General features: G+C 44.0%; 1 protein-coding gene across 1 annotated transcript; it reads left to right on the forward strand.

Moving 5' to 3' along the window:
- The first annotated feature begins 13,053 nt into the window (after positions 1-13,053).
- Positions 13,054-50,900, forward strand: CTSC (cathepsin C). The gene is made up of 7 exons (XM_006118371.4): positions 13,054-13,376; positions 16,520-16,665; positions 39,164-39,330; positions 40,797-40,952; positions 42,092-42,207; positions 46,898-47,029; positions 49,700-50,900. The coding sequence occupies exons 1-7, from the start codon at positions 13,208-13,210 to the stop codon at positions 50,200-50,202; spliced, it is 1,389 nt and encodes a 462-aa protein (XP_006118433.1). The 5' UTR covers positions 13,054-13,207; the 3' UTR covers positions 50,203-50,900.
- Positions 50,901-72,089: the final 21,189 nt, after the last annotated feature.

Here is a 72,089-nt window from a genome sequence, read left to right on the forward strand (position 1 = left end):
AGGAGCCAGTAGTGTATTATAGTGTGTGGATGTGTGTGTAGGGGGGGCGGTTCTTTGTAAAATGCTGCAAGAGCCACTTGGATGAAAGGTGGAAAGAAGGAAGAAGCATCCCCTTCACTAAAGAATGCAATGGAAAATAGGGGCTTGCAGATCAGTAGCACAGTCTGAAGGGGACACTTGGGTGGGCCCTGACTTCAGATGAGTGGGCAATGATGGGGGCTGGGAAGGGGAGCAGGAGAGATTGGGCTGCGTCCCATCAACCAATCTTGGAGAGGGTGAGACGAGATGCACACACTGGTCAGGGGACACCAAGGGACGTAGCAGAAGAATGGGATGGGGCACAGGGCCTACTGTGCTCCTCCAAACACTCCTGCTGGGAAGCTGGGTCTCTGGCAGTGGCATAGCAAGGGGGCAATTGCCCCCCACACCCTGCACCACACTATAGAAAGCAAAGGGAGAATGACACGGGCGGGTCTGGGACCACCCGGCCCCGCCACAGCAGCAGCCAGGGCCACGCCAGACCCACTCACGCCATTCTCCCTGAACTCTCCCTAGAGTGGCATGGACAGGAGGGGCAACTTCCCCCTCACTATGCCAATGGCCTCTGGAGTGGGGTCCATAAGTCTGCCCCACTGTGCCAGCCTGGAACTGCTGCTGGGGAGCACATGGTCAAGGTGCTGTGCCCTGCCAACACTCCTGCCTGGCACTCCTGTCAGGGAGCAGGGTTAGGGACTTACAAGCCTAATGCATCAATGCTGCTCTCCAGCAAACGCGCTGGACTGGAGAAGCAGGACAAATCCCTGACTGGGCTCTATGGCTGTAGTACTGGAAAGGAAGATCAGGGAAAGCCCCGTGCCCCAAACCCAGACCTTGGCAGGAGTGCCACTGGCTGAGCAGGGCACGGCAGGGGGCCTGGACCAGAAGCAAAGCTGAGACAGGGTGGATGGGCCTGGATATAAATGGGTGGGCCATGACCACTCAGGGCCACCCATGCCTATGCCACTGTTGCAGATTTATAAACTGGATTCAGGTATTGTTAAAGGTTGTTGTTTTGTAAACTACTGAATTACACAAATCTTCAGATACAAGACAAGTTTCAGAAAAGGTCAAATGCCTGAAAATCGGTGAACACGGAATCCTTTGACACATCCATAAATACAGTGGGCCTGGTCCTTACTTACACGGGACCATTTACACTCATTTGGCTACAACCAAGCTACATTAAGTTATTACACTTAGGGTATGTCTATGCTGTGAAACTATTTTGGGATATTTCCATTATCCCAAAAAAGCATTTTCCACATCTTGACAGTGCACCCATTATTTCAAAATGTAATCAAAATAACAGGCGTGCTAGTCTGACATCCCCGTAAACCTCGTTCCACTAAGATTAAGGGACTTGTTGGACTAGCAGTCTATTTTGAAATTTGGTGCTTCATAGTCAGCACCAAATTTCAAAATAAATTATCTCGAAATAAGCTCAAAGTAAGGTATGCAATTTGTGTAGCTCAAATTGCATATCTTATTTCGAGCTAGTGCTGCAGCGTAGACACACCTTCACACTCATATTAAGGCTCCCTTATACTTTATATGCAAATTGCGTATCTCATTTTGAATCTATTTCGAAATAGGTTATTTTGAAATTTGGCGCATCTACACGGGTTGCGCACTGCTGTTCCATGCCAATATCTAAATTGTTGATGAAGATGTTGAACAGAACCAGTCCCCAAACAGACCCCTGTGGATCCCCATTTAACAATTTAGATATTGGCATGGAACTGCAGTGCCCAACCTGTGTAGATGTGCCAAATTTCAAAATAACCTACCTTGCATACCTTACTTTGAGCTTATTTCAAGATAGTTTATTTCGAAATAGATTCAAAACGAGATACGCAATTTGCGTAGCGCAAACTGCGTATCTTATTTCAAGTTTAGCGTGCTGCGTAGACGCATCCTTTGAGACTAATACAAGAGCTCCTGGTCCAAAACTCGGTCTCCTACTTGCAACTATCATGCCCTTCCAGCATGATAAACAGGCAAGCAATTAGAAAAAGTTTTTTGAAACGTATGTCACTCCCCGCCCTCCTACCAAAAGTTTTCAAATCTGATGGAAAAATGGAATGTTAGGTTTGACAAGATTTCAGGAAAACTGGTAGAAATTGACAAGCTCTTGACACACTTAAAAATGCCTCCATTCATAAGGCATCTTGGAGCAAAAAAGCAAAGAACTGAAAGATAAAAATAAAATAAAAAATTTGAACAACATATATTTTTAAAACCATAGAGCTACATCTACATTGCAGGCTTCTGGCACAAGAACTGTTTTGCGCAAGAGTTCTTGCGCAAAAGGTCTTGTGCAAGAGTGCATCCGCACTGGCATGTGCTTTTGCGCAAGAGAAGTGCTTTGCGCAAGAGCGCCCATGGTGGTGTGGATGCTCTCTTGTGCAAGAAAGCTCTCATGGCCATTTTAACTATAGGGGTTTCTTGTGCAAGAGGGCGGGCTTATTCCTCGTGGGGAAAGGAATAACTCTTGTGCAAGAAGCCCTCTGTTCTGATGTTTTACTGTAAATTTACTTGCGCAAGAACACGCATGCAGTGTAGACGCTCCACAAGTTTTTGCATAAGAACAGGCATTCTTGTGCAAAAAGCCTGCAGTGTAGACGTAGCCCCTAAGTAAAAGTGTCTGTAATAGTACACTGAATATTCCTTTAAATACATATAAAGGTTGTTACTGAGTGCAGAGGTCACATTATACAACTCAACATGCGTATCTAACATGTGTGTTACTTAAAACACAGCTTCATTTTAAGGTGATATATGATTTGAATAGGCAAAATTAATAGATTAAGAACAATTCTATTAAATAGTTGTATGATTACAAATTTCCATTGGTTTTATTTAATCTTTGCAAGGAGCATGTGTGACGGACCGGGCCGAGTCTGAGCACAGCTGAGGGCGTCCGCTAAGGGCGAATTGCTCAAACTCAGGGCTCCTTACAGCCCCAGACTGGAGGCCCTTCCCAAATGGGCCACAAACCAGTCACACCGAGTGCTTCAGCTGCCGATCTGGCCAGCCAGAAGCCTCACGAGCAAAACCCCTCAGACACCCAGCTCTTCCTGTGCCCCAATCAGCCCTGGGCCTGCACACAGGTGAGGGATTATAGACCCAATCTCACCCAATCAAACTTCTGGTCCCAAGAAACCAGCCACAGTTCCCAGGTCAATTTACACTCTGGATCTTACCCACAAGATCACGCTGAGCCAATCCTTTAGAATCTAACATCTAAAGGTTTATTACTAAAAGAAAGAAAAGCATGAGAGTAAGGTTGTTAAAGGATAATACATTACATATATTGAATCACCCAGTTCTCAATGCAGGCTCTTAGCAGAAATGTTATAACTGCTATCTTAAAAGTCTCTGATGTACATCCTATGTCAGGATGGGTCGACAGTTCTTTCCGGCTCGTGGTTCCCTGCAAGGCTGCATCTGGGATCAGGAGCAAAATTGAAGGCAAGATGAAGGGTGCCACATGGTACTTATATACCTCTTCTGGCATCTTCTTGGCTGTAGCAGGTCACCTGGTCAGTGGCCTATCCCTGTGTTCCACACTGATAGCCCTTAGATATCAGTCACATTCCTGAGATGTGTATTGGCACCTAGAGTTTCATTGTCTCCTTGCTAATTAGCATAGCCATAGGCTGAGCTTTCCTTCCTCATTTGCTCAGCTACAGACAGAGAATTTTCCAGCATCCATACAGAGTACATGATTATAACTCCACATACAGATATTATACAAGTACATGAATACCATATACAGAATCAGTAGAACGGACGCTTTCATGTGACACTTCACATGACCCCCTTTGTACAGACTTATGGGGCAAACACCCGCCTCCCATGGGTGCAGCAGTGATCTGGCTGCTCCCCTTAAAATCCAGTAACGTGACATGATGCATACATATCCTGCTGAGAAAGAAGCTTCCTTACATTCCACAAACAGCTATGAATAGCGATAAAACCCAAGGGCTGGTATGTAAGGCTAGGTTTACACTGCAAAGAAAAGTCAGAAAAAGATACGCAAATTGCGAACTGCAATTTGTGTATCATTTTCTGCTCTTTCGAAAGAGGCTTTTCCAAAATTTGGCCCATCTACACTGGGCCAAATTTCAGAAAAACCTCCTCTTTCAGCACATCCCTTCTTCCTCATACAATGAGGATTACATTGTGAAAGAGTGTGATGGTGAAAGAACGTGTCCGCTTTTTTGGAAATTATTCCAAAAAAAGGGACGTGTTCCTTGAACGTGGCATAGCTTTTCTGGGATAACTATGGTATCCCGGAAAAGCTCTGCAGTGTAGACTTAGCCTAAATGAAATTTTGCCTTGTTCACCCTTATCAGCCTGTATGGCTCCTTGTCTAATATAGATGAAAACCTACACGAGCAAATGTCTTCACTGATTACCTGTACCACAGAGTAGGAATATGTGCATAAGGGTGGGAACAAGTATTTCAAGTCAATGCAAGCTAACCCTAATCTGCAGCATACCCATCAAACTAATCTGTCCATTTTTAAATGGCCTAGCTAGCCTTTGTCTCCTCATACATATTGTGCATTTCTAGACTCTAGAAGGTCCAGAAGGAGCTAGAGTAACATAAAAACATAGAAGTAAGTGTTGGAAGAGACCTCAGGAGATCATCTAGTCCAACCTCCTGCTCAAAGCAGGACCAACCCCAACTAAATCATCCCATCCATGGCTTTGTCAAACAGGGCCTTAAAAATCTTTAAGGATGGAGATTCTACCATCTCCCTAAGTTACCCATTTCAGTGCAGGTAACCCGTTACAACAGAATCTCAAAGTCACAAACATCAGAGTAACAAACTGATCAGTACCTCATTTGGAACTGGAAGTATACAATTAAACAGCACAGAGACAAAAAAAAATTATATAAATAAACACAAAGTAAATACAGCACACGGATGTGTTAAATGTAAATACTAACCTCCCCTCAGAAATCACCATAAGAACGTAAGAACTGCCATATTGGGTCATCAGACCAATGGTCTATCTAGCCCAGTATCCTGTCTGATGAAAATGGCCAATACCACATGCCCCAGAGGGAGGAAACACAACAGTTAATCCTCATGTGATGCCGCCCCGTCACCTATTTTTAAAGCATCTTTTAAGTCTTAAATCTATATGAAGTCTATGTTCATTGTAAATTTTTGAAAGGACAACCATAATTTTTCAGAGTTATGAACATTTCAGAGTGATAACAGCCTCCATTCCCCAAGGTGTTCATAACTCTGAAGTGCTAATGTATGCCAAAATATTACAGGAAAAGCTCTAAAGCAGCAAAAAGCAGTTTGGCTGAAATAGTTTTCTGTGAAACTGCAGAGTTTCTATCTACAACAAATTCACAAAAGTACTATTTTTGTCTTTAAGAGAAAAAGTGGAAGGGTGTGTATGTTTTTATATTTTCACCATTTAAAAAACAGAACACAGAAATAAACGTTTTAAACAATCTGATGTCTCCATTTGTTTCTTCCACTGATTTCCTTCTGAGGTTTAGACAAAATATTTAAATTCTGTGCCTCGATTTCCTCATCTTTTAGAAATAGAAAACAAGTTTGGAAAGAATCATGAAGCTAAAAAAATTAAACCAAGCAAATACATGACAATTGTTTAGAAATTCCTAAATTCTTTTTCTTTGTTCTTATTTAGCTCAGACTGATATGTTTGTCTTGGTATCAGGTTTTCTACTTCCCATTGCCATCCACTTTTCCAATTGACCCAAGTACTGAAGCATCAGCCTACAGTATATTAAAGATACTCCAAATTAACTTCTCTGCCTTGGCTTCCTCATCCTTCACAGTAGAAATGATAGCACTTACCTACCTAAAAGGGATCATGTGGATTAATTAGCTCAGGCTTGTAAATGCCTTTGAAGATTAAAATGTTTTATAAGTACCAAACATTAGAGTGAAATCTTGCCAGTATGAGAGACACCTCATCTGAAGAACAACATTTAAGGATAGTACATTTAGAAACCTAAGAAAATTGATAAAGCCATTTAATTTTACAGTCTTCACCATCTGCAACTCTTGTTTTCTTTACACCATTTTTTTAAATAGTCTGTTTAAACACGTGCATCAACACAAGTGAAAATGAACTTTTCTCAGTTTACTTTCTCTACATTTAAAAGGTACTGAGCTCCAGGCAGTTTCTGAGATAATGGAATTTTCATATTGCTTTAATTACTGCAATATTTTCTATTATTCTGCCCTAATTAGAGCAGTACCTAATAGTTTTCTAATCAACACTAAATTTGCATTATTACTTTGTTGGCCCTCAAAATAATGATCTCAAGCATACTTCCAGCATGCACATGTTAACAAGCAAAAAGGTGCAGAGTGAATAACTAGAAACTCGAAGTCAGCATTGTTGCGCAAGATGAGGATAGATTTTTTTCAAGAGCAACATTGTGCATATATAGAGTCTAAAACCATGTGAGCCACCTTAGATGAAAAATTGACAGGATTCTTTTTGTTTGTATAGTGCCTTGAAGCCCTAGCTATGGACCAGGACCTTACTGTGCTTGTTTCTTTACAAATGAAGAACAAAAAGCTCTCAATGAGCTTAGAATTCATTAAATGACTAAACCTGGTCAAGCAAACTAAAGGAGTGGAGTGGAGAAAGAACAGGTTAAGAACTATTTAGAAAAGCTAAACATACACAAATACATGAGCCCAGATTTAATACAGCTGAGGGTTCTGAGGGAGTTGGCAAATGTCATTGCGGAGCCTTTGGCCATTATCTTTGAAAATTCGTGGAGATCAGAAGAGATCCCAGATGACTGGAAAAAGGCAAATGTAGTGCCCATCTTTAAAAAAGGGAAGAAGGACAATCCAGGGAATTACAGACTGGTCAGCCTTATCTCAGTCCCCGGAAAAATCATGGAGGGGATCCTCAACGAATCCATTTTGAAGCACCTGGAAGAGGGGAAAATGATCAGGAATAGTCAACATTAATTCACGAAAAGCAAGTCATGCCTGACCAATCTGATTAGCTTCTATGATGACGTAACTGGCTCTGTGGATATGGAAAAGTCAGTGAATGTGATATACCTTGACTTTAGCAAAGCTTTCGATATGGTCTCCCACAATATTCTTGCCAGCAAGTTAAGGGACTATGAATTGGATAAATGAACTGTACGATAGATAGAAAGATGGGCCCACCTGTTGGGCCCAACGGGTAGTGATCAACAGCTCCATGTCAGGTTGGTGGTTGGTTTCTAGCGGAGTGCCCCAAGGATCTGTTCTAGGACTGGTTTTGTTCAACATCTTTATTAATGACATGGATGAGGGGATGGATTGCACTCTCAGCAAGTTTGCAGATGACACTAAGCTGGGGAGAAGGATAGATACACTGGAGGGCAGGGACCTGGACAGATTAGAGGATTGGGCCAAAAGAAATTGGATGAGGTTCAACAAGGACAAGTGCAGAGTCCTGCACTTGGGACGGAAGAATCCCAAGCATTGTTACAGACTGGGGACCAAATGGCTAAGTAGCAGTTCTGCAGAAAAGGACCTGGGGATTAGAGTGGATGAGAAGATGGATGTGAGTCAACAGTGTGCCCTTGTAGCCAAGAAGGATAATGGCACATTAGGGTGCATTAGGAGGAGCATTGCCAGCAGATCTAGAGAAGTGATTATTCCCCTTTATTCAGCTCTGGTAAGGCCACATCTGGAGTATTGTGTCCAGTTCTGGGCCCCCCACTATAGAAAGGATGTGGATGCATTGGAGAGGATCCAGTGGAGGGTGACCAAAATGATTAGGGGGCTGGAGCACATGACCTATGAAGAGAGACTGAGGGATTTGGGTTTGTTTAGTCTGCAGAAGTGAAGAGTGAGGGGGGATTTGATAGCAGCCTTCAATTTCCTGAAGGGAGATTCCAAGGAGAATAGAAAAAGACTGTTCACAGTAGTGATGGATGGCAGAACAAGGAGCAATGGTCTCAAGTTACAATGGGAGAGGTCTATGTTGGATATTAGGACAGAAAAAGTTTTGCCAACCTTTGCAAAACTATTTCACTAGGAGGGTGGTAAAGTACTGGAATTGGTTTCTAGGGAGGTGGTGGAATCTCCATCCCTAGAGGTTTTAAATTCTCAGCTTGACAAAGCCCTAGGTGGGTTGATTTAGTTGGGATTGGTCCTGCTTTGGGCAGGGGACTGGACTTGATGACCTCCTGAGGTCTCTTCCAGCCCTATGATTCTATGATTTACACTTCTATCCCCAAATTCTGCTAGACTTGCTTTGGTTGACTAACACCTTACTCCTGACAGTAGGTTGTAGCACAACCTGACTGGTTGCAGATCTACTCTAAAAATACTGATTAATATGAATCATTTATGTTCTAGTAGCACCTGGGAAAGAGATTTGTTCTTTAAAAGGTTGGCAAAACTTTTTCTGTAATAAAACTCAGTTTCATTTAAATGTTTTACAGGTGCTCACATTCCCAAATAAATGTCCTGACTGATTAGCCCTGACGGTATTCTGGTCTAGTCTTTCTAGGGTAGGGGTAGCCAACCTGCGGCTCGCGAGCCTTATGCGGCTCTTCACTACAGACAGTGCAGCTTGTGAAGCTGCCCCTGGTTCTCTGTGCTTGCCGGGCGCTCCCTGTGCTGAGACGTCCAGTGCGGTAAAGCAAAATGGCGCAGGCAAGATGGCCGCTGGGAGTTTGATGTGGCCAAAAAGTCAAACCGAAGTTTTCATTTAAAGGGGAAGCATCCTTTTTTTTTCTCTCTCTACTAAACATGACAGGTGATTTAAAAAAAAAAATTTTTTTGCCCGACAAACTTTTCCCTTCGGCTCTTTGCACTATGTCCACCACTATTCTGGCTCTTTGCCTGCAACGGGTTGGCCACCCCTGCTCTAGAGATTTGTGCAAGCTTCTGAGAGTGAGGCTATACTTATGTCACCAGGCCCACTGATTTGGGGGGAAGGTGTCAAATGGTCCAACTGCTCCAGGACCTAGTGATTCAAAAGGTCCTGGAGTTCCTGCTGCAGCAGCAGCGACAGCCAGAGCCCTAGACCCTTTAAAATGCTGCTGGAGTGCCCCACAGGCGTGGGGGAGCATAGTAGCAAGCTCCGGGCATTGCTGAGGGCTAGTTGCTCTGGTCCCATCCCTTCCCCCTGAGGCCCCGTCCCTACTGAGAGCATAGAGCTGGGCCTCCCCGTCCCCTTGCACAGGGGCCGAGCATTGTTGTTCGCTCCCCTATATGCCATGGTGTTGTGTGTACTAACTGGGTTTCTGTTAGTCTGTCATCTTATTTTGTTTCTTGCTCTTTTTTTGTTCTAGGGTTGTTGTTGGTAGCCCCTCCTCCTCTTTTTGTTCTTAAAGAGTGTTATGCTGCCAGGTGTCAGATATAGCTCAGAGTGCTTCTGTAAGGTCAGGTTGCCAGAAATTTGGACACATACCCCCAAACTGGTACAGGCTTGATCTCCATGGTCCAGCACCCTTGAGACCTGGCCAATCCTGAACAAGGGAATTTGCTGGACCAGGGGAGGTTCCCTGGCACCGGTCTCCCAGGCACCCGCCACTCTGCCTCTGGCCCCAACCAGCCCCCACTGCCTTCAGCCAGCTGTGCTGCTGGCCCTGGCTGGACTTCTCAGCCCTGAGACGCCAAGCTGCGCTGCCTGAGCCCCCTACCGCAGGACTCCTAACCACGCCGCAGAGCTCCCTGCACTGCCTAAGCCCCTGCTATGTTCCTAGCTGTGCCACCAAAGATCCCTGTGCTACCTGGGCCCCTGCTGCAGGGTTTCTGCCATGCCTGAGCTCCTCCTGTGGGACTCCTGGCTGCACCACTGGAGCTGCCCGTGCTGGCGGACCCCTTGCTGTGGGGCTCCTTATACCACTAGAGCCCCCTGCCATAGGGCTCCCAGCCACATTGTAGGATTCCCCACACTGCCTGAGTCCTCTGACGCTGTGCTCCCCACATTGCCTGAGCCCCCTGCTCACAAATGGCCTCCCTGCTCGTGAGCTTTCTGGTCCACAAACATCCGTGGCCCTGTCAGACCACAGATGTTGGTGGACCAGAGAGTTCCAGTTTAGGGAGGTACAACCTGTAGTATACTCCAGCATAAGATTTCTCCAAACCAGTAACGGGTGCTTCTAAACTACTACACAGGTTATTATGAAGCCATAGAGAGTCTCCTTCAAGCCTGCTAGCCCCTCATGCATATCTCAGACAAACCAGACGTCTGTGATATATGACCGTTAAAACCAAAAATCACACATACCTTAGCTTCTTCCAGTTCCAAAGAACTAGTCACACATCCCAGGTCAAAATATACGTCAGATCTTACCCCCAAACCATGCTGGTAACCAGTCTTTTCACAACTAAAACCTAAATGTTTATTAATATAAAGGGAAAAGGAAGATGAAGAGGTTACAATGAATCATACATATTACACTCAATTTCAGTGTCTGTAAATCAGGATAATAGCACTGATGTTAAATCTGCCAATTTGTAATAAGTCGGTCTGGGTCATCCCAAATATTGGGGCCATCTGTCCATTTTCAATGATCTTCGTTAGAAATCATATCCAGAAATGGGGAGCAGGAAAGAGGCAAAGAAGTGATGTCACAGTCTGCACTTTTATACCCGCAGCCCATGTTTATGGAAAGTTACTGGTGCAATCTTGGATCACAAGTCCTTACATCACATGCCATTGCTGAGTCCTGGGGCAACAATTGTCTCTCTGCCTTCTGAGATATCCTCAGGAGGAGCTTGCTGAAGAGTTGATTGTCTAAATGGGCCTTCAATACAAGGCTCACTAGCCTTGATGCAAATCTGCTTTGTGGGAGTCATCCAGGAATACAGTACATTTGAGATACAAACATATGGCATGTATTCATGATTTGAGATGCAATGATGATACACAGATTTAGACAAAATAATAATACTAGTAAGGTATCACTGAGCTGTAAGGCATACTTTGCATAAGATTGATCACACAACACTGGTAATACATAGAATCGTGGGGTTGGAAGAGCCCTCAAGTGGTCATTGAGTCCAACTCCCTGCTAAAAGCAGGACCAATCCCAACTATATTAACCCAGCCAGGGCCCTGTCAAGCCGGGACTTAAAAACCTCTAGGGATGGAGATTCCACCACCTTTCTAGGTAACCCATTCCAATGTTCCACTGCCCTTCTAATAAAATAGCTTTTCCTAATATCCAACCTAGAGTTCCCCTGCAACTTGAAACCATTGCTCCTCGTTCTGTCATCTGTCATCTGTCACCACTGAGAAACCTCTCTCCATCCTCTTTAGAATTCCCCTTTCAGGCAGTTGAAGGCTTCTATCAATACATCAGTGATTATACCTAAGGGTATGTCTACACTGACGTTATTGGGATAGAGAGTATGCTTATTAAGTTTGCAGATGATACCAAACTGGGTGGGGTTGCAACTTCTTTGGAGGATAGGGACATAATTCAAAATGACCTTAGCAAGTTAGAGAAATGGTCAGAGGTAAACAGGATGGCTACGTCTACATTGGCCCCTTTTCCGGAAGGGGCATGTTAATTTCAGCGATCGTAATAGGGAAATGCGCGGGGGATTTAAATATCCCCCGCGGCATTTAAATAAAAATGTCCGCCGCTTTTTTCTGGCTTTTAGAAAAGCCGGAAAAGAGCATCTACACTGGTCCCGATCCTCCGGAAAAAGCGCCCTTTTCCGGAGGATCTTATTCCTACTTCAAATTATCTGTTTTCTCTGCTTGGAATGTAAATGCTGCAGAATAGGGACAGGCTGCTACTCTGTGTTATGCAGCGCCAGCACAACAAGACCTTCTTGTCAGCCAGTCCATAGGCATTACTAAGTCTGATTAGTAATTATTGGGAAATGGTGGGAGCACTAGTGTAGACAAACATGAGGGAGGGGAGTGGATACAACGGTTTACATTTGAACAAGCTGTACTGAAATATAAAAGAGAACAGGAAATTCCTAACAAGTCAGGATTTCTATGAATATGCAAATCAAGCCAGATGAGTTATCAGCAGATGAGCTAGAGAAGTTCTGTGGCTTGGTTTTGCACTTCCTTGTTTTTAAGTCTGGGGTTTGCACAATTAGGATCAGTTAGTCGCCAGATTCCCTTTTAAGTGAATCCCCAAAATTCAGTGGGGGAAGATTCAACACACAAGGGGTTTGCTCCCTTTTTGCAATAGACAAATCAAGGTGGTTTGCTTTTGATGCTGTAAAAAACTGGTCAGTGGAATGTTGTCAAACCAAAAGCAGGGTTGTATGGATCTAAGAACCAATTTGCTCGAGCAAAGTAGAAACAACTTGGATCTGAATTCTACTTGATATGAACAGCCCCATATCTACAGCCACAAATTCAGTGGTAGGTGGAGGAGGTAACTGACAACACTGGTTTTGTCCCATCTTGGGGGTGTTTTTAACAGCCCTGGTTGAATATGAGTTGATTCAAGATGATTGTTGCAGTTAAATCAGGATTTTGTCGTAAGTGAAGAGTTTTGGCTGGCCAGAGTTTGTTTAGGGTATTTTTTATGAAAGGGAAGAAGTAGGGTTGCCAAATGGTTTCAACAAAAATACTGGACACACTTGACATTACATCACAATCTACATTACATCTTATTTAGAAAATACCGGACATTTATATTTTCTCAATTTGTTTCCCGAACAACAAGTTCAAAGACTGGACTGTCCAGTTCAAACCCGGACACCCAGCAACCCTGTCCTACAGGGCTCCAGCCTGGGCTGTTGAGGTGTGTGTGTGTGTGTGGAGGGGGGGTAGACCTGTTGCAGCCAGGTCTCTGGCTCTGTATTGTCTGAAGCCCTTGAGAAGTTGCTGCTGGAGGACGGGGAGCGGCCAGTCCGGGGTAACAGGCTTCCCCCTCCAACTCGGGGAGCTCGGTTTGCAGTTGCATCCGCCTGGCTGCAAGTCGCTGCGCGAGCAGCTCTGCACCCAGCAGGCCCGCTCCAGGGGAGGGCAGGAGGCCCCGTTCCTCTCCTCCACGTGATGCCTGCGGGGCGGGTCTGGCCCAGCCCGGCCCTTGGTCTCCAGTCCAGCCCGGGCGGCAGCGCCGTGAGCAAGGGGAGGGAGGCTGCTGCTGGACTCGCTCCGCGCCGCCCGGTGTAGCTCCTGTCCCGGGACTCGGCTCCCCCGGCAGCGAGGCGGCGACATGGGGCCCTTAGCATGGTGCTGCCTCTTCCCCGCCCTGCTGGTCTCCCTGCCCCGGGAGTCGCTGGCCGACACCCCGGCCAACTGCAGCTTTGCGGACCTGGAGGGCACCTGGGTCTTCCAGGTGGGCAGGGGGGGCCAGAGCCGGCACATAAACTGCTCCGAGATGGGTAAGTGCTGGGGGCATTTCTCCCCCGCCCATTTGTTTTCCTTCTCTACCCGGTTTTGTCTTTGGTTTTCCCTCTGGCCAGCGCTGCTCAGCTAGTGCCAATCTCACTCTAGTTAACATTTTTCAAACAGATTAAAAAAAACTTGCCCCCTTAAACGTGTTGTTCCCGTTGAGTTTTTTTTTTAATCCTGGGGTAGGTCTGATCCACTCCCTCCCTTCCTTCAAATCTGCCTCTCCTCCAGTTGTAAAACCACACGGGACATTTTTGGGAAAGGAGTTGTCTGGATTGCATGGCCCTTGGACCCCATACGACCTCCGTGGAAACTTGTCTATTTCTTTTTCTCTTTAAGCTACTTTTTTTTTCTGGTTAACATTGAGCTGGCCTGTTCTTAGGAAATTTCCCCTCTGATGTATCAATTCAGATCTCAAAAGAGGAAGTAGAATGAGAAATTTGGCTTTAGCCTGGGCAGTTTAGTAGAGAACTGGATGAGCTGTAAATTCTGTTTAAGCATTTTTCTATAACTGTAGGCGTTTTTATTTTGTTACTAAGCATCAATATGTGATCACAAGTTCTGGAGGAGCAACCAGCAATGAATGGACTTTCCCTCCTGTTTCTCATCATGTGATACTAAAGGACACATTGGTTGCAAGAAAATCAAGGCTATACATTTGAGTCTTGAAGCTTGTAACATTAAATAGGACAGTTATATCTGATTTCCTCCTTTTGTCTTTTTGTCCTTCATAGTAGGAATAAGAGTTTGCAATTTTTGTGTTTAAAAAGTACTTGGAGTTAATCATGAATGCCTTTTCTTAATAGGGTCAGGGCCAAGTACTTAAGATCCTAAACTCCTGATTTAGGCACCTAAAACGTTTTTAGAAGCCACTTTGATCTACAAAACTGCTGCTTGGCTGCAGCGTAACCTTGTAAGTACCTACATTTTTGCAGTAAAGTGTCTCTGACTTCCTGCCTTGGCCATGCACCCTACTGCCTTGCTTTAGGGCACTGCCCTAAAGCGACACAAAGTCTCAAACTTTTTGGCCTGTGGACCACCTGGCTCAATGTAAACCTCTCCAGGGACCACAAGTTGCTAATGGAAACTCACTGTTAATTACATAATTACACCTGAGCCGTTTTGCTAGTGCTGCAACCTGGGAGAACAGTTTAATTTAAAATATTAAACAGATTAAGCATTTTAACTTTCTAATGTTATTTTATCAAACTTAATTTTAAATAGACTAAAATATTAATATATGTTCAATACAAAAAGTTTAAAAGTTTTCTTTATTTATGGCAGGGGTGGGGAACCTTTTTTGGGTCAGGGAACCACACAAGTGAAAAGCAAAAAACTCGTCCAGAAACCCCCAACCCTCTCTGATGTAAACCCCAAATGTAAACCTCACTCCTCTGGCACTACAGTCCCATGGGGTGAGGGGAAGGGACAAGGAGGACCAAGGTTCAGGACTTTCCATAGGCCAAATTTACTTTCCTGTGGCTCAGAGATAGTGGATTTTATGCCCCCCCCCCCTCCTTAGGCTCGGGGTGGGGACAAAAAAGAGTGGTTAAGTGTGCGGGACAGGGCTACCAGCAAGTGGGATAGGGATGGGTGTGGGATCGGAGTAGGGTGCCTGGCCGGGGGAAGGAGCAGGAGCATGGAAGGGTGTAGTATATGCTCAGTACTTTTTACGTGCCAAAGCCAGATAGCTCTGAAAAAGGAAGTCTAGTGCACCAACAGGAGAAATATACTCAGTAAAAATTTAACCCTGATAAAAGTTTATTTGCCAATTTAGTGCTTTCTGTGTATCACATCTTTTACGCAGTAGTCCTAATGCCAGTTCTTTTATTTTCAGCTTAATAGTGTCAAGTATCAGAGGGGTAGCCGTGTTAGTCTGGATCTGCAAAAGCGACAAGGAGTCCTGTGGCACCTTATAGACCCATGGTCATCAACCCGTCGATCGTGATCAACTGGTCGATTGCGAGCCACCTCTAGTGTAGTGCCGGCTTCCTGCGGGGTGGACGAAAGTCCTGTCTGAAGCTGTCTGTCACAGTCTTTGTTTAATCCTAAACTGATGGTGTCAAATGTGCAGATGAACAGTGTTCTACAGGTTTTTGTATAGTGGTTAGGTCCTGTGATGTTGTCGCTTTCGTAGATATGAGGGCACAGTTGGCAATGAGGTTTGTTGCATGGATTGGTTCCTGAGTTAGAGAACCAATCCATGCAACAAACTTCATTGCCAACTCTGCCCTCATATCTACACCAGTGACACCATCACAGGACCTAACCAGATCAGCTACACCATCACTGGTTCATTCACCTGCACATCTACCAATGTAAAATACACCATCATGTGCCAGCAATGCCCCTCTGCTATATACATTGGCCAAACTGGACAGACCCTACCCAAAAAATAGATAGACACAAATCAGATATTAGGAATGGCAATATACCAAAACCTGTAGGAGAACACTTGAATCTCCCTGGACACACAATAGCAGATTTAAAAGTAGCCATCCTGCAGCAAAAAAACTTCAAGACCAGACTTCAAAGAGAAACTGCTGAGCTACAGTTCATCTGCAAACTTGACACCATCAGTTTAGGATTAAACAAAGACTGTGAATGGCTAGCCAAGTACAAAAGCAGTTTCTCCTCTCTTGGGCTGTGTCCAGACTCAGGGGTTTTTTCGAAAAAAGTAGCCTTTTTTCGAAAAAACTTCACCTGCGTCTAGACTGCAGCCGCGTTCTTTCGAAATTAAATCGAAAGAATGCGGCTTTTCTTTCGACGGTGGTAAACCTAATTCCACGAGGAAGAACGCCTTCTTTCGAAAGTGCTCTTTCGAAAGAAGGCGTTCTTGAAAGCAAACAGGCTTTTTAGAAAGAGAGCATCCAGACTCACTGGGTGCTTTCTTTCGAAAAAGCGGCTTGCTTTTTCGAAAGTTCCGCGTGCAGTCTAGACGCTCTCTTTCGAAAGAGGCTTGCAGTCTAGACATAGCCTTGGTGTTCACACCTCCAGATCAGCTGCTAGAAGTGGGCCTCACCCTCCTTGACTGAATTAACCTCCTTATCTCTAACCTAATAGTATAACTTTGTAAGTGGCATAATACATTCCTGCTTTAACCTGTCCCTGTATAACTGTCTCATTTCTGCAGGACCTGTGGAAAAAAAAGTAAAGGTGACTCTTCAAAAGCTGGCTGTAGCTCAAGATGATCTGGGCAATTATGGCTTCTTCACCATAATTTACAACCAAGGCTTTGAAGTTGTAATAAATGATTACAAATGGTTTGCATTTTTTAAGGTAAGTTTAATATTTCTTTAATTTCTCTCCTCCACCCCCAATGTGTGTTCTGGTTTCTTTTTATAGCACTGCTGTATAGTGGCTAGAACACAATACTGCAGGACTCAACATGAGGTCCATGGGCCACATGCTGCCCATGGCTCTTTTGCATGCAGCCCGCGGCGCCTTGAGCCACTTCCCAGGCTATCTGCCTCATTGCTACTGGCTGGCGGGGGGAGGGAGGGGCAAGCAGACTCTGTGGAATGGTGCGCACCATGATTGTCTGTTGTGGGCTCGTGTGCCGCCCCTTCCCCAGGTATGTGCCTTTTGAGGTCGTGCTGGCTCAGGCTCGCACTTGCTTGGTGCCGGAGGTGGCCAGTGCCCAGCGGAGAGTGGCCTTGTCCACGGCTGCCCTGGAGCTGCCTCCGCACCGTGCACTGGGCCTGAGCGGGAATGCGGCTCGGGCATTGTGATGGGGTCCAAGGGAGGGCCTGAGATTGTGCGGGTGGGGGGGGGAGTGCGAAGGGCCTGGGTCGGGGTGGCAGGCTGTGAGGGAGGCATTCAAGTAGTGCAGTGTTCATTGCTGTGTACATTTATGATGTAATCCAAATGAACCATTTTACAAGTGGTCATTCATTGAACAGGTAAAAACAATTCAATTAAAATTCTGTTTTTTTTTAGAAAAAGCTAATCACAATTTTCAAGAATATTTTAAATGTGGTTTTTGACCAATTCTAGACATTCGTCTTGGAGAGAGAACTAAAATGTCTTCACAAAAAATGGATTATTGGTATTTCTCAAGAAATAAAAGTTAAAGTTTAAATTGAATATCTTCATATTTAAGAGATAAAGAACTTTTCTCATATGCCCAAAATTTGTTTTAGTTTGGTAATTATCAAAAATATACTATCTTGCTAATGCCCCAATGTCATATCTGCAATTGTAACAGAATCACAGTCTCCCGGGATAGTTGAAGCAAAATGCAGGACAATGTAGCACTTTAAAGACTAACAAGATGGTTTATTAGATGATGAGCTTTTGTGGGCCAGACCCACTTCCTCAGATCAAATAGTGGAAGCATTTGATCCCGGGATAGGGTAGTTTTGTTAACTGCTTGTATACCTAGAATTTGCAGGTTGTGCTGACTGAACTGTAGCAGCGCTTTGATTGGATGTAGAGAGAGCGCACAACTCTCAGGGTATGTCTAGACTACTTACCTCTGGCGACAGAGGCATAGGAAAATGAAGCGGCGATTTAAATAATTGCCGCTTCATTTAAATTTAAATGGCTGCCGCGCTGAGCTGATCAGCTGTTTGTCGGCTCAGCGCGGTAGTCTGGACGCTCCGCGGTCGACATCAAAGGAATTTGTCGACATCCCCGGTAAACCTCATCCCACGAGGCAAACCGGAGAGGTTAACAAATGCCTTTGATGTTGACCGCAGAGCGTCCAGACTACCGCGCTGAGCCGACAAACAGCTGATCAGCTCAGTGCGGCAGCCATTTAAATTTAAATGAAGCGGCAATTATTTAAATCACCGCTTCATTTTCCTATGCCGGGTAGCCTAATCTACATGCCTCTGTTACCAGAGGCATGTAGTCTAGACATACCCTCAGTCAGTGCTGTGTACAGTCAGCACGCACTTCATGTGCGTGTTACGTTAGTAATACTGTGAGGGGGGGAAAAACATATGAACAGAAACCAGGTTATTTGGCAACCCTGTGTACGGGCAAGGGTAAACAAAATGGCCCACATGCAGAATCCTAATGGGCAACATGTGGTCCACAAGTCACAGGTTGTCCATCACTGTTCTAGTGTCTTCAGTAGTTCAGATTGCTCATGACTCCTTTCAGTTAGGGAGAATTGCCTAGTCCATTTTGGAAGGCAGCACAAACACCCAGGAAGAAAGATAAAAAACCTAGAAATCTATTGATCACATCAACCAATATTGATGAGCTAGAATTTGGATTCTCTGCTACTTGATCTCTATAGGTCAAGACTGGATATTTAAGTTAAAGATTCTCTGTAGCTTAACCCAAATGTATGTGCTTGATGCAGGTATTATTCTGTGAGCTTCTCTGGCCTGTAGTATGCAGATTGTCAGATTAGACTATCATAAAGGTTCTATTTGACCTTGAAATCCATGACATTTAAAAAAATTACAAAATAGTAAAGAACGAGACGTAGATATGTTTGTACGGCAGTTCAGCTGGGACAATTACCATTAATTAAAGGCACTTCACACCCCACTGATAATTATGAATTGTTGCCTTTCCTAGGGAAATGGAGCCCAGTATACTAGCTTGTTTTCTTTCATGCACCTAGCACTGAACTGTTAATTCCACCTGCCAGAGTTGAACATAATAGTGTTACTTTCCTTGACAGACACGCTTAGGGGAAATATTAGAGCGACACAGACAGTAGGATCCTTAGGCTGATGTCTTTCACATTAAATGTGAAGAGTTGCTTCAAGAGCCAATAAAGTGAGCAGTTGAGACAAATGTCAGTTATCAAGTTACATCTTGATAAACTGTAGAAACAAGCAAGTGGCTTCCGAAAGACAAGCTGCATTTCAACAGAGAGGCTCCCTGATGCAAGAGTTGCTGGGTAACAGTGCTACTCCAGTAGCATCCACAGGAGATTAAATTTGGCTCTTGAGAAATCAAAGTTCATTTGGAGAGCACTAACTGAGTAATAAAAGGGCTGCTGAGATCAGATTGGTATTTTTATCAGTCTTACCTCGTCTTAACTGTTTGTGAAAGCTGGTTTAGTGCCTTGAAATGTGGGGGTAACTGCTAATGAGAATTCTTTGGATGCATCAAATCAATGCATGGATAAGGAAGAATGAAATGGTTTGAGATGCAGAGGAAAAAATCTGAAGACTCCTTACTGCATTGTAGTTGGATCCATTCGTGATTTGGCAGATGCTGTTAGTAGTTAGGAGACATAAGATGTGGTTATTGAATAGTGTGGCTAGATTAGGGGTTCCCTATCTCTTTCTGAGCCCCCTTCCCCCTATCCCAACATACAATAAAAATTTCATGGCCCACTTGTGCCACAACAGGTTTTTGTGCATTTAAAAGCCAGGGCCAGCATTAAGGGGTAGCAAGCATTGTGAGTGCCTGGGTCCCCATGCAACAGGGGCCCTGCAAAGCTTAGTTGCTCAAGCTTCAGCTTCAGGTGGCGGGACTCAGGTCTCCAGGTTTCAGCCTCATATGGTGGGATTTGATCTTTCTGCCCTGCGCCTCAGCAAGTCTAATGCTGGCCCTACTTAGTGCTCCCCTGAAACCTGCTAGTGGCTCCTTCTTCCCCCGCCCCAATGGCCCTGGTTGAGAACCTCTGGGCTCGACAACTTTGACTATTAATTTTTCAGTCTCCTTCACCAGGTCAAACCTGGGTTAAAGTCTTCATTCTTACAAAGAATAGATGGGATTATTGGAGTTGATCATTAAGCAAATTATAACCTCTGAATAAGCCTAATTGCCTTTACAGAATTCAAAGGCGAATGGGAGTATGTCTAGACTACATTCCTCTTTCGAAAGAGGAATGTAAATGAAGCAAATTGAAAGTGCAAATGAAACACGGATTAAAATATCCCATGCTTCATTTGCATATTCGGATCCAAGTGCTTTTTCGAAAAAGGGTTTTTCGAAAGTGAAAGCGCAGTCTAGACAGGGTTCTTTCGGGGGGGGGGGGGAAAAACCCTCGGGAGTATGGGGCCTTTCAAAAAAGGGTGTGTGTGTGGGTTTTTTTTTTTTTTGAAAGACCCCGTCTAGACTGCGCTTTCACTTTTGAAAACCCCTTTTTTAAAAACACTCGGACACGAATATGCAAATGAAGCACGGGATATTTAAATCCACGCTTCATTTGCACTTTCCATTTGCTTCATTTACATTCCTCTTTTGAAAGAGCAATGTAGTTTAGACATGCCCTTACTGAGAGAGTTTATAAAAGGAAGGCAGTGATCATTTTGGAAACCATGAATAAATTGTACAGCTGCTTAGACTACGTCTGCACTAGCGCTTTTGTTGATAAAACGTATGTTCAGGGGTGAAAAACACAGTCCCAGTTGACAGAAGTGCTGCTGTGAACAGTGCTATGTTGGCAAGAGAACTCGCTACTGCCAACTGTTGGGAGGTTTAATTTAGGAATGTAAAATCCTGTTAAACTTAATGTTTAGCTGGGTAACTAATTAAACTGGTTAACTGATTTAACGGGTGGGTAGGGTGGAGCGATCCGCCTGCCCACTGCTGCCAGGCTGGAGCAGCCCCCATGCCATGGGCAGGGACTGCTCCAGGCATGCTGCTTCTAACCCATGCTGGGATGAAGTCTATGGCAATACCTCTCCTCGCTTTAGAAGAGGCAGGATTGTATCCATAGATCCATAGGGTAAAATCATAGCCTGATGAAAGTCAACAACAAAAGCATTGACATAAATGGAGCCAGAATTTCACTTAATCTGAAAGAGAGGATGGGATATATAAATCCCAATAAGAAACTAAATAAATATTACATAAGTTATTAAATCACTAAATCAAATAAATACTATAGCTAGTAAATCAACCTGATCAGTTTCCTTTCATTGTAAGGGCCTTACACATTTATAGTTCAGGTCGAACCTTTCTAATCTAGCACTCTTGGGAGCTGACTGGTGAAATCTATTAAATACGTTTAAAATAGCAGTCATAAGCAGAAAAAATACATTGAATTGTAATGAATAATTCTACATTATGTCAAAACATTCTAAGGAAAAGAGTTTTTTTTTCTGATCATGAAACCCTGCAAAGACATATAGTCCTATTCATTCAAAACAAGTATGTGAATAGTTGAACTGAGAGAGCTTAGAACTCTGTCAAGTCTGTAACTGACACTGAACTCAGTTGGACTTCTCACATGTAACTGTTTAGAAGATTGAAGCCCACTGTGTAGAACCAAATTTCGCATTCATTTAGCTTACAGGTCAGTACTTGACGTCCTAAAATAAGCAAAATTCTCATTGCCGTCAATGGGAACCTTTCTTTTGTAAAAACTGAAGCATTAGTTAAACACTGGAATAAGTTGCTGGAATAAGTTGCCTAGGGAGGTTGTGGAATCTCTATCTCTGGAGATATTTAACATCAGTTTAGATAGACATCTATTGGGATGGTCTAGACCCATGGTCACCAACCCGTCAATCGTGATCGACTTGTCGATCGGGAGGGGTCGACCAGTCAATTGCGAGGCGTTGGGGGCCCTGCCCCATTTCTCCCCACCGCCAAGAAGCCCCACTACCTACTTCCAGCAACAATGGAGGTAGTGCTGGCTTCTGGTGGGGTAGAAGGAAGTCCTGCAGCTGTGCGCCACTTCTGGGGTTTCAGGAAGTACACTGGCTGCTCCCCCTCCCCCAAACAGCCAGCGCGGTACCACAACCCAGGTCTGTGGTGTGCCGGGGACTTGCTGCACGGGGAGGAGGAATCCCAGGAGGAGGCGTGTGCCGGGGTTTCCCTCCTGCAGGGGGGAAGAGTCCCAGGAGGAGGCATGCATTCCGGGGCTTCCCTATTCGGGGGGTAGGGGGGTGGGAGAGGGTTGGAGTTCCTGAGGCAGCGCGTGCCGGGGCTTCCTTCTGTGTGTGCAGGGAGGGGGTAGGAGTCCAGGGAGGAGGCATGTGCCCCCACTGGCATCCTGTCCCCTGCCCCAGCACCCACTAGCACCCTTCCCTAGTACCATGTCCCCTGCTCCCACCAGCACAGTTGGGGCCACATTAGTGAGGCTTGAGGCGGGTGAGGTTTGGAGGAGTTATTTTTTTGCATCTCACTTGTGTGGCCCCAACTGACTTCTGTGAGTCAGTGACCCCTGGCTCAGAACAGGTTCCCTGCCCTTCTCATAAATAAACTAAAACTTTTTGTGTTTGACAATATTTTATTTTAAAATGAAGCCTGGCTAACAAGTCCCCACCTGACCACATCATCATAACACTTCTGCATCCACCCCCTTAGATCTGACCCTATCATACACTAGAACCCCCTTTCCTGAGCCTCTCACCCCCAAACTCCTGCATCCCCACATCCTCAGTCTTCTGCCACAACACTGCACCGTGCACATACCGCAAATTTGTGTCCTGTGCCCATCTTATTCCCAACCTCCCTGCCCTGAGCCCCTCATATACCCCAACCCAAACTCCTGCACCCTCACAGCCACAAGCCTGCGGCTTGCTCAGTACCCCAACCCTCCATCTGACCCCAACACTTCGCATCCTAGAGCCCCCTCACTGAGCCAGCATCCCTTTCTCCACCTCCTCCTGCATCCAAATTCCCTCCCAGAGCTTGCACCTCTTACCCAAATCCCTCATTCCGACCCCAGAGCCCACACATCCTGTCTCAACCCATTGAGGGTACGGCTAGACTGCAGGAGTTTTTCCGGGATTCCAGAGGTTTCCCGGAAAAACTCTTCCATGTCCAGGGACGCGTTTGCTCTTCCTCTAAAAGAAGAGGAAGAACAAACATGCTCTTTCGGTAACTCCTGTATTCCTTGTCCTATGGGGAATAAGGAGGCTTCCGAAAGAAGGGGTTTTTCTAACATTTGGTCCAGTCTAGACAGGCCAAATGTTGGAAAAACCTCTTCCTACAGAAGAATCGAAAAAAGTGGCAGTGTAAAAGGGCTGGGGATAGCAAATGATGGAGAGAAGAACAGAGAGGGTGGGGCTTCAAGGAAGGGGTGGGGTCTTGGGGGAAGGATGGGGCCGTAGATCTTGGCTTGTTCTGACATTTAAAAAGCAACCTTGGGTGTAAAAAGGTTGGAGACCACTGGTCTAGACAGTACTGAGTCCTGCCAGGAAGGCAGGGGAGTGGACTCGATGATTTCTCAAGGTCCCTTCCAGTTCTAGTGTTCTATGATTCTACCGGCTCCCGGTCCCTCTTGGACCCCAGCTCTCCACCTCTCTCTCCCTCCCCTCCAGCAGCACTCTGTCCTCTGTGGGCTGTGAGCAGGGGGGCTGCTCTTGGGTAACGGTTATCCATTCATATCCCTACTTTAATTATGCCAACAGGAGAGCTATTTCTTATTCACATAAAGTGGCTATGTGGGAATCCTTACAGCTGCTAGTGATGTAAGTGACTAGTCAGCTAGTTGACTGTCTCATAAGCAAATGCTTATTGGATCATTGACTCATTTAGTCGCACCCCCCCCTTGTTGCCTCTCAGAAAGAGGCAGCAAGTGGAGAGCTGGTGCTGGGGTTTGCCAGCTTAAAAGCCAGCTCCCCCCAGCACCATCTCTGGAGTGCCACCTGGCCCCCCACCGCTGCCTTTATCAGAGGGAGTGGGGGATAGTGGATGCTGCTATGAAGCAGCCCCTGTCGGCAGGGGTCCCAGCAGGAAGATGGGAACCTCCAAGGATTGGGGCTGTTGCAGCAGTGAGGGTTGTCCATGGATAGGGACTGCTCAGGCAGTAGGATTGCTTAGCAGCAACAGGGATTGCTTGGCAGCAACAGCCACTGTTTGTGGCAGCCAGGGCTTGCCACAGACAAGGGCTGCTGCCCCTGCCCACGGCCAGCCCTGGCCTCTGTGAACTGGGGCTGGTCTGGCACCAGCCCCAGTTCGTGGTGGACAGCGGCTACTGGACTCATTGCAAGCTGGGACCGAGCAGCTCCAGATTGCGCCGATCACTGCGCCTTTGCATTTTAAATCTGGTAAGAGCCCAGCAGCTCTTACTACATTTAAAATGCAGAGCAGCAGCACAGGTGACTCTGGAGCCGGCATGAGCCAGGACTGCTCAGTTGATACAAATTGTATTGACTATTCAATTAGCCAGATAATCATATTTTAACCTCAAGCAGCACAGTTGTGCCACTGTAAAATCTCTTGTATAAACTGCCTTAGTGGTCACAGTTTTTGATGCAACTTTTTTCTAAGGGTTAGACAACATTTTGCTGTTTCTGCAGTGGGTGAATAAAAAGGTAGTGTTCTTTTTCACTGTTGCAAGAGGAAAAGTTAAGATGCTGAGGGACATAATCTTGTGGCATGCTTTAGAGGTAAGGCATGTCTCTGTCTCCTGCAGATTTTCAGATCAGCGATTCCTAGCTTTAGTCTATTTCAGCTCCAGAGCTGTTTGAATCAGATTTTAAATCTGGTGTAGTTCCCGTAATGTTAATGGAGGTATGGTAGCCTAGCTGTTTTTCTGGTCCATTTATCTTCTGCTATAAAATCATTAGGAAAAGGACTATACGACTTCTAACTTCATAGTGCCAGGCGTGCTACTTACCTATTCTGAAATGTTCAGTACATTCCAAGTGGAAATGCAAAATATTATTTTTATATTGACCCTTAGATGTGTTTAGACATAACTGAAAATAAGTTTTTTTTAAAGTTTTTTGAAAATAAAATAGAGCAAAAATGAGGGTTGTGCCATATTTAATTTTATGATGATTAACGCAGGCCTAAAAGTTGAGACTGGTTTGATTATTTTTTGTTTTACCCTGGAAAGACTAGGCATGTCAAGTCTTATCTTCTTTGTCTGTATGGGAGGGATCTAGAGATGTGGATTCAGCTCTTGATTGAACAGGGAATGAGTTTTAAGTGTTCAGCAAGAACTTTCATTGAAAGGAGTCAGTGTTGCTGTTCTCCTTCCCCCGCAGTGGTACTACTTTGCATAGTAGGAGTGTTGAGAGCCTAAACGAAATTAAACCCTGTATATAATGGAAACCACTTCATGCTAGCGGGCTGCAGCAGCACCACCCACATGCACACATCTGTAGTTCCAGCAACAGTGCCTCCACCCAGTACTGATTCAGACAAGATAAATTGTTATAGCTGTGATGGGTCAGGCTGGGTCGGGTCTGGGCACCGCTGAGGGTGTCAGCTCAGGGTGAATTGCTTAAAATCAGGGCTACTTACAGCCCTCGACTGGAGACCTTTCCCAAATAGGCCACAAACCAGTCACACAGAGCACTTCAGCTGCCAAACTGGTCAGCAGGAAGCCTCACGAACAAAACCCCTCAGATACCCAGCTCTCCCTCTGCTACAGTCACCCGGACCTTACACACAGGTGAGAGGTTATAAAACCTGATCTCACCAACTCCGAACAGATCCTCCCTGTCCCAAAGAACCAGCCAGTCCCAGGCCAATTTACACTTTAGATCTTACCCACAAGAGCATTCTGGGCCAATCCTTTAGAATCTAAAATCTAAAGGTTTATTCATAAAAGAAAGAAAAAGTTGAGAGTAAGATGCAGGCTCTTAGCAGAGATGTTACAAACTGCTAGTTTAGAAGTCTCTGGTGCACATCCTGTATTAGGATGGATCAGCAATCCTTCCCGGCTCTCTGTCCCTAGCAAGGATGCATCTGAAATCAGTAGCAAGAGTGAAGACAAGATGGAGACGGCCTCATGAGATTTTTATATTCCCGGTGTCTCCCAAACTGAAGCTGGTCACATGATCAAGTGTTTCACATGCAAGTAGGCAGAAGGCATTGGCCAGTCTGCAGGCTTCCAGACCCATTCCTCAGGTATGTATTGGCCACTCCCGAAAGCCATTGTCCATGGAGCAGTGCTAGTTGTCCCAGCTATTCACTGAACAATCCGTCCTCACAATAGGCAGTCCAGGCCCATTGCTCCCTCCCAAACAGAACATTTACAGTATGAGAACAGGTCCCATATTCATAACTCCACATGCAAAAATCATACAAGTACATGAGTAGCATACATAGAATCAGCAGAGCGTAAGCTTTCATTTGACACTTCACGTGGCCCACTTTGTACAGAATTTGGGGCAAATGCCACCAGTGGGTGCAACAGTGATCTGTCTGCTCACTTTAAAATCCAGTAACGTGACAACAGGCATACCAAATGCATAGACTTGGTTCTTTGGCTCAAAGTACAGCAGGTCATGCTTTTAGTTCTGGAGATCCTCAGATCAATTCTGGTGTGTTGTCCAAGAGATGGCTATCATAATTATTTTTTAAACAGGGTGAAAGAAAAAAAATCACTTCCTCTGTTGTCTTGCTTTAGTTGCTTAATATCAGTAGTAATTAAGAGAATGATGTCCAGCAGTACAAAATTCTACAGGCAAAACAGGGTAAACAAAAACTCAATTTCTAATGAAAAACAGACAAAACATTAGTCAGCATAAAGAAGCAAGAAGGGGAACAAAGGATCCCTTTTTTTTTTCTTTTTGCATATCAGCTTTTAGCCTCCCCTGTTTAGAATGCAGGGTGGTAACTAAAGCAGTGTTAGTCTTGCTGGGATTATTTCAAAGAGCTAGGGTAAATATTAGCAGCCTAGCAATCTCTGAGCAAGGAGCCAGTTTTCATGGCAAAAACTTATTTCTAAATATGTCTCTGTTATTTGAAAGCTTTTTCTATTGTAGTCGCTAAAAGTGAATGCTTGGTAGGCATTAACAAAATGCAATTCAGCCTATCTTTGGAACCTCATAGCTCATTGGCTGGGGAGAAATTATTCTCTAACATTAGAAGATCATTCTTCCTCTGAGTTCTAGGACACTAAGCTGTGTCATGTCCATGGCCATCTCTTTGTTAGTTGGCATAAAGCTTGGCAGCAAAGACAATGGGTTTATTTTTACTGTTCTTTGCATAGAAGTACAAAATTGAATTTGGGAATTGAGTTTAGGATTCGTTTCAGTATTGAGGCTTGTTCTGCACTGCAGATGAATTTTGGCCATATTCTCAGGTAAGCTGGACTGGAACAAATATCATACATCTACCTACTGCAGAGGTCTTAAACCTTCCTCTGTAGCATCTGGCCATTGTCAGAGACAGGATACTGAACTAGATACCCAGGTTATGATTCAGAATGATATGTTCCTCTTAGTGTACACAGAGCAAATGGCTACTAACTGCAGTTTGTGCTCTTCTGTAAAATGGGCTTAATATTTATATAATTTGGAAGTAAGAGTGTTATGGGCTTGCATACAATGGTTATGACAGGGTATTATGCCTTGAGATATTTATGAAATGTCTGACTTTAACACTTGTCTGTTGTTGATTTTTTTTCTTATATATATGAAGTTTTTCTTTGTTCTTGCAACCTACTTACCAGTCACCCACTATAAAATTTTCTTAGGATCTCACTGATTTTACAAGTCATTTGTTCTTTCGCCTGGGCACTGTGGGAAAATGAGTTGCCACACCAAAGGAATGGATTGGGTGAGCTTATCTACATATTTTTGTAGCTTTCAGTAGTTTGTGTAAATATTACCTTGCAAAGGATGACTTGTTTGTCTATAGCTTTTTGTGTAGGACTGGCTTTAGAATCTTACTCTCCTCCTTCCCTATCCTCCTTAGCCTTGGATCAGTTAGAAATGCAGAGACCTGCTGTATTTTGGAAGAGCTTCCATTTGTCCCCAAGTCATAGCTCTTATGCTAAATGTTTATTGTGATTATAAAAAGGGGGAAGGTCTTGTAGCAGTGGTCTCTTAAGACATGCAGTGCATTTGTATTGCACTAGATATATAGCAACCTATTGATGTCCTGAAGAAGGTGGAGCATTTAAGTTGAGCCATATATACACAACAGACTTAAATCAGTTTAACTCATTTGCTCAGAGATGTGAAAAATCCACATCCCATGAGCAAGTCATCCTGATTTTAGTCCCATGTGTTGACAGGATAGCTTTTCCTGTTGACATATCTCCCACTGCTCAGGGAGATGGATGAACTACATCAGTGGGAGAAGCTCTTCCGTCAACATAATAGCATCTTTATTAAAGCACCACAGTGGTACATGTGACATGAAGACAAGCCCTTGGGCTTTCACGCCTGTCACATAATAGGCATTAATCCTGACCTGCAACCACTGTAAAGATGAGGCAGGTAGATATGCTGTCCCTTCTAAAGGTGATTAATAAGATTAAACTCCTTAAAATTGAGCTTGTAATGAATTTTCTAGGTACCCACTACTAAGAGGGTAATGAAACTTCTTAAGAATGTACCTTGTTTCTTCTACAGGACCTGAAATCTAGGCCGACATAAGATTGCTATCTGCTACATGTTGAAATCCAGTGTGCAAAATGTCCTACCACAAACCTCATTGGAATTGGCTTCTGTAATATAGGCTCTCTTCTAAAGTGTATAAACAATTTCAAACTTTGCAATAGTACAAGAGTAGGGTGAGATCTGGGGGGATAAAACAAGTGTTGTTCTCCCAAGCTTCAGCTCTCATGATGCCAAAATAAATGACATTCACAGATCATGATGGCATATCCCTTTTCTCAGCTGTGATCTGTTGTGATCTCACTGTTGATCAACAGTGAAATATCACAGTTGATATTTAAATTAGAATTTTAGTCAACACCATGTGAGCAGTTCCCATTTCTTAGAATTGTCAATTTGTACAATTCAGATAACCCTCAGTATCAAGGACATTTGGCTTGCATTTAAAAAGTTGGTATTTGCAGCCTTCATCTATCAGACCTTTTGTTGTTTTTTAAGTTTATCCTGTACAGACTAACTTGGCTACCCCCTGAAGGTTCTTAAAGGTGAGTTACAAAGGGAAAAAATGAGTTTGTGCCCTTACTTCCTAACACCAGACTGGTTTTTACAAAAGTGAATTTGCAGTGCTTGTCTCTCACATAAATTCAGATATTTAGAGCCTCGCACAGGATGACCGAAGAATTCGTAAAACAGTGACATCACAAAAACTTAGTGTGAAAGTTGAGTAAGAAGGGAAGAATTTAGTCCATGCTTAAATTTTTATGTTAATTTTCGGTAAAGCCTATTTAACCTCAGTGAGTAACATATATTTTGGAGGCAGGAAGTCTTTGCTAAAGAGTCAGCATCTCTGTTCCTTAATTAAGGTTTGAGCTGATATACATTCTCTGAGCTTACCCTCTCACTCCAAGTCCTCCAGCAAAACCAGGGAAGACTAAAGTTTGAAATTCCTGATATTTATTAATTTTTCATTTAAATGGGTGTAGTTCAGGCCATCTTTATGTATCAAAGGTGTTTTTAAAAAATGTCATAAGTCCAATTTGTTTAAAAAGTCACAGTAACCTTTAATTTATTTAAACTAGAGATTAGATTTCTGGAGCACAAAATGTTGCTAAGTGGCTGCAAACTGGCCTCACCTGACCCTAACAAAACAGGATCTTGCTGGAACCACTAGAAAGATTAAGCAGGTGTCAGTGGTGTAAGGCATCACCAACATATAGTGCATGCTGAGTATCTGCAGCAAGTAACAGCTGATTGTTGGCCTAGACTTCAGGATCTGTCAAAGAAATAAGGTATGTTCTTAGAAGGCTTGAAGTTTTAATGCATTTTATTCCTTGGTTTGGACCATTAGATTTGTGGATCCATTTTTAATTTTTGTTAGTCAATTGAAATTAATAGTTTATCGTGGTTTGAATTCTTAGTGTGATTTAATAACATGCACCTGCTGTTTGCTTAACCTTAATGTATGAAATGAAAATGTATTCAGGAGTAAGCCACCCCTTATTGCAGAATAGCTGTCCGGTTTGTTCAAACTATCCCCTGATGCCAGTGCAAAAAATACATTTCTTGTCTAGCGGCTTACATTTGTATAGATAGTGTAATGTAATATCGGGCAGCAGGATGCAGTGGTATATTTCTCTGAGTAACATCTCATTCTGTCAACATGTAGGTGTGTATTGCCAACAGCATACCCTGGAGTCCTGTTGCAATTATGACATAGGTCTTTCTCCATAAAAATCCTGGGCAACTCACTATACATTTCACAGGAGAAAAGGCACAAATGGGGGGGGAGATGTAAGACATTAGGCTTTGTTACAGACATTAGACTCAACATAATTATTCCATGATGGGCTCTGAACTGGGTTCCTGAAACTTGTAAGTGTTCATGTGATTGAGGCTAACGTGATTCTTGGACATTTAAATCAGGAGCAGGAAGACAGTATTATATCTCTTTAGGGATTGGTATGCTCACTGCTGCAATACATGCTGTGTTCACTTCTGGTATGTACACTTTAAAAAGGATGTTGAAAATTGAAAAGGTTTCAGAGAAGAACTGTGTAACTAAAAAACATGCTTCATAATGGGAAATATAAGAAGCTCGGTGCAACAACTGTAATTATACCTACACAAAAGCAAATGTGACATTAAAGAAGTAATTTAATCTTGCAAAATTATAACCATATACAATGGTTAGTAGAAATGTTAAATTTAGATTAATTAACTAATCAAATAGTTAATGGGATTTCCATCGACTATTCGATTAGTCTATAAGGGCGCCTCCGCCTTTAAACTGTAGTGAGAGCCCTCCCAGGCTCTTGGTACAATTCAAAAGTGGAAGCCCGCAGGGAGCCCCCTGTCCAATGGGGCTCTTCTACATTTGAAAAGCAAAATCTCAGCAGAAGTGGTGCAAGCGGAGACTGCTTCAGTCCCCGCACGCATTGTTTCCACTGTGCCTCTAACTTCCCTGGCCCTCATGGAGATGGTTCTGGGGGGAACCAGCTTTTAAACCGGCTCCCCCCAGCACCGGTTCCTACTCCCACCTTGCTCCCTCTCTCTGATAGAAGCAGCAAACAGGGGAAATGCGACTGGCTGCATCACTAGTCGGCTAGTCTCTTACATCCCTAATGGTTTGAAGTCTTTAAATCAAGATGTGATCTAACTCAACCTGAAGTTAGGGGCTCAGTGCAGGAATTGCTTAGGGTACATCTACACTGCATGGCTATTTCAAGATACCGGAGGTATCCTGAAATAGCTACCCTGTGTCTACACAGGCCACCTGTTGTTTTGAAATATTTTTCGAAATAATGGTCACGCTATTTTGCCATTCCAGTAAATCTCATTGCAGGAGGAATAAGGGATACCTTTAAATGGCACGTTATTTTGAAGTTTGGTGCTGTGTAGACATGCCAAATTTCAAAATAAGCTATTTTGAAATCGATTCAAAAGAAGATATGCAATTTGCATAGTGCAACTTGCGTATTTTATTTTGAGTTTAGGGTGCTGTATAGATACACCCTTAGTGAATCTCTGTGGCCTGCATTATACAGGATGTCAGTTGGTTCCTTATTGATTCTTTCTAGCCTTAAAATCTATGATGCTAGAAGAATTCAAATGAAAAAATACGTTTTTCAAGTTCTTAACAGTGAGGATAATTAACCACTGAATCAGAGTGCCATGAGAGGAGTAAAGTGTCTTCAAATGAAGACTGGATGCCTTTTAAAAAGAGGCTATAGTTTAGCCCCTAGTTGTTTGTCTAGTTAGGGGGAAAGAACATTTCCTCCACAGCCGGAACTACTGGATAAAATTCTATCTGTATATGCAGTAAGGCAGACTAGATGTTCAGATGGAGCCTTTTTGGCTTTAAAATCTGAATTTGTGTTTTTAAATCAAAGTAAGTGGCAAGATCTCATGGAGTTTTAATGGTGCATTATCTTTTTTGATGTGATGCCCTCTAGTGGACAGTTCTCTGTATTCTCTTCTCACCTTAATTCACTCTCTGATCTTTAGTAGCAGCTGCTTTGAAGAAACCTAGAGCTGAGCAATAAAGGAGAGCATTACATACATTCTTGGGGTTGTAGTTTTTTCTGTTGGAGAAAGATGTCTTAAAAATAAACATGAAGAAGTTGGCAATCCATTTGTGTATCTGTGGTATTAATTGACAGCAGTTTTCTCTGCAAGTGCTATACTATAAACAGTGTTTTGTCAGCAAGAGTGCTCTTCTGCTTTCAAAGCAAATGCCATTCAAGCAAACACAGCTCAGTGACTCCTGACGTCTTTCGTCAGTGGGGACAGTGTTTACTCTGCCCAGCTTTTAGTGACACAACTGTGCCGACACAGACCTGTTGCTAAAAACTGTGTAGCGTAGACTCAGTAAAATGCCGCACTATTTACTCATGCAATTTGTGGGCAAGGATACTTTGTGCCTTAAAGATGACCTAAGGATTTTAATATTGTTGTCTTTTGGACTCCTGTATTGTATATAAAATATGCCTGAAAGGGATTTCTTAAATGACATTTTGTTGTTGTTTTGTATCTCAGATATGAGGACTGTAAACTTATTTTCCCATGTTCTATTAGATTGGTTGTTTGTGTATATTTTGCCTTAATTAAAGGGGCAGAGATGTGAACTCTTTAACAGAAGCTTCTTGTCTCCAAAAAGTTAATTGCACATTGGAGGCTACAACGGTTAACTAATTGATTAAACAGTTAACTAATCTGATTAAAAATCTCTTCGGTTCTTAGACTGTGTTTACACTTTATGATAAATGTGGGTTTATGCATTGGCTAACAGAAATCCTAATGTAGACAAGGCAAGCTGTGGTCTTAATACATGTTAGATGGCTAAAGTAAAACCCAGAAAGTATTAAAACTATAGTATGCCTTGTCTACACAAAGATCTCATGTTATCGAACGTACTAAAAGCCTACCCTTTGTCATAGTGTAGAATAGACATAGCCTCGGTAGGTAAGAGATTCATAGGGTTTACTTTGCCCCGCTACCTTTCCTTGTCTACACTACATTTTTAAACACATTAGTTAACAAGTATTAAAAACACACCCACTTTCCTAGTGAAGACAAGTCTCAAGCAACCCTACTCACTATTTTTTCATGGGATGGAACAGTAGACCCAACAAGACATGCATTTTAATAGTCTGAAACTGTCTCCCTGTCTTCTTCTGGTAAATCATGAGGAAACATAAGAGGTCACAAGGTCACTTTTATTCTCTTTGCTGCAGATCCATCTTCTGGAACTGACTAGTTTCTTTCTGGATCTGTTTAGTGGTTTCATTGTTTTTAGGCAAATGTAAAACTCAGTTTTTAGAAATGAAAATCATTGACATTTTATTCAGATGTTTAGAACACCTTGGAGTATAACTAATATCCTATATCTGGTACACAGTAGGAAAATGTCTTTCTGATGAGCAGCCTTAGGCGCTTTGTCTTCTTTCCTTGCTTCATAATGTTTTCTGTACATTCGAACACTGAAATTTCATGAATTTAAGCAAAAACTACAGATTGTACACTAGTGCTGCACTCGTATCGCAGAATATACCTTCCAGCAGGCTTATTCTAAACGCATTCAGTTCAGAACCTGAACAGTGTAGTCTGTCTCAGAATTGAAGGATATACATTCACTTCAGCTGTTTAATATGACTGTTAAAGTACAGTGTTGCCACCATCTTATTTTGAACGCAAGACGAATCCTGAGAGTCTGTCTGGCTCATTACAAGAGTGGCAAACAGGTGGTATATGGACAGTTAAGATTCAAAGTCAATACTTTTCATGAACAGCACTATTCAGACTATTACAGAGAGGCAAGTACAGTGCATGCACAGTGAGTGTATATCATTGTAAAGTTAATAAGTTTCTGTGTGTGATACAGAACATCTGGGCTTTTTCAACACTATTGTGGAGAATCCCTAGAGAATTTCTAGACTGCAGAACAAATCTTTTGACTGCTCCCTCTTATTTCCCAGGATGTTCAGCAGAGTGCATTTTTTCCCCTCAGGCATTGTCTGTTTGCATAGTGAGGTAGGATGAATACAACAAGCCCCAGGGAAAATGGGCTCTGGGTGAACCTGCATTGTGGTACCCCTATCCCCACTGTTGCCCTCTGCTTCCCCCCATTTTTTGCTTCCTCTCCTCCTCCATTTACCTGAGCTCCCTTTTGTGGCCTCATGCTCCAAGCTCCTTGCCTCCTGACCTAGGGTGCTTCCCGCTCCCCCCAAGCACAGTGCACACCCCTAAAGCCTACCCCGCTGTTGCTTTTCTACTCCTCTGCCCTGGGAACTCACTGCAGCCTCCTCCCACTAGCAGATTTCCCAGGAAAACCCCAGTAAACAGCAGCACCTGCTTCTGCCCTCCCCCCCCCCACATTTTCTTTAAATCAGGGGTTCTTAAACGTCATTGATCCGTGACCCCTACCTGACAACAAAAATTACAACATGACCCCAGGAGAGGGCAGGGGCAAGCCTGCAATCTGAACACTCATGCCATGGGCTGAAACCCTGAAGTTTTGGGTGGGGCTCGGGCTTTGGCCCTGAGCCCTAGCAAGTCTAAGCCAGTCCTGGGAACCCCAATAAAATGGCATTGCAACCTATTTTGGGGTCCTGACCTACAATTTGGAACTGCTGCTCTAAACCAAACCATCCCCATGCCACTGGTTACCAGGAACCCTCCTTGTGTTTACTGGCTAATAGTACTGAGGTTAACCAGTTAACTGGTTAATCTTTATGTTTATCAGTTAACTGCTTAAACAGGGAAGGCGGGGCTTGGGGGCTGCTCCCATCCAGCCAGGCCACCTTGTTACCAGTAAGCATCCCGATAAGTGGGGATCCCTCGGAGTAGCTTTGGAGGAGAAGAGAAGGAAAGGGAGGGGCACATCCTCAGCCATGCCCCTCCCCCAACTGAAGGGAAGCATGCCGTGGCACATCTCAACCCATTCCCCTCCTCCCCCAGTCTGCACTGTTCACCAGGCACAGCAGAGGGGATGCTGCTCCCGTTTGGCAACCCAGCAGGGGGAGCACACTGCAGTGTTTGTGTGGGGAGGGTCACACCTGGAAACAGCACGTGCGCTTCTCCCCAGCTCCCTGACTCAAAGATGGGAATTCCCACTCCCAAGAGAGGAGAAGGGGACGACATCTCCCAGCTGCCAGCCAGCCCCAAGCTGGCAGTGAGCTCCCAGCTCGGAGTGTGGCACTGAGCCCCCTCACTCCCAAAGATGACTGTCACAAGCAGTGATGAGTGGGGGGGTGCACAGCCTCAAAGCCAGCTGAAATAGCTGCCTGGGTTACTTGAAGCAAAACCTGCAGGTGGCAGGACTGGGGAGGGGGCAAAAACCAAGACTGGAGACTCCTAGAGTAGTGTCTTGCATAAAAGGCCAGTTTGTGCCTCTCTGCTCTCCACCCCTAATCAACACTCCCAGAGCTGGAAGGGGGTGCGGGTGGCAAGAGGAAGTGCTGCCTTTGACCCAGGCAGGCAGCCGGCCCTGCACAAGCAGCACTGACTGCCAGAGTGGTGGTAGGTTTGGATAGCACAGAGCTGGCACTATAGCGCTATCCATGGAGGGTGCTGGGCAGCAAAGGAGAGCCCGAGGCTTTTGACAGCAGCGCGCTGGGTGGTAGCACCAGTCACCTACCCCTAAGGCCAATCCTGTAAGCGAATAACACTGTGTTGTGGTGCTCACAGCCTGCTCCTGTGAGGAGAAGACATGCTTGTCTTCTGAATGTAGAAGCAATACTACTGCAACTCTTAAATTGGTAACAGGAGTGAACAGCCAACATTGGAAAACCATTGGAGGATTAAAACTCTCAGAACTTCTCTTAGAATGGGGTAGACTTTATTATTTTACCATGTGTTCCCTTGTTCCCACTTCCCTTCAGCACCCTGGCAAACAACCTTTTCTCCTCTTTTTATGAATGCATGGTTTAGGTCAGGGGTGGACAATAACTTTTAATGGGAGGGCCACGCCAAGATTTTGGTAAGTGGTCGAGGGTTGCATTCTGTGCAGTGGACGCAGGTGCAGTGTAGAAGGGAGTTTGAGATAGAGGACTGGAGTGCGGGGGGTGGTCTGAGATGGAGTTTGAGAGAAGGGGGGGTTATGATCTGGGGCAGGGGTTTGGGGAGCAGGGTCCAGGAGAGGGTATGGATACAGGAGAGGATTCTGGCCTGGGGGAGGAGCCTAGGAGGGTGTGCAGGGTCTGGGAGGGTGTTGTGACCTGGAGGAGGTGGGAAGAGAGGGATGCAGAGGGTTTGGGTGGTGGTCTGGAGCAGGGATTTGTGGCGAGAGAGAGAGGCTAGGGCAGTGTTTCCATTTTATTTGTCCACGGAACCTTTTAAACTCGGAAGAATTTCAAGGAGCCCAAGGGAAACTAATGATCACATGCTAAATAAGGTTATGAGATGAACATTTAGTTTAATTGCACATATTTAAAAACAAAAATCACATTTAATGTGTACAAAAAAATAATGCTAAAAAACTAATATGAATTATATTGGCAATTTTCAATGTGGACAGTGGTTTTTCTTCTTTTCTTGGCAAATTCTTTTTATATTTTGTTTAATACTAAAAAGTTGGATTTGCATATTTGACGCTGCATTCAGATGATTTCTGTATTTTGTTTTTATTTCTGCATAATTCAAAAACCCAGTTTCACACAAGTATGTGCTGGTGAAGGTTAATAACTGACGAATTGCATGTCTTGATAAAGCTGAATATTCTTGAGATAAGCCGCCCCCTTTACATTTTTTTATTAATTGGCCATCTGAAGTGATTTTGATTAGGTTTTCATAATCTTGCATAAAAATACTGACTGGCTTTCCTGTTATACTTAATGGATTTCAAATCCAGTTATTGTTGTCATTTATGGTTGGAAAATACTTCATTATGTTTGTGTATAAATCACAAAGATGATCTGCAATGTCCTGGCCAGGAAGAAGAGTACAGGTGAAAGCTTGGGGAAGAGTTGTCTGACCAGGAGGGGGTCTTGGGGCAGGTTGTCTGGCCAGGAGGGAGGGTACAAGAGGGGTCTTGGGGCAGGGTGCCTGGCCAGAAGGGAGGGGACTTGTGGCAGAGTGTCAGAGAAGCTGGAAATGCGGGCTCTTGGTGTGGGGGAGGGGAGTGAAGGGGATATGGATGCGAGGGCATGAGGGGGGACGCTTACCTGGCTTGGCACCCTGCTGTAGCAGGGAAAGCCTCCAGGCAGCATGCTCTTGTTCCTGGATGGGAGGAGGGGGGAGCTTAGTCTCCCCTCCCTTCCCTGCCCATGCAGTGGGGAACCCAGCTGCAGCACCAGGCCATGTTTCCTGTTGGCAGGGCGGAGGGAGGGAGAGGGTATAGAAACCCTGACCTTCCCCGCCAGATCAAACTCTGCCACTTCCCCAGCAGGCTGGGGAGGGGTGCTGGGGAGAGAGAGCAGCAGCACATGGGGGGCAGCAAGCTCGAGTGCGCCCCAAATGGGGGTGGGCAGCAGAGCCCGAGCCGGGTTCCACGCAGGCAGCAGGTAAAAAACACACCGAGGTCCGAAAGCAGCTCCTCGGCTCTGGCCACTCCTCCCTCGCCCCCCCTCCCCGCCTCCAGCAGCAGCAGCCGCCACTGTAAAAGCTGCCGCCTGCACGTGAGGCTGCAAGGCACCAGGATAGGACAGTCCTGCAGGGTGAGGAGAGGCCGCGCCATGCGCGGAGGTGAGGCAGCCGCAGTGGGTGGTGGAGCGGCCAAAGCCATGCACCCTCAGAAGCCCATCCACTCTGGGAAAGCCCCAATGGGATCTGCCTACGGGTTCTGCAGGGGGCGGGGGAGCAGAATTTTTTCACAGAACCCCGAGTTCCACTTCGTGGAACCCCAGGGTTCCACGGAGCACCATTTGGGAAACACTGGGCTAGGGTGTCACAGGCAGGCTCTGGCTGGGAGGGGCTTTCCTAGGAGGCTCCCGGCCAACAGAACCTGAGACAGACTGTTCCACTTGGCTGTGCTCCATCATGGGGAAGAGGGAGGGAGGAGGCTTTGCTCGCTGGCCCTGCCTTCAGGAAAATTTCTCAGCTCCTATTGCCCAGAAACTGCAAGGAGCCAGGAGTCAGGTGACAACACAGTGGCAACGATTCTCTAGACACTAGTGTTAATTGGTCCTAAACAGAAAGCCCTGTTAATCCAGAAAGTAAGATATCAGAACTTTGCTGTATGGGTGGCCAGAGCATGAGTGCTAGGTCAATGTGTAGAGATTGATCTCGTTAAATAAATTAATCTTTGCCTCACTTTTCATGGGTGAAATTCCAGAGGGTGTAACATTGAATGAGTATTGGCTTTCAGAGATAAGATGAGCAATAGGAAAGCACTGAAGTTTTAATGCACTGGAAATAAGCATTTAGCAAAACAATACAACATTTATATGCAAAAAGATTTCAGGACTACATCAGCCTGTTCTTTGAAGCTGCTTTCGTTGAATCAACATTCATTGTACCTGGACTATTTTTTTTTAAACTGTCAAGGTGAATCTGTTTCCTTACATATGCTTGACACTACTCAAAAACTAGGGGAAAACTGGGAGGTGCGGTACTGTCTGAAGGACTGTAGCAAGGCTGTTCTCTTTTCATGCTTCTTTTAGCTCTGCAAAGAGCAGCCTCGTGTCACACCAATTGTGGTTTGTCACCGTTCTTTCACTGATCATATTGTCATAAGTGCAGAGGATTCTAATGTTCTGTCCTACTGATTTTAACCCAGTTTGTACCAGATTTGAACTTGGTTGGTAACCAGAGCAACCAGTTGTGTTTCATTCTTGTCAGTAACCAAGCTAGAGCCTGATTGTCTTCCTATAATAAGTTCATAAGTTTATTGAATGGACAGGATTCTCTCCATTGGCTGGCTGGGCGGCCTTCCTCCTAGCTCTGTGGTTGGCTGTCCAGAATGCATTGTCCCATATGCTCTGATACTACAGTGTATGTCTCCTCCAGACACGCTATTACGTGCTGAAGGAGAGTGTTTAGCTGTTAAGATCTTAGCTGTACATGTTCTGCGGAGAGTGGCTTGGTAGCACGTTTCAGGCATCGCTTCTTCAATGCAGGAGTCGTGATGTGGCTGTATATATGTGTAACATAGTTTGTTTGATTTACAGTACAAAAAGGAAGGCCAAAATGTAACCAGTTACTGCCATGAGACCTTCCCAGGATGGGTGCATGACGTGCTGGGCCATAATTGGGCATGTTTCATTGGACAGAAAATTTCTCCTTCTCCCTCCAGCATTCGTGTGAATCAACTCCCTCTCCAGAAACCAAGTGGAAAGTGAGTACAGAGTGAATGGAGGATGACTTTTTATTTTGAAATACAGTGACAGCAGCACTTGTGCTTTAAATTCCAGATTAAAACGTGTGCACTGGCTCCAGGGCAAGATACAAGATATAGTTTCACAGCAAGTTTGTGGCCCAAGTGAACTAAATTCCTTAGGCCTTGGGGGAAGCAAGTAGTGGTGATGGGGCAGTTCTGTGGATAGGTTTTTCATTTTCTTCAGATATAGCATGCCGTCTTTACTTTCAGATATAATCACAGTCAAAATGGAAAGCTACATTTCATCTGTTTAAAAAAGATCTGTATGAAAAGTGTTGAATCTGTAGCAATAAGGATGTCTACAATTAGTCTAAGTTAAGTGTTGTCCAATGCTAGCCATTCATTTCCACCTGCTAGAGGCTAAATGGTGAATATCCTTGCTTTTCAATTTAAGGGTTTACTGTGAACACTGGATGTTATGGCCTTGATCAAGCTTTATATTGAGATGTGATCCACAACTTGAAAAAGTTGGGGAACCTCTGTCTAAATAACCTGGTTTGCTTGTCCAGTTGGCTGCCGAGATATAGTCAAACTTTGAACCATAATGGAGCATCAACCCAGTCCTAGCAAAATAGAAGGATTTAGCGTGAAGATCTAAAGCATTGGATTTGGGAGTTTGAAAGAATAAATTTAGTAAATGGTCATCCCTGCTCTCTGAAAATCCAGGCAATAGAGGAAGAGTCTGAATCTGAAATCCATAATACCTTTCAGGCAAATGGTCTCATGGGACTACGTAAAATAAAAGGGGAGGAATGACTGGCTTCATATTTCTTTTTTCCCCACTTCATGAGCCAAGTGTACTCTTAAAAAACACTGCACCAGCGCTGCTATGGTGCTTTAATGTGGATAATCCAAGCCAACTGGAGAGAGCTTTCCCATGGGCATAGTTAATTTACCAATCTGACAAATGGTAGCTATATCAACAGCAGCACTGTCTACACCAGGGGTTAGATTGATATAACTACATCACTCTGAGTGTATTTTCATACCCCTGAGCAATGTAGTTGTAGTGAGTATCATAGAGCCTTCCTATATGTAGCACAGAGCCTCCCTTGCAGCTGGCTTACAAGAGCCTTCTCCTAACTGAGGCTATGTCTAGACTGCAGAATTATATTGGAAAAAGATAAGCAAATTTGTGTATCTACACGGGGCCAAATTTCGGAAAAACCTCCTCTTTCGGAACATCCCTTCTTCCTCATACTATAAGGAATACAGAGATGGCAAAAGAACGCATCCGCTTTTTCAGAATCTTTCAAAAAAGTGGATGCTTTCCTTGGATGTGGCATAGCTTTTCCGGGATACAGGAGGTAGACAGTTTAGACATAGCCTGTGTGTTAAGTTGTCTGATCACAGCAGTTGTGTGATTAGTGAGTGGCCCTCAGGCCAAACTTTTTTCTTATTGTCCTGTTTCTGATTGTCTGCAGGTTTTCCAGGAGGCCCTATGTACACAACTTTGACTTTGTGAAAGCCATCAATGCTGTTCAGAAATCCTGGACAGCTACAATATATAAGGAATATGAAACTCTCACCCTGGAAGAACTAACTAGAAGAGCTGGAGGTCCCAAGTCCAGAGCTCCAAGGTATTAAAGTTTTCCTATTTAGGTCATGCTTTCTGGCACAACTGTCCTGCTTGTGATCCCATTGTGCTTGTATACATTTTTGGCCCTCACACCTATCTATATCTCATTTTGCTGGTAGTATTTGTTCCCTGGAATAATGATGACATGCTAGAAATATGAATCCTGAAAATTGTGCCCTGGTGTGATGGTCACTTCGGGCTGCTGATGCGAATTCCCCATTTGTGTGTGTTGGAGCCGTGTTGGTCTCAGGATATTGCAAGACAAGGTGGGTGAGGTAATATCTTTTACTGGATGAACCTCTGTTGGCAAGAGAGACAAGCTTCCGCGCTTACACAAAGCTTTTCTTCACATCTGTACACTTGAAAGCTGGTCTCTCTCCCCAACAGATGCTTATCCAATAAAAGATAGTACGTCACCCATCTCGTCTTTCTAATGTGAATGCTCTGATTGTGGCCCTGCTCTGTGAATCCTAGTATATTGAGAGCATGAATCTTTGCCACTAGAAGAGGAGGGTAAATCTTAATGCTAATATCCTGCTGTTTAGATCTCACTCCACTCTGAGTTTGGGGGTTTTAATCTTGGCATGTGTATCCTGATGCCAATCCATGAATGTAGTGGAGTTTGGAAATAAAATCTTTGTGGGGGAGGAGGCACCATTGTCAGGAGAGTGCTGTGGTCAAGAGGCAGGGTGTGCCTGGGGTGTGAGGTCATGAAAGGGAGCTTGTGGGGCAGGCAAAGGATGGGGGAGATTCCTCTGCCACTTTGGGCTGGGCCCCACCCACTTTTCCAAAAGTTTCCACCCACTTTTCCAAAAGTTTCATCTCCTTTGGGTTCCCCAGAGTGATCTGACACCTTGGGCAGTTGCCATGGCTCTTACCACAGCCCAGCTCTGGTTTCTGGTACAGGGGGACTTCCGGGGAGAGGAAGAGCAGGGAATGAGGTTCCATGGTGAAGGGGGGTGTGGTGGGCCCAAAAGTTCTTATGCTTAGGGCCCCAATCTTAATCTTAATGCACCTCAACTGTTAGGAAATAGTCTATGGAAGCAAAATTGCTGGAGGTGTCAGTTCCTTATGAAGTCTCTTTTCCTCTGTCTCAGCTACATGATATGTTATTGTCAAATGTATGTTTTTGTGTTTTAGACCGAAGCCTGCACCACTAACACCTGAAATACTCAAAAAAGTTTCAGCTTTGCCAGAATACTGGGACTGGAGGAACATTAATGGTGTCGACTATGTCAGTCCTGTACGAAACCAAGGTACAAGGGTTTTCATAGTCTCCACAATGCAAAAAGTATCTTAATCTGTTCACATATCGGTATCACGAAAGGTCTGAATTTGCTTTGCTCTGTGGTCCCCTACAGTAGGCAGTAAAACACACCTGATATACGAACCTTCTATGAGGGCTTGGAAAATATTTTGGCTCTGACTGCCTTCTGCTTTGGCAGGAAGTATTTTGTCCTGTCAGACCATACAGTTCAGTACAGGAATGAAAGTCAATTACCGTGGCGCTCTGTATGGAAATCACTAGCACATTCTGTTTGTCCAAACTGTCATTGTGATGAATTTCTACCCACCACAATCTCAGAATTGATACAGTGCAAGTTCAGTTATTAATTTTTCTGCTAATTGCTGCTGACAGCATATTATCATACAATTTTAACCAATAATCCCTTGAAGGCTTGTTTATACCACCCTCAAGTCTCATTACTGAAATTATTTTAGGAATAATTAGTTACATGACTGATAAGTTTCTGTGCTTTGAAAAGCACAGACACTGGTAAACATCTGATACCCCCAAAAAACCAAAATGCAATCACTCTAAATGCTTTCTCCTCACTCCTACACTGATACAGACCTTCCTTAGTTAGGTTTAAAGGTATAGTCATACTATTATTTATTTGTATTGGTTCAAAATCTTCTCTTGAGGTAAATGAAATGAAGTGCTGCTATATAATTAAATTGTTTCTAATCCATAGCTCCCTTTCCAATGCATGAGAAATTTGGTGTGTGTGTTTACTGAAGAATTTTTTTGAGGGGGTGAGAAGGGAGAGGATTTTTAGGTGGGAGAGGAGAGTGGGGAAAGAAGGATGATGAGCAAGGTTGTGAAATATGAAAGAGCTGGTTCATAATCTGATCTATTGCTGAATGAGTACAGGAAATATTGAAACACTTAGGCAGGAACTGCCAGCAGCTAACTGGTGTGAAGACCTGTGCTTCATTTGTACCTTTCAGTTCACTTGAGAAATCTGGTATCATTCCTTCTTCATTAAGTGGAAAACAAGATCTAAGGTTTCCTCTTCCTGAAGTAGGATTGTAAACATGTTCTCAGTAAGGGGAATCTTCCTTTGCTGCCTTCAGTAATAGGAGCTGCCCAAACCCCCTCGTGTTATGTTGAGAGAGCACCTCAAAAACAGTGTAAAGGAATTCAGGCAGAGTGGGTTTCATGTAACATTCAGCCATAAATGAGTATCTTTGGTATGCTAAACAGCCTAAAGACAGCATTATTAATATGACACATTTCAGAGGGGTAGCCATGTTAGTGTATGTCAGCAAAAACAATGAGGTGTTCCCTCACACCTTGAAGACTAATAAATTTAGTTGGGCATAAGCTTTCTTGGGCTGGAGCTATGCCCAACTAAATTTATTAGTCTTTAAGGTGCAATGGGACTCCTCATTATTATTAATGTGCACAATGCTGACATACCAAGTAATCATCTTTCTTACAATAATGGGCTGTTGTAGATTTGCACAGACATCAGATATCAATGGCTGTAAATAGTTATTAGTAAAACAATGGCATAGTATTAAGATTTAGATGCTGAACATTTGAAAATGCCCAGGAGACTAACAGAGCCATGAGCAAAAGAAGCATGCGTTTCCAAATAGCTAGTTGTATTTTCAAAGCCACTACCATTCTCCCAAATGAACATGGAATTTCATAGGAACAAAAGTTAATAGTCTTTGAAGCTATTCCTTCAGAATTACTGGGCAGGCCCCCAGCCACCGTTTTCTTGGTTTGTACTTCTCCTTTATATCTATTCTAATACATCAGCATTCCCCAGTGTAATCAGGCACCTTTTTTTAGGTAACCTCCTTTATTTGTTATTTAGTACAGTAGCTGAATTACTGTATACTTTAATACCAGCTAACACTTTAAGAGGCCAAGGCCTGGTATACACGAAACACTTAGGTCAATGGAAGGCAGCTTACATCAGCCTAATTATGTCAAGTATCAGAGGGGTAGCCGTGTTAGTCTGAATCTGCATAAACAACGAGAAGTCCCATGGCACCTTATAAACTAACAGATTTATTGGAACATAAACTTTCATGAGCAAAGACCCACAAAACAAAGACCCATCTGACGAAGTGGGTTTTTGCCCACGAAAGCTTATGCTCCAATAAATCTGTTAGTCTGTAAGGTGCCAGAGGACTTCTTGTTGTTTATGCTTATTATGTCAGTGTTACACCACAGCCTTACTCCACTGATGTCAGTGCCCTACTACACTGGCATAACTCCACCACCAGGAGAGGTGGACCTCCTAGGTGGAGCTGTGAAATTTAAATAAAGGCTAGTAGGTCCACTGCTGTGAACCCGGCACCTGTTTCACAGCTCGGGCTGTCATTCTGGGGTGGGAGAAAGACAGCTGGGCTGCCGTTTGGGTTCTGGGCCCTAAGCTCCCTGCTAGGAGAAGGGAGCTGAGAGCTAGGGAGATGGGACAGCTGGGCACTCGGCCCCCTCTCTGCCCCTCTTACGTTGATGGAAACGCTCCTGCTGAAAATGCACACCACTGTGAGAAGGAGGGCAGTGTGGATGTGAACCATTCTGTGCAATAATGACTGGAGTGGCTGTAAGTTGACCTGATGTAGTGTGACATAAGTGTGCAGTGTAGATGTGCTCAAAGCTCAGTTTGAAACTAGAAGCAAACAGCATGAACAGGAACTCTAATATAAATTAGGCTTCAATAAACTCAATGTCCCCCTTTCCCCACTCACTGCCACTTTACATATCTTCTGCAGAAGAGGATGCATTGTTTGAAAGGATGCATTGCTGTCATCTGTTGTTTGCCGTCTGTTTCTGCTGTGGGCAATTACATGACAATAAGTCATTTAGCTTAGAGAGCTAGGATTCCCAGTAAATCTATGCTCTGGCTCCTGTAATCTTCCTCTCAAACCAGAACAGGTGGAAAAATATAGTGACCTACTGATCTTTACCTTCTAAAGGTGTTTTATGCCCTTTAAATCATTTTTCATCATTTAATGATCCTTTTGACACAGTCTCCTAATGCAGTTAAGTCTGTGATTGATTTGGAATTGAATTTGTGGAGAACATTGGACATGAAACAGTTCAGGCAATTATCTCTGATCTCCACTGATTTTTTGTTTCTTTGTGGGTGTCATATTGAGAGGTTCCCAGAGTATGCTGCTGCTGTTAATGGGAGAATTTTTTTCAAGTTATTTCCAGGATAATGGTTACAATAATGATCTCTTATGTATCTTGGCAAATGAGACCTAACCAGCTGTGGCTTGGCCAATCAGCAAATAATGCTATGATTGTGTAAGAATAGGTTTCATCTTTCACCCACTAGGGTGATCAGAGAGCAACTTCCACCCCCTCCTCTTCAGAGAAGCATCCATCATCAACTCTAACAGTACAATTTCATAAAGTCCTGCTTTTGTAATAGCCCTGCTTGATGCCCTCCTACACACGGTTTGAGACATGAGGTAGTTTGTTTTTTGTGTTCCCAAAGTCTCATTGCTTTTGTAAGCTTTGCAGAATTTTCCTTTGTTTCATGACAGTGGATAAGTCAATTGGGGTTCGTCAGTGGCAAGGGGTGATAGAATAAGACCTCAGCTACACAATGCTTGCTCTGCAGTGAGACTACTTCATTTTTAGAGATTCTTCTGCATCACAGGAAATACTGAGAGAGGACGAAGGACTACAACTAAAAGGCAACACTACATTTTGATGTAAAATATGCTAGGTGACTTTATCTTGTTGCCTCCTACCAGAGACAATTACTCTGACAAGCCCCAGCGTGTGACTGCATACTGCTTGAGAGAATCTCAAAATCCACAATATTAAAACTTTCATGTACATTTCCAGATGCTAAAATAAGCCATTATTTTAGAAGCACTAGGGTCAGTCAAGTGTTGCACTGTGAAACCATGGCTCTAAATACACTAACATGCTAAGGATATCTAGGCCACATCTATACTAATAGGAAGATTTACTAATACTAAATCAAATGCTGAGGCTGCCCTCATTAGCCATAGTACTCCTCACTGTCGTGAGGAGTAAGGGAAGTTGACGAGAGCATTTCTTCCATTGACTTCTCACTGGGAATGGCACCAAAGCCTGGCTTAAGGTACATCGACTCCAGCTATGTTATTTACATAGCTGGAATTACATATTTTAAGCCGACTTTCTCCCATAGTATAGACTTGATCCTAGAATCTGATTTCCAGAGTTCAACTGGCACAGGTCAAATGACAGGTTTTTAGGAAGGCTTCATAAAGAGTAATCTCAAAAGAGACTTGGTGATGAACAAATATTCTTTATAGGACCATTCAGTGGCGGCAGCTCAGCATTTGTGCAGCTTTTAAAACTAGACAATTAAAGTTAAACTTAATTGTTTTTAAGACGAGAAACAATATTAAAAAATCTTGTCTTGTTCTTCCTCTTAGGAGACATCAAACTTACTGTATAGCCACAGCTGATCCTTAAAGGGTTTTGTAAATAGTAACTGCAGAAGGACTATTTTTGTGTATACAATGAAGCATATTTAAATAGCCTTTTTGAACTGGTGCCCAACTTGCAATTAAGTAGCAGACAATGTCAAAGCAGAGTTGGATTAATTCAGCAACCTGTGCAATGCAGGGTCACCACTCTTGCTAGCTCTTATTCTATTTAGTTTACTGATGTATTGTATCTCCTATTCTCCTCAGCATCATGTGGCAGCTGCTATGCGTTTGCTTCTATGGGCATGTTAGAGGCAAGAATTCGTATCCGCACTAACAATTCTCAGAGACCAATCTTGAGTCCTCAACAGGTTGTGTCTTGCAGCCATTATTCTCAAGGTGAGTGCACTGGAGACATTCCCTTATTATTGGGAAATGGGGTTGTAACAGGTTCCCCCGGGATTCCATCTAGAACTGGGGTTTTACTGCACTCTCTGACCCACCAGCCTGGGTTCCTTCTTGTTGTTTGCTGCTGAGAAAAGCTGCAGACCTGCTCCTGGTCTTACCCTCTACCAGCATTCATATAGTAGTGACACACCCAGCTGCAGTTACATGCAAGAACTCTGACCAGTACTTCATGAACTGACACTAGAAAAGCTACAGCCAAGATTATCACTAGTTCTCCAAGCACATACTGTCTCTCCCCCCACCCCCTCATACACATTGGAGTATAAAGGCCAGATTATACAGCCTTACATTGCACAGAGAGCTATATAGCGTAAGGGCATAGAGTTCAGCCTTCCCTCAATGTGGAGTAGGAATGCAATAGAACCTTGAGCTAAAGCAATTCACGCCATACTCACTGGTTTAGATTAATGCATAACATAACATGTATTAACTACACAAAATAAATGGTAACTGCTTATAAGGGATAGCAAACTGATCAAAGCAGATTACCTAGTAAATAAAAACACAAACTAAGATTAACATACTAGAAAGATAGGATTTGAAGTTAACAATCTCTCATACTGATTACACCTGGATGACTGCACAAGCAGGCTGCAGATTCTTAAGGCACAAGCTACACTTGCTTTGCAGTTTGGAATCTCCAGGTTTTTAATACACAGGGTAGAAGTACCTTAGCTTGTGTCCAGTACCCCTCTCCTTTCAGTCTGTGTTCTTGTGTGGGGTGTGAAGAGCAACAGTTGACATGATTCCCTGCCTTATGTAGCGTAGTATATGGTGGGAATCCTTTATCCCAAACTCAGTGTGTGGAAGAACCCTGACCCCACCCCCAGATGGACCTTGTGGAGTCATAGCAGCCATTATTCACTGGCTGTTTGGAATGCTGTCAGGAAGGCTCACCAGGTAGGGGATAAGTTTCTCCTAATGCCTATTGTTTTCCTTAATTGGCTCGTTTTCCTGATTAGGTTCTTCCTAGCCAGCTACCTAGACTGAAGCATCTTGTCTAGTGGGTGTCATACCAGGTGTAACTGCATTTGAAATACAGATACATAGTCTGTATTTATAACTTCAGATGCAGAAATGATACTTGCATATAAATAGGAGCATTGTATTTGGTAAATCATAACTTTTCCAATGACCATCGTAATTACGGCATAATCATATCAAAATATCACAGTGAAGAATATGGGAGGCAGTGTCAGAGGGGGAGGAAACCGCAAGGGTTTTGTCACTGCAGCAGATGAAGAGTTGACAGCCTCTTCTGATTGATTGACAACCATTTTTCTAAGCCAGTCTGTCATGGCGGAGGGTGGGGGGTGGGGAGTGGGGGGGGGGGGGGGGGGGAAGCAGGTATCATTTTCTGTGAAATGGCAGCTTCAGAAGACCAGGGTATTGGAGCAAGTTTCCTTCATGACTGAAAGAGAGCATTAATTATTAAGTGTCACATGCTTAGGACTACATTTTTATGGTAACTTACTTCTGTGATTCTGTAGTAATGTAGATTTAATTCCAGAATAGGTAAGAGTCCAGTTTGCTGGATGCTTTTGAATGTTATATTGGAGTTGAACCACAAGTGGCTTGTTTAACATGAGCTAGTGGTCTGTGGAGACTGGCTGCTCATTTGTTGTCTATCTTGCTTCTCCAGATGCTTATGGAGGCATCCAGGCGCTTTGTTGTAAACCGCCTCGGATGGCTGCAGAAAGCAGCTGGAAACAAAGAAAATGAACCTGTTTGGGGGAATGTGCTGCACAGCAGGAGGCTCCCGGAGCTGTAATCCACCAGCAGGGCACCGGGAATGTCTAGGGGGATCAGAGGAGAGTTAGGAGAAGGCTACCAGGATGGGTAGCACATCTAGAGAGAAAGGAACAAAATGTCACCCAAGCGTGTACAGAGGGAGGAAGAACAGATGGGTGTGGGGAGGCAAAAAGCAGACAGTGTGATTCACTTTTGGAAAAAAAGGACATCACCTTGATTGTATATGATAGATGCCCTACATATTTTTTCCCAGTGTTAGTTTCCATTTAAGGAATTGCTGTGGTTATCATGGGGATGTCATATAGTCACAAATGGGTGAGGGGACAGGGAGTTAAAGTCTTCCATCCTATGAGTCTGCTCCAGAGCCCTTTTTCAGGCTGTGAAAGGAATGTGAAGCATTCTATCCTCTTGATCTCAGATGAGAGGTAAAAGTGGCATGTTCCCTTCTAGTTGTAAGCTGCATTAGCCATGTTCAGTCTGATGCAAAATATTGGGGATAATAAAGCCTTGCAGTGATTTTCTTTTTTTAAATGGACTTCAAAATTCTGACCATAACCTGTTCAGAAGACTGGCAGGTTCTTCCTCCATCCCGAAAAGATCTTCTGCAAGGACAACAGGAGTCCTGTGGCCCCTTAAGGACTAACAGATTTATTAGGGCATAAGCTTTCATGGGTAAAGCCCACTTAATCGAATGCATCTTGGTTTTACTCATGAAAGCTTAAACCCAAATAATCTGCTAGTCTTTAAGGTGCCACAAGATTCGTCTTTGTTTTTTGCAGATACAGACTAACACAGCTACCCCTCTGAGACTTCTGCAAGGAGTAACCAGGTGTTTTCTAACTGTTTCAGGCTGTGATGGTGGATTCCCATACCTCATTGCTGGGAAATACGTCCAAGATTTTGGTGTGGTTGAAGAAGACTGTTTCCCTTACACGGCCACGGATTCTCCATGCACTGTTAAGCGGAACTGTTCCCACTACTATACCTCTGAATACCACTATGTTGGTGGGTTTTATGGAGGCTGCAATGAAGCCCTGATGAAACTTGAACTTGTTCTTTATGGGCCACTAGCTATTGCTTTTGAAGTGTATACTGATTTCATGACCTATAGAAAAGGAATCTACCATCACACTGGGCTGCAGGATGAGTTCAACCCCTTTGAGTTGACCAATCATGCTGTATTGCTCGTGGGCTATGGCAAAGATCCAGATACTGGTGAGAAGTTCTGGATAGTGAAAAACAGCTGGGGAAGCTCCTGGGGAGAAAATGGTTACTTCAGGATCCGTCGGGGCACAGATGAATGTGCAATTGAAAGTATAGCAGTGGCTGCAACTCCTATTCCAAAATTATAAAGCAAAACTTTTTCCCCAGTGCCTCATTTCTAAGCAGCAAATTCCTGAGCCATAAGATTGTACTGATTATATTATGTACTTGGAAATTTTTACTGCAGTATGTTAAAGCTTCAAAATGAGTTTTAATGAGATTTTTTTTTAGCACAATGTGAGCAGTTTTCACTCTCTACCACTAAGGACACTTCCAAATTCTGCTTCTTGTTTGATACACAAAGATACACTTCTTATGAACAGAGGCTGGCAGTAAATTCTCTAAGAATGCAATTGTCATTAGATTAACAATGGTGGTTATCCATCATTCTGTAAAGTCCCAATCTTTATTTTCTTCTCCTTGGATAATCTTAAAACCAGATCTTAGAAGGCAATGATTGTTACAATAATCTATAATTACTTAAAGGGACACTTTTTAACATATTGTGCCTTAATCCTGGGAAATCAGGGAAGCATTTTAAAATTGGACATATTAAGTGTGCATCAGAGGGTGATTACACTGTGACTAAAGGGAAATTTTAAAGCTTTAAGTGTTTGGCAAACATGCAAGAAAAATGTCAGATGTCAAACTCTCTGAACTTCAAAGTTTGTTTTACACATTGGGCTTTCACTATATTTATGTGGCTTTTTTAAAAGGTTCCTTTTTAATGAATGTCATTTGAATTCAATTACAAGCTGATCCTCAATAAAAAAAATCTGACTCTGTTGCTGTAGGAGTTGTTCCTTACTTAAGCTGATGCCTTTTTATTTCCATGAGCTATACCAACAGCTTTAAAATTGAGAAGGGATGTCCAGTTATTTTAGCATAAAGAAGATTTGGGGATCGTCAGAGAAGGAGAATTATAAATCATCTAGCCTTGAGGCAGTTCTTTTGGTTTTTTTATACTGCATGGAGTTGCTCTTCAGTACAAGTGGAGTCTTGTACAGCATGTAGCACAGGGCAGTCCCAATCCATGATTAGAGCTTTTTAGTGGCATCTGTGTGTGTGGATGTGGATAAGGCTATGTGAGCTGTAATCCTCTATCCCAAGGCTACATCTCCACTGGCAGCTTCTTGTGCAAGAACTGTTTTGCGGAAGAGTTCTTGCGCAAAAAGTTTTCCACAAGAGCGCCTCTACACTGGCATGTGCTTTTGCGCAAGAGCATCCATGGCAGTGTAGATGCTCTCTTGCGGAAGAAAGCTCTGATGGCCATTCTAACCTTAGGGGCTTCTTGCGCAAGAAATTCATGTTGCCTGTCTACACTGCCCTCTTGCGCAAGAGCTCTTATTCCTTGTGGGGAGAGGAATAACTCTTCCAGAAGAAGCCCTGTTTTACAACTCTATACTGTAAATGTACTTGCGCAAGAACGTGTGTGTAGTGTAGACAGCCAGCAAGTTCTTATGCAAGAAGCTGCCAATGTAGACGTAGCCCAAGATGTGTTATTTGAAAACCCCTATGCATCTGCTCCCTTATTTCCATGTCCATTTGTTGGTTAAAAAAGGGCATTACTGAAAAGATGTGAGCATAGGCAGTCCTTCTCTCACATAGCTTTTTTTGTGCAACTAGGCAGGAATAATGTGGCAGATGTATAGCAGAGTTCTTACTAATGCAGGATTGTTCTCTACTCTGTCCCCTTATGTGGCTCATACTTTTTACCAGCTATGCAACAGTAAATCTGTGCTGTGCAGAATCATACTCCTTATACCTAAAAAGACCTTCTGTTCACAGTGCCTCTCTGTGTTCTGACAATAGAGGCCCCAACAGAGACACCAATGTGCTTCAGAAACTCTTAGTAAAATGGTCCTGCCTGAAATCTCCCAGTCTTAAGTATACAAGAGAAAGGGTGGAAGAAAGGAACTTTTGCAGATGGGGAATTGAGGCACAAGACTAAGTGCATACCTCTCAACAGTCCCTCAGTGCATAGGAACTCCAAGCCAGGATCAGACTAGAGGTATGTCTAGTTTTAATCAGTGAGCAGCACGAGATGCTTCAGAGGAAGGTGCGAGAAGATGCAAAAAAAGGCAGATATGGGATAATCTGCCCCAGTTAAAGATTCATCCTAATCCCTAAAATTGGCAGCATCATCAGAGCTGTTTCACACAGAATCAAAACAGGCCAGGGGTCCTCCCTGAGTCATCTGCAGCTGTGCTTTTATTTCTTCCTTTCCTTATTCCTTCTCTCTTTTCTTCCGTCTTTTGAGTCAAGGGAATACAAGCAGACAAGATACTGGATTCCTGCCTCACTCATCCATAACCTGTTGTTCTTTTATCATATTACAGCTTTTAGGTTGTTACATAGGATCTAATCTTTCATAGCCCTTTTCCGCTGTAATAAAATTGGTAAGGCTTGCAGCCCTCCCTCTCGTGCTTGAGCGTGAAGCTATTTAAATGTCCATTTTGTTTGCGTATACAAAAGATGTAACAGCTGGTATACTACAGCAATGCTGCTGAATGCCAGTCAAGCTGTTTTACGTCAGTATACTCAGCAATCCTGTTGGCTTGTTCTTGTCCACTAAAGAACTGCCGCTTACAAGTATTCAACTGAAGTAATGTAATTTTGCAAAGGATGTGTGCCCACGTGAGACCCTGGGACTAGCTGGAATCTTGGTGGATGTCTTTTTTCTAACACAGCAGTTGCTGTCAAAGTTTTTCATTCTAACCTTTTCTGAAAAAAACTAGCTCCATCCAAATGGAAATTTCCATGAGAAATGTCTAGTTCTGAAAATATTCATTCTTTGGTTACAAAAACAATGTTTTGTTTATATTCTGCTTCCCCTCCCCCCAACTTTAGTTTTTTTGTTGATGTCCTTGAAAAAGTTTGAGTAAAAATGCATTCCAAGATCATCTGAGCTGTGGTACCCGTGCTTTATGGTTAACCTGTTTCACAAGAAATGCTTCATGGATCCAGCTACAATGCATGATGAATCTAAGCACATTCATGAAGTTAGACACACATGTAGCACCAAAGCATGTGCATACAGAAACCAGTGCCCATCTCACAGACCAGTTGCTAGAATCTTCTGCTTTTTTTTTTTTTTTTTAGGACTAACTGATTGGTGTAGGCCAGGAATTTACTCAATTTACCTTAGGGCCAGTGCTAGTCCTCAAATCCTCCTAGCTGGCCAGCAGGTACCCCTCTCTGTCAGGGCTCAGGGAGACAGCAGGGGTCTCTGCAATTCCCTCTTTGTGACTTTCCTGGCCTCAGTTGCTGGCAGGCACTCCCCTCTCACACATCCCCTGACTACTCCTGCTGCCCCTCGAGGATTTAAAACCCTCAGGGTGCCCCTGTTTGCCACCACCAGTGGGGCAAGAGCAAGTTCTGGCTGCTAGTCCATGCTGCTGCCAGCACAATCCTGTGGCCCTGGGGAGGTGTGTGCAGAACCATCCTGCCTCCCCTGCCCCATATTTGGGTTAGCCCTACTGCGTGGGCTGAGGCTGGCAACAGAGGTCGGGCCCCTCTGTCTTTACCACGGTGGTAGGAACTGTAGAAAAGAGGAGCAACACAGCAGCCTTCTCTGCTTCGCTTCCCCAGTGGCTCAGCTGTTGTGAATGCAGGGGGGCCTGACCTGTTACTGCCCCACAACAGGGTCCCCAACAATCCCTGGGGCTGCATCTCTTGGGAGAGGGGCTTGGGGAAAGGTGTGTAAAGGAAGGAGAGAGCAGAGCAGGGGTGGAAAGAGGCAGGATGGGATTGGAGCAGGGTTTGGGCTTGGCGGATGGGTATGGACACTTCCCCACGGGCTGCAGAGACTCATGTGCAGCAGCTATGCAGGGGCTGGATTGTGGAACTACTTGGGCTGCAGATTGCCTGGGGGTTGTGATTTTGAGACCCCCTGGTTTAGCTCACATCAGCACTATCAGTAGTACTGCTGCTGTGCAGAGTTGACACAATTCAGGATACAACTTGCTCCAAGTACTGCACTTGCAGTGCTATGGGTAACGTTATACATATTTGTGCGACTGTGAATGTGAGCTGTGTATTCCAAGTAGAAACAAGCCTTCTTCATTCAGTCTCATGCGCTGAGTCATGGTTTCATGCTTCGTTCAAGGATTCCTGGTCTTTGGCCATCACCCCTGTGTCGCCAGCTCCAAGTGATAACTGGTGTTTTTCTTGAAGTCTCGAGGTCATGTAAATACATCAGCTTTTCAGCTTTCCTTGAAGAAAGAGTTGTATCCCTCAAGGTTGTAGAGGTAAACTTAAAACCAGGAGTGCCTGTTGCTGAAGGTTCAGAAGGCAAATAATTCTAAATGCATTCTAAATCTCATGGGATTTCTCCCGCCATCCCCCAAGCTTGGGGCACTGGTGTGTGTGGGGGGGCGGGAGGGAGGGATCAACATGTCATCTACACCTGCCAGTAAACACTGTTATTGTCCCCTGTATACTAGCATTCCACAGGGACAGCTCCACTGAACTATCGGTAGTTCAATATTGGTGGTCTTCTCAGAATTCAGGGTGATCACAGACTTTCACTCAGAACCAGACCCATTTGTTTTCTTCTGGCTTGCAGCAAGCTGTGTTTAATTATCATATATCCCAAATGTCAAACACTCAGCCCACTTCAGCTATTTATGGGCAGTAGGACTAACTTGGATGCTGTCAATTCTAAGGTTTTGTTAGCCATCATCAGGGATTGTATGCTAAGAATGGAAAGAATGGTCTGCAAGGGACATGTATCAGGACAATATGCTGTCTTCCCAGGACCAGGTTGAGACTGTGAGATTGGAAAGGATTCAGAGAAGGCAAGCAAGGCTCTGCTGGTGATAGTGAATATCAGCGCAGGCGCTGCTCCAGATGGTATCTTGATGGATTATAGACTACTGCAGCAAACTCAGCGATTTCCCCACTTCAGTGGAGTGTTTTCCTCACAGAGCCTTCTTGTACCACAAGCAAAGGAAGAGAAGGATCTGGAGGTGAACCAGTGTCTACATAAGGGGTATAAGATTGAAGGTTCTGGTTTTGTGGAATATTAGGCTTATATACACTAGTAATATATTGACAAAACTTTTATCATTCATGGGTATTTCTTCTCACGCATAACCTCCACTGACAAAAAGTTGTGCTATGGCACATGTGAATGCTGCTTTGTCAGCTGGCGCACTCTCCTACCAATGAAGTAAATGCTGCTCCTGGGAGCTAGATGTATTTTGTCGGCAAAAGTGCCAAAACACAGCATTCATGAGTTCCAACTTTTAGTGACAGAACTATGTGTTGACACAGCTTTGTTGTTAAAAGCTGTGTGGAATAGTAAGTCAGGTGTAGTGTCCTGCAAGGTCTCCTGCTCTGTCGATGATGATAACCAGAAGGCTGCATGCATGTGTGCTCAATCGTGTGCTGTGTTGACTTGCGCAATTATTCAATGCATCGGATTCCAAGAGTCCCCTAAGACCACAAATCAGATAAGGATCGAATGTATCCAGCAACGTTTATTGTTAAGCAAAGTACAGTAATAGTAGTCAGTAGACTCTACTGAACCACTATGAATATGTACCTTATAACAATGGACTCAGCTCCATCAGTGGGCGGTCCCACTGTCCCCTACACTGGACAAAGAGTGTCCCTTCACGACACCACTTTATATACAGGTACAAACAAGTTTCACATCACCCCTGACATATCAGGTTGTCACCCTGTGTTGGTGTAAGGTTACCACCCTCTGACACTACTGAGATACCACCCATCACCCTGCACTTTGTGGCTCAATTAGAACATCTATATCCATCATACTGTCATTTCAGACCCTTTCCTGAACCTGTGTTGGTATCTGTGGGTAGTGTGATGCCATTCTTTTGGAATGTGCTTTCAACTTGTGCTCGGTAACAATTTCTGTTCTACACTTGGGCTTGTTACCAGTTAGTGTTTTGCACTCTCAGCCCTCTTCATGCCAAGTTCTGTGAGCCAGGGGCCTGCCTCTTGCTCACAGCTTAGCTTTGCTTTATATTAGCTAAGTATTATCCATTGTTAGCTAGGCCTCAGATCAAACCAGGGCTATGATACATGGGCTTTAATTGCAGGTCCTCATTTTACTACACGCAGTATAGTCCTAGCCTTCATTGGGGAAGAGACAGCCTGTTTAGTTTGGATGGTCTCCATCTCAGGCAACCGATTCTCAGGGAGACAAGATAGGGGACTAATGAGGAGGGCATTAAACTAGCAAATGGAGACAATGAAGAGGGAGAACATTTGAACACTCATTTAGCATAAAATCAAGGTTATAACAAAATTAATCAAGGCATGAAGGGATGTGAAGAGAGGAAACTCTTTCATTGTCTATACATCAATTCTAAGCACCTGGGTAATAATCAAGAAGAATTGGAATTGCTTATTTATGAGTATAAATTCAACCTAGTTAGTATTGCTGAAACCCATTGAGAAGATTTGTGTGACTGGAATGTTTATCACTGGTATAACTAGCGCTGGTCCGAAACTTTGTAATGGAACATTTTTTCTGTCAGAGCATGTTGATTTGTGAAAATCAAACCCTTCCAATCAAACAGGTGAATTTCAATAAAAGTTTGATAGAAAGCAGGAAAAGTTCCTTGGAAACTAGCTTGCCCATCTAGCTCCTTAGCAACCTACTAGCTAGGCTGCAGGGAAACATGGGCTTTCAAGCTCCTGGATTTTTGGCACCCCACAAAGCCTTGGGTCTTTGCAGTTCCCAGAGAATTTTGAAATATTGGGGTTTTCATTCCACATCATAACACCACCAAATTTCAAAATATTGAAATCCTGCATGAAACAGGAGATTACATTTCCCTCAAAGCTTTAGTTATAAACTACAACACTAGAGGAGAAGTTGATAGCAATAAGTATAATTTAGAAAGTAGAAAATAAGAAAAACAAAAAGACACAAGAAGATATCTATTGCCATCAGAGTTAAGGACATTAAGGATTTTTTAAGTGCATCAGGAACAAATGGAACAAATAGTTTTAGTCCCAAGGCCAGCTTTAGAGGTGGATGACTTGGGCCAACATTTTGGATGGCAAATCATCATATTCAGGGGCACCCAATCTCCACGAGTGGTAGGGTTCTGTTCTTTTCTGTTTTTTTCACTTGTGACTTTGAGAGCAGAGCACTGAAAATATTTTCTGCTGTACCGTCCCAAACCAAACATCTAAGGACATCGCTGACTGGTCCATTATTAGGTGGAAATGGAAGAACTGTCAATGCTAATGTAGATATGGCAGCAGAGTTCCATACGTATTTCTGTTATCTGGGGGGAAAGCCAGATGATATAGACATAGCTGCAGGGGGTTGAATAGATGACCTCCTGAAGTCTCTTCCAACCCTAATCTTCTATGAGTCTAGGAGTGTCCATCTAGAGAATTAATTAACCAGTTTTCAGCCATCATTGTCAAGGAAGTAGTGTAGCTGAATTGCTGCAACCAGGGCCATCTGTAGTGAGGTGCAGGGCCCAGGGCAACAACCCACCAACCCATGCATGGGGGTCCAGGGAATCCCCATTACACCAGGCCACACCCCCACCCTACCTCTTTGTGCTCCTGCTCTGCCCCCACCCTACCCCCACTTGGCCCCTTCCCCAAGCTCCAGCCCTGCTCTTCCCCTGCCCCACCTCTTCCTGCCCCTGCTCTGCCTCCTCCCACCCCCTTTGCTCCCCTTCTCTAAAGCCCCCTCCTCTGAGCCACAGAATCCAGGAGATTACTTGGAGGGACTGGCATGGAACAGCAGCAGGAGGTGGACCTCCCACCCTCCTGCACTCACCATGGCCGCAGGAGCTGGAGTGACCCAGCAGCCCACTCCACTTTGCTGCCCTCCCCCAGCCCCTGCACCCTGCCTCACGTGAGCAGCAGGGAGTGAACTGTCCCAGCACCAGCCAGTTCCACTCCCTTGAAGGAATAGAGGAGGGTGGAGCCGGGTTGCTCCTCTGGCCACTGTTCTGTACCAAGCCCCACCCCTCCAAGTAATGCCCCAGGCCACACTGGGCCCCATGCGTCCCATCCATAGGAAGGTTGAGGTGGCCACTGCAGGTATCCCCCAAAACACGGGCTCTGGGGCAGCTGCCCTGAACCATCCTATGAACGGGACGGTTCTGGATGCAAGCCTATAGTGTAGACAGGAAATGCCACAATTTGTTCCAGTGGATTTTATCATCCTAACAAGGTTTGAAGGGTGCTATACAATCCAGTGACATGCTAGGGTTAAGTATTTGTTTATTATGAGCTGGAGACCCCATCCATCATGCTCCTGTCCAGTGCTGCAACTTTAATGTGAGGCCCTAAACATAATGAATGCTTAAATTGCAGCTGCATTTTATTAGTTTTCATCCCCTGAATAAGTGCTTCATGTACATGCTACTAGAAATCATACATACGATGCTGATGTTAAATGGTATCTTAGCCGAGGCAGAAAATGACTTGCAGTTAGTTCCAAATTTGGTTCAAGACATTTGTTGAACGCTGTGAAACTGAATGATCTGGGAATCAGTTCCTTGAGCACATTCCTTGCTATATGCCCCACTGAGGTTAAGATCATTGGGACCCTTGTGGTTTTTACTCTTCCTTGGACAGAACTCTCTCTAGGGGGCACATCTACACTTTGGCTGTGTCTACATTGGCACGATCTTGCGCCAAAGCGGCCACTTTTGCGCAAAAACATGCTGCCTGTCTACACTGGCAGAGAGTTCTTGTGCAAGAACACTGACGTTCTAATGTGAAATCAGTGCTTCTTGCCCAAGAACTATGATGCTTCCGCTCAGGAATAAGCCCTCTTGCACAACTGTTCTTGCACAATAAGCCAGTGTAGATAGGCAACAAGAATTTCTTGCACAAGAAAGCCCGATGGTTAAAATGGCCATCGGAGCCTTCTTGTGCAAGGGAGTGTCTACACTGGCATGGATGCTCTTGCGCAAAAGCACATGCCAGTATAGACGCTCTTTTGCGCAAATACTTTAATGCAAGAACTCTTGGGTTAAAGAGTATTTGTGCAAGATCCCGCCAATGTAGACACAGCCTATAGCGTTGTTTCGAAATAACAAATGTTATTTCAAAATAACAAGGTGAGTGTTTACACCGCAAGCCTGTTATTTCAAAATAATTTTGAAATAACGGGCATCTTATTCTGGAATTATAAACTCTCATTTCATAAAGAATAAGCTTATTTCCAAATAGTTATTTCGAAATAGGGTGTCTGTAGATGGTGTGGCTGTGGTTGTTTTGAAATAAGTGGCCTCCAGGATTTCTCACATCTGCTCGGGTGGCCACTTTGCCACACTTACCAAAACTCTATAGTTCTCCTTCCCCTAAAGGAGCCACAGGGGACACAACGGTATGACATGAGCCCTGCTTGTGTCACACTGCAGCACCCTGCCTTCCCTCCTGCCATGGCAGATCCCAGTGCTCCCACTGAGCCCTCCACAGCTGCAAGTGAGCTGGCAGCCAGCCCCTAATCCTCTGTCCAGGGGCGGAAGAGGAGGGCCCCATCCTGGTTTGGTGCAGAGATCCTGGATCTCATTGAAGTCTGGGGAGAGGAAGGGAACCTCCAGGATCTCCACACCAGGTGCAGGAATACGGATATTTATGGCTAGATGGCCAACAGTCTGGTCCAGAAGGACCACATGCGCACCCAGGAACAGGTGCGCATGAAAGTGAAAGAACTGAGGCAGGTGTTCAGAAAGGCCAGAGAGTGAAGCCCCGCTCTGGAGTAACACCCCAATTGTGCCGGTATTATGAACAGCTCCACTGCATCCCGGGAGAAGGGGTCCGTTCCTTGCCCACCCCTTGTTTGTGGACGTCCATCATCAGCCTCCTGAAGGGCTGGCCCATAGGCAAGAAGGAGGAGGATGCAAGCACACACACCATGCCCGCTAGCCAGCAGGTCAGCCTAACCCTGGAGCTGGTACCCCCCTCCCAGGATGTCATTGAGGGCTCAGAGAAGGCCCATCAGGTGAATTCCTTTACTTTCCCTAGACACACGTGGGAGAATGTGATGGATGGTGAGGGGCTGGACGCTCCTCGCCTGGCCTTCTCAGCCTGGGAATCGCACAGCAGCCTGCACACATGGGTGCACACAGAGTGCCAGTGCAGAGCAGACAGCTGCAATGAAGCTGCCACACAGGAACCTTGCACTCCTGCTCCAAGGGTCCCTACACACGCCTGTTTTACTCTTGATCCTGTCGTGGGACACCCACCACAAGCTACCACTAAGGAGGATGGGGTCATGGACACACATAGCAGTGCCACACACAGCTCAGGCTCATGCCTGCACTCCCAGGGCAGCATCCGCCCCCCTGTCAAGTTCAGCAAGATGGAAGGCACCGAGCCCCTGCCAGGGGAGCCTGCCAGAAGCGAGAAACTGGAGGGGACCCCAGTACCACCCTCCCCATCAAAAGGCATCTGCCATTAACACACACCTCCCCCCACACCATTCCCTCTCTCTTCTAGAGGGCAGGGATACAAGTCCTCTCTCTCCGTGGGACTCAGGCACTGCCAGACCTAGCATGTGCATGGCATGGAGGGAAGCCACATTGCTCCGTCCTCTCCTTCCGCCCTTTCATCCCTGTTTGTCCATGGTGTCAGCTCAGAGATAAGGGCTAGGCTTCAGACACCCTCTTTTCATACACCCTCTGCCCTGGACCAGATGAAATTGAGGTATGTTTTATTGGGTTTTGTCAAAATTTTATATTAATTTTGCTTTTAGGAAAATTAATTAAAACCATTATATATATATATATATATATATATATATATATATATATATATATATATATATATATATACATATATATAATCAAATTGATTTAGTTATTTTTCCTAAAATGTTTACAGCATCTCTCTCTTTCTTTATGCCTATAAACATTTTCTGTTTAAAAAACTCGGAATCACATACTTTTTAACTGGAAATTTCTTAGGTTTTGATATTTTATTTTTTGTGAGCTCCCTATTCTCACCCCAGAAAATGCCACTAAAATTATATTTTTCCAGGATAATGTTCATTTTTTGAGAAAAAGCAATTTTTTGTCCAAATTACTTTTCAATTAATTTTTTTTCAGCCAGCTTTGACTTCTGGGTGTTGTAGTCTGTGTGGGAATCAGTGACGTGATCACTCCAAGTGATCAGAGCAGTGGTGACATGGCCATGCTAGCCCAATGAGACTGTTTAACTGTGTTTTGAAATAATGTGAGGGGATTCAATAGTGTTTCACAGTCACCTGCCTTCTGGGATGTGGTACAGAATAACAAGATTTGAACACTGAAAAATGTTATTTCCTGTATGTTTAAATAACAAAATTGTGAATATGGCTACAACTATGTAATTCTTTGCCATCCCTAGAGTGATATTTGTCACTCTGTGCCTCTTGCCCCATTCATCTGAAGAAGTGGGTTGTGCCCACGAAAGCTCTATATTTACCACTATATACTATCTGTATTTTTTGTTAGTCTAAGGGTGTGTCTACACTGCACTGTTATTTTGAGATAACTAGCATTATTTCGAAATAACAAGATGAACGTCCATGCAGCCATTCCGTTATTTTGAAATAATTTTGAAATCGTGGACAGTTTATTCTGAAATCTGTAAACTTCATTCTAAATAACGCCTATTTCAAAATGGATATTTCATAATAAGGCATGTGTAGATGCTCCACTGTTGCTATTCCAAAATAGCCTCTCACCAGGGCCATTCTAAGTTATTCCTCCCCAGTGCCTCCTGTGGCTCTAATCTGAGATAGCACATCTACATTAGGAAAGCCTGCCTTAGACCAATTTTGAGCTTTTCCTGCAATGTAAATGTGCTATTTCAAAATAAGCTATTTCAGAATAACTATTCCGGAATAGCTTATTTTGAAATAGCTGTGCAATGTAGACGTACCCTAAGGTGCAATAGGACTGCTCGTTTAATAATTTTTTTTTAAGTTAGGGTATGTCTACACTACAAAGTTAATTCGAACTAACAGACGTTAGTTCGAATTAACTTTGATAGGCGCTACACTAGCGCTCCGCTAGTTCGAACTTAATTCGAACTAGCGGAGCGCTTAATTCGAACTAGGTAAACCTCATTTTACGAGGACTAAGCCTAGTTCGAATTAGCTAGTTCGAATTAAGGGCTGTGTAGCCACTGAATTCGAACTAGTGGGAGGCTAGCCCTCCCCAGCTTTCCCTGGTGGCCACTCTGGGCACCACCAGGGAAACTCGTCTGCCCCCCTCCCGGCCCCGGAGCCCTTAAAGGGGCACGGGCTGGCTACGGCAGCAGACCCTGCCAGCCAGCAGACCCTGCACCTGCCACGGTTCGAGGCAGCCACCCGCTGCCACCCAGCCCTCCGCCTCTTCCTGGGACCAGGCTGGCGGCTCCCAGGAGCCTCCCGGGTCCGCAAGAGGCGGGTGTCCGCCTGGTCTAGTGCGGACATCGTGGACCTCATCCATGACCTCCGCACTAGGCACAGGAAAGTGGCTGTCTAGGGCAGGATAGCTGCCAGCCTGGCCACCCGGGAGCAGGTTTGCATGAAAATCAAGGTGGTCCACTGAGACCCCCGACCCTGAGCACTGAGCTTAGAATGTCCGTACTGGGTCAGACCAAAGGTCCATCTAGCCCAGTAGCCTGTCTGCCGACAGTGGCCAACGCTAGGGACCCTGGAGGGGATGGACTGAAACAATGACCAAGCCATTTGTCTCGTGCCATCCATCTCCAGCCTTCCACAAACAGAGGCCAGGGACACCCTGGCTAATAGCAGTCCATGGACCCAACCTCCATGACTCTGTTATAGTGCTATCCTTCACAGCCTCCTGCAGCAAGGAGTTCCACAGGTTGATTATTTGCTTTGTGAAGAAGAACTTTCTGTTATTAGTTTGAAGCCTGCTACCCATTCATTTCATTTGGTGTCCTCTAGTCCTTCTATTATGGGAACTAATGAAGAATTTTTCTTTATGCACCCTCTCCACACCATTCATGCTTTTATAGACCTCTATCATATCCCCCCTCAGTCTCCTCTTTTCTAAGCTGAGAAGTCCCAGTCTCTTTAGCCTCTCTTCATATGGGACCTGTTCCAAACCCCTGATCATTTTAGTTGCCTTCCCCTCTCCCACCTCCTATTCCCAGTTTCCCCGAGTTTTGTTCAATAAAGAGAGTTTCTATTTTTGAACACATGTCCTTTATTTTGTACATCAGGAAGGAGGGCTAGGGAGGGGTCAGTGGAAGGAGGTGAGGGAGGAATGGGGTACAAGCCCCCGATGGGGAGGACTGGGGTGGCTCTGTGGGCTTCTCCTGAAGCCCCTTGATTGACCCCCCTTCGGATGGCAGCCTGCGGCAAGTGCAGCCGGGCTGTTGGCCGAGTGCTGTGATGTGCTGAGTGTGGGCACTCAGGGCACTCCAAGCCAGGACTGCTTTGCAAGCGGGGAACCCCTGACAACTGTCTGTCCGGGGTGGGTGTCGGGTTCCTTTAAGCACAGCCCTCGGCTAGCCTGAGGCAGCAGCTCCACACTGTAAGTCCTAACCTGATGCCCTGCCGGCACTGCTTCCGGCCAGCTTTAACCTCAGTTCATGGTCCACTCAGTGTGGACATGCTAGTTCGAATTAGCAAAACACTAATTCGAACTAGTTTTTAAGTCTAGATGCACTAATTCGAATTAGCTTAGTTCGAATTAACTAATTCAAACTAAGTTAGTTTGAATTAATGCTGTAGTGTAGACATACCCTAACAGACTAACATGGATACCCCTCTGTAACCTAGAGTGATCGTTTCTGATTTACTGTCTTTTCTCTCTGTTAAGCTTTTCTCTTTGAGCTTGGGCAAATGCTAGTAAATTCATGCAGGCTTTAGAAAAGTGTTATGTAATATTTGTGTGTGGAGGGGTCTGGATTCTTGGCTCTGCCAGTGACTCACTTTGTCCTAAACCATTTAACCTTTGATGTTGAAAAAGCACCTACAGGCTTGGGTACCTTCATGCTGCGGTATCCCCTGGTGAGTGTGTGTTACAGTAGGACTGTACAACCATATGATAAAGAGCAATCCCCACCTCAAAGACAATTAAAATGACAAGATGTAATAGGCATATAGGACAAGCCAGCGGGCTGAGACAGGATAACAAATGTAATACAATATGCATGAATCTGTCTGTAAATTCAAGGCTTTCTATCTCACAGGACTCCTGGGCTTTACTGGGCTCGTTTCCCCACTCCAGTTTACACCTGTGCAATGAGTGTAATCAGGCCTAATATTTGCAGAGTGCTCTGACATCCTGTGATCCACTCCATCCCCTAATGAGATCTTTATAGTAGCTGTCAGACCCCTATTTCCCTCCCTGTAGGACTTTCTCACATGTACATACCCTGTTTGATAACTTTGTAATTTTAAAGCTGTTTTCATTGTATTTTTGTTTAATTACCGTGAGTTGCTAGGGGAAAACATTTTATTGGCAAAGTGTTTTTAAAATAACCACATAGGGATAATTTTCTGCTCTGCTCCTGAATGCCTCTCTGCAGCATATACTGCGCTTACGTGAGAGATGGGAAGCGCAGAGCAGAAAGGGTGAACGGGAGCCATGAGCCAAAGAGGAATGTTGTGCAGAAGGTTAATGGCCACTTATGAAAGGTTCCAAATACTTTCTGAGTCATTTCTCTGTTTGAATGCAGGGGGGACATTGCCATGAAAGGAACTGGGGAAAAATTAGTGTAAAATAAAATTAGTAAATCTGTTACAGGCTAAAGGAAAAGCTTCACTATATGTCCCGTGTAAATATCATGGTGATCTCCACTCGCATGCTCACATTTAAAGGGATCAGCATCTGAACAGTTGTGAAGAATTTCCTCTTCAATCCTCACCCACGGACCATACCAGGGAGGCATTCACTTTCCCCTGAGTGTGGCTTGTTTCCCCTTCTCATTACGGACAGCTCGGCTGCCATACAAGGAGCTAAATGCACAAAATGCTATTCTCATCTGCGTTTTTATGGGAAATGAATATAATTGCTATCACTGTCCCAGGGGCTTACATGTGGACAGGTGATCCTGGCAACTACCAATGGGCTGGAAGATTGTCCTCATGAGTTACTCCTCCAGTGTGAACCACAGACAAGTTTAAGGTTCCCTCCCACCCTGCAATTGCAGGTGAACATGCGTTCTTCCTTTAGGTCAGTGAGGACCTCTCTGCCATGTTGTTTCCGTTTCTTATTTCTTTAAAATAAATGTATTTTAGTGTTCAGGCTATAGGGAGATTGATAGCCCAGCAGATAGAAATCCTCTGTGTGTCTGCAAGAAAAGTACATCATAGGCGGCAGCAGCAACAGCTTCCCTGGACTGCCCTGCCAGAGAGCCCTTAAATCGACCTGAAAGGACAAACATAGCTGAGATTTCATTTCATAGATGGCATAGTATTTAAGGCCAAAAAGGACTGTGAGATCATCTAGTCTGACAACATGTATAGTACAGGCTGTTAAATTTTACCTGGATACTCCTGTACTAAGCTCAATGATTTTAGTTAAGTTCTAAGAAAACCAAACCTTATTTTGTCCTTGGCCTGGTTGCTGTTAATTAATGACAATGGCAATAGTGACTGCTTTTATAATGCGGATATTAGTTAATTAGTTTAATTAATATTTTGAACACTTCTAAGAACATAAGAATGGCTGTACTGGGTAAGACCAAAGGTCCAGCTAGTCCAGTATCCTGTCTTCCAACTGTGGCCAATGCTAGTTGTCCCAGAGGGAATGAACAGAAGAGGCAATAATTAAGTGACTCACCCTGTCACCCATTCCCAGTTTTTGGCAGCGGCTAGGGACACCATTCCTGCCCATCCTAACAAATAGACATTAATGGACCTATCCGCCATCAATTTATCTAGTTCTTTTTTGAACCTTGTTATAGTTTTGGATTTCACAACATCCTCTGGCAAGGAGTTCCACATGTTGACTGTGCATTGTGTGAAGAGAAATAAATTCAAAATAACAGGCTTCTTACTTGGACTTCCTGAAAAGCTCATTGTACGAGGATTAAGGAAGTCAGCAGACTAGCAATTTATTTCAAAATAGGTTCTGTGTAGATAGCGCCAAATTTTGAAATGAGCGATGCAATTTGTGTAGCTCAAATTGCAAAGCTTATTTCGAGGTATGCACTACTGTGTAGATGTACCCTGAGAGCAGGTAGGAAGGGGCAACAGAAGCCCCCTAGAAGTGGAGGGGAGCACTGCCATCCAAATCGTGAATTCCCCACATCTCCCCTTCTCTTCAGTCCCCTGACCTAGAATTGTACCTTTCACCCTAAGCCAATCCATCACCCTTTCTCCCGTAAGCCTGGCCCTCACACTACCTTTTCCTCCCTTTTTCCCCATCCTTGTGACACCCCTTCCTCCAAGACCCTGAGCCCGGCTTGCTCCTCTCTGCCCCCTCCACCTCTGTTGCTTGCCCTATGGGCAGTAAAAAGCAATGAAGCTATGGCTCATTGAATTCCCCCGTCTAGCATTTTTGACAGGAGGTACGTACTTGGTACAGCTCAGCCACACCTATAATGCTGCTACCTTCGCTCTCATGGCTTCATTGCTATTTATATTCACCCTAGCTTGAAGGGAATAAATGGCAGTATGTGTGTACGAGCAGAAGAAATCAAACCCCAGCTTGTAATGTGGATGCAGCCTTAGGAGGGAGAAGTGTAACTGTTCTCTGTCTCATTCTGTCCTTGACTTCTTTGTGCAGGCAGAGGTGCTGGGGTTTTGTGGGTGGACAACTCTGCACAAAGAACCGGATGGAACCATCACATTTTGCTGTCAATGCGCCACAGATCCAAATATGATTAGAGGCCCCTAGTGCTAGGTGCTATACAAACTCAAGAGACAGTTAAAATCTTCTGAACACTGCAGGGAGATCCCAAAAGTCTCTTTGCACAAGACAGCGAGGGGACAGGTGCTAGGTGATCAGGAGAAAACACCAGTGAATTCAATTCCGGCAGGCTAAGCGCTCATTGCCGGTTGCCATGGTTTCTATAAATGACTGTGGGTTGGGGGAAGAAAATCATCACCCAGTGTTATGGCAGCTGAGAAGTTATTACAGATGTAAGGAATTAAGTTGGGGGAGGAGAGTTCTTCCCAGAATGAGCAAATACAGTACACTGACAGAGCAGCACTGTGTAGTCAGGTTCCTCTGAATTACCATGTGAGTAAGAAGAATGTGGACCCAGAGCTTTCCAGGTAGGTCAGCTGAAATGGGTACATGCCTGAGTATAGTACACAGAAACCTCCCCTGCACTAATGGAAAAGACATTCACATTAACATCTACCAGTTCTTCTTTCCTAATCACTTTAGTCAGGTCAGTTGGCTTGGTCATGCAAATGCAGTTTAGCATCTTAAATTAATCTCTCCCTTGTGCTAACATCTTAGTAGCAAAATAACTTAACTCTTTGCTAACCAGCTACCCTCAGCTGTTAGCACCTACAGTTGTATATGCATATGCTTATATTTTCAGAAAACTACCCAGGATAATATATTCCAATACCCGAATTAACTCATTAAGTATTTTCTTACTGAAACTGCTTTTGAAGGATTGACCCTCATTGCTGTCATGTCGGAGGAGTAATGAATAATAAATTCAAGCAATATCATGAATGAAAACTGCAGTGAGGGAGCAGCTCTGGCACCTCAGAGGAGCATGTCGTTAATATATAGTTTTTACTTTTTAGCTAGATTTTTTTTTAACCCATCATAGATTCTTGCTTTTACCCAATGATTCTGATACTCTGCCTGTAAGAAGGGAATATCTTCCAAAGAATCTAATTATCCCTATAGAATTGTTAATTAATAAAAAATGGATGGGTAGTTCCTGTCGCCAAAGTAATTTCACAAGGATTTTCTTCTAAATCTTTGACAATAATGTGGTTACTGAGGCTGTGAATTTTCTAAATTTATTTCAGTTCCTCCTCCTTTCCCTGAGCCTTGGATTAGTCTTGAGATTATATGAGATTATATGCACATGTTTAAGTTTCAAGCAGAATAATAATTGCAGGAAACTGCGTCCACTAAAATGGCTAGAAAGCTAAATCAGAAATATTAAACTCAGCAGAGGAAGGATAAAATACAAGAAATGTGACACTTGTTTTCATAGAACATATTTCTTTATGTGTTGTGCTCTCACCTTAGGGAAAGAAGCAGGAAAAGGCTGATTAATTCCTTGTAACTGGTTGGTATAGGCTGATTTATCAGGCTTATCATGAGCAGGGTGATTTTTTTGTATTTAATATGGAAACTAACCAAACATATACAGGTTGGATCACCATGATCTGGCACCCTTGGGACCTGACTACTCTCAGATGAGGGATTTTGCCAGCCTGGAGAGGTCATTTCTTGTCCCTTGCTCTGCTGCTGGCCCCCTTACCCTGCCAGGCATCCTGCTGCTGCAGTGGGCAGCATACTGCTGCTATGTGTAGGGCTCCCACTGCCATGCTGGACTCCTGCTACTCATTGGGCTCCTGCTACCCTGCTGGGAAGTCCCATTGCTGTGTGTCAGGCCTCTACTGCCCTGCCAGCCCACAGGGCTCCCAGGCACCAGCTCTCCCCGAGACCAGAGTCCTGGGAACACCCAAGGTCCAGTGTGTCCTGGTTTAGAGAGTTTCAAAGCCCCTTGTGGAATTAGTACAAAAAGAAATCTTTAATAGGCAACATTCTGTCTTAAGAAACCACCTCAAACTAACCCCAAATGTGCTGAGTATAAGTCTGCTCTCTCTGTATTAAGCAACTAGTTATATGTTTGGTCCCCTGAGAAGTTACTTAAGACAGGTGTCACATTCACTTTCCATTGAATCCCCACTCTCTGCCCTTCCCTTCTCCACAAATGGAAATATCACAGAATTAATATGACATTTACTGTCTGTGGTGGGGCATAGATCTGGAGCTCTCTCTGAGTTGCCCATAGAGGCCCATGAATACCTGTGGCCCCATGGAAAGCATGATACATTGGGAATTAAATGGCCACTAAGGTCATTTTACCAGTCTGCTGAAAAAAATACTTCATATGCTTCTGGGTTTCTCATATGTAAAATGCTGCTGGATTCCCTACTCCTTTGGCTAGACTATATAAGCAACCCTGTGATACAGAATCCCATCCGATTCCAAAGGCAGGCTGTCTACCTGGCCAAGCTGCTTCTTTAAAAAGGAAAGGCTTAAATACGAGGCTGGGGAAATGGGGAGATAGATGGATAAAGTAAGTTCACAAAGCTAATGACTTCCATTAGGAAAAATAAAGGCTAAAACAAGAGCTGTGAGATCCAAAGCTCATATAATTCTTTGTCATGCCTATGCTGCCTCTCAGAGGAAAAAGCGTGAAGGGGCCTCTGAGGGAGTCTTTTACTAGGGGAACAATCCCATTAATTTTCAGAGGTATGTTTGCTGAGTGAGAAATGCAGAATTTGGCCCTTAGGGTATGTCTACACTAGCCCCCTAGTTCGAACTAGGGAGGCTAATGTAGGCATTTGAAGTTTCAAATGAAGCCCAGGATTTAAATATCCTGGGCTTTATTTGCATCTTCCCATCCAGGCGCCATTTTTAAATGTCCTTTAGTCTGAACTAACTGCCCGCGGCTACTCGCAGCAGTCAAACGTTAACTCGAACTAAGTCCTTAGTCCGAACTAGGGGGCTATTGTAGACATACCCCTATAGAGATAAGATGTAGTAATTGGTTAGCATTTGCAATATGTTACACTTGTTACCATACTGCAAGAGGGAGTTCCCAGCAAGGTACCCTGTTCATAAGTACATGAGAATATGAGACCGGCCATATTGGGTCAGACCAAAGGTCCATCTAACCCAGTATCCTGTCTGCCAACAGTGGCCAATGACAGGTGCCTCAGAGAGAATGAACAGAACAGATAATTAGCTAGTGATCCCTCCCCTGTCCCCATTCCCAGCTTCTGACAAACAGAGGCTAGGGGCACCTTTCCTACCTATCCTGGGCAATAACTATTGATGGACCTATCTTCCATGAATTTCTCTAGGTTTTTTTTTTAACCTCTATTAAAGTCCTGGTCTTCACAATATTCTCTGGAAAAGAGTTCCACAGATTGACTGTGAATTACATGAAGAACTACTTTCTTTTGTGTGTTTTAAACCTGCTACCTATTGTTTCATTTGGTGACCCCTAGTTCTTATGTTATGGGAACAAGTAAATAACTTTTCCTTATTCAATTTTTCCACACCAATCATGATTTTATAGATCTCCATCATATCCCTCCTTACTCTTTTTTTCTAATTGGAAAATCCTAGTCTTTTTAATCTCTCTTCAAATGGAAGCCATCCCAAACCCCTAATTACTTTTGTTGCCCTTTTCTGAACTTTTTCAAATGCCAATATATCTTTTTTGAGACGAGGCAGATACATCTGCTTGCAGTATTTATGATGTGGGAGTACCATGGATTTGTTCAGAGTCAATAAGATATTCTCTGTCTTATTCTCTATCCCTTTTTTAATGATTCCTAATATTCTATTTGCATTTTTGACTGCTGCTGCACATTGAATGGATGTTTTCAGAGAACTATCCACAATAGCTCCAAAATCTCTCTCTTGAGTAGCTAAATTAGTCCCCATCATTGTGCATGTACAGTTGGGATTATTTTTTCCAATGTACATTATTTTACATTTAGCAACATTAAATTTCATTTGCCATTTTGTTGCCCAACCCCTTAGTTTGGTAAGATCCTTCTGAAGTTCTTCACAATCTGCTTTGGATTTAACTATCTGAGCAAAAGCAAAGGGGAGTCCTGTGGCACCTTATAGATGAACAGATTTATTGGAGCATAAGATCTTGTAGGCAAAGACCCACTTTGTCAGATGCATGTAGTGGAAATTCCAGAGGCAGGTATAAATACAGGCATAAGAAAAGAGCACCAATCAAGAGTAAGGCTAGAGATAATGAGGTCAATTCAGTCAGGGAGGATGAGGCCTCTGCATCTACACTCTCATATTGACAGAACTGGATATAGTCTAGATGCTCTTTGTCGACAGAAGCTTTGTTGATAGTATCTGTCGACAAAGCCTCTGTCGACAAAAGCCTCTGTCGACAAAAATAATCCCAACTGTACATGCACAATGATGGAGACTAATTTAGCTACTCAAGAGAAAGATGTACCCTAAAAGAAGAGAAACTAGTTTTGTAGTTGGCGAGACATTCACAGTCTTTGTTTAATCCTAAAATGATGGTGTCAAATTTGCCGATGAACTGTAGCTCAGCAGTTTCTCTTTGAAGTTTTTTTGCTGCAGGATGGCTACCTTTAAATCTGCTACTGTGCATCCAGGAATATTGAAGTGTTGAAATGTATGGAGATTGCCTATCTCCTAGAATGGAAGGAACCTTGAAAGGTCATCGAGTCCAGTCCCCTGCTTTCAGAGCAGGACCAAGTACAATCCCTGACAGATTTTTGCCCCAAATCCCTAAATGGCCTCCTCAAGGATTGAACTCACAACCCTGGGTTTAGCAGGCCAATGCTAAACATTGGCCTGTTGAATAGGATTACTCCCTCTATGGATATTTGTGGGACACCACTAGTTACCTTTCTTCATTCTGAAAACCTACCATTTATTCCTACCCTTTGTTTCCTGTCTTTTAACAATTTATCAGTCCCTGAGAGGATTATTCCATGACAATTTACTTTACTTAAGAGCCTTTGATGAGGGACCTTGTCGAAGGCTTTCTGGAAATCTAAGTATACTATATTCATTGGATCTACCTTGTTCACATGTTTTTGACCCTCTCAGAGAACTCTAATCGATTAGTGAGACATGATTTCCCTTTTACTAAAACCATGTTGACTTTTCCCCAACAAATTATGTTTGTCATTGTGTCTGGTTATTCTGTTCTTTATTATACTTTCAACTAATTTGCCTGGTACTGATGTTAGATTTACTAGTCTCTAATAGCCAGGATCCCCTCTAGAGCCCTTTTTAAAGATTGGCATCACATTAGCTATCTTCCGATCATATGGTTACTGAAGATG

The sequence above is a fragment of the Pelodiscus sinensis genome, chromosome 1 (genome assembly GCF_049634645.1).
Source record: "Pelodiscus sinensis isolate JC-2024 chromosome 1, ASM4963464v1, whole genome shotgun sequence".
NCBI lineage: Eukaryota > Metazoa > Chordata > Testudines > Trionychidae > Pelodiscus > Pelodiscus sinensis.

Coding starts and splice junctions, on each gene's coding strand:
- CTSC (XM_006118371.4), top strand. CDS start 13,208: ATGGGGCCCTTAGCATGGTGCTGCCTCTTCCCCGCCCTGCTGGTCTCC. Junction 40,953..42,091: donor CCCAAGTCCAGAGCTCCAAG/GTATTAAAGTTT, acceptor TTTGTGTTTTAG/ACCGAAGCCTGCACCACTAA. Junction 42,208..46,897: donor CAGTCCTGTACGAAACCAAG/GTACAAGGGTTT, acceptor TATTCTCCTCAG/CATCATGTGGCAGCTGCTAT.